We start from the raw sequence: 69181 nt of genomic DNA on the forward strand, positions 1-69181 counted from the left end.
ATGCCACAGGCAAGAGTGGGACTTCCTTAAGCCATGGTGCAGGTACAGCTTCTTTAGCTCAGGTTTGTTAGGGTGTTTGTGCTTGTTTGAGCCTGCTGGGCTCTCCCATGGGTTAAGCACTCCCTGGCAATTGCCTTAGCAGCAGAGCACCCAGCTGCCACTGCTCCTTCCTGGAAAGTACCCCTATCCATCAGCCCAGTCACTGGAACCTGAGAGAGATGGCAAGGAGTATCTTCCTCCAGCCTGGGGCCTCTCTGTCAGTCATGCTGACCTTTTGACTGCAGAGTACCCACAGTGGGAAGCTCCCAGCAGCAGGGGATGTCCTGCTGTGGATGACCTGCTCCCTGGGGTGGTGAGGCTGTCAGAGCAAGGAGGGAGACAGCTGTGAGCACCTCTGTTTTGCTCACCCAGCTGTCCCCATGGCCAGCTGTGCAAAGAAGATTGTTGACAACTAGCACCCAGGAATGCCAGTGCCAGCTTCCCAAGAGCCATAAACCCTGGGCTGCTAAAGGGAAAAATATTTATAAGTGAATTACACAGGGTCCCTGAAGCCACTCTGTGACACCTGGCAGACTGAGCAGAGGGTCATTCTCCGTTGTGTCCCCTCCCTGTTAACTGTCACCCTGCAAGTCATCTTGGTCATCTGCCAGTACCACAGGGGCTCTGCAGCTGCTCCGGGGACTGTGGTGTGTGTTGCATGGAGACAACCCATCCTGCTCACAGTCCCAGGGCCTGTGGTGCCTCGCAGCTGGCAGTGCCAGGGTCAGCTCTCAGTGGGTGCCAACTGTGGCCCCACACCACCTGCCCAAACTGGTTCAGCAGAAACCACAGGGACTGCTGCCAGCTGTATGTTGTTACTGCTACAAGGCAGGCAGAGGGGCCAGGCATCTCCCAAACCAGGGGCACCCTCCCTGGCCCTTGCAGTGAGCAGCACCCATAGGCTGCCCAGCCTGGTGCAGCACAAGGGAAAAATGTGGTCCTTGTCCCTCACAGTGAAGGCTGAGGAAAGCTGCTGGGCCCAATGGCAGGGCTATAGGCTGGTCTGCAACCATGCTCACCCCACTGAGGTCCCTTGTCTTCCTCAGGATAGGGCCTCAGGACAGCATGCCTGCTGCAACTGAGACGGCCATGATGGTGGCATGCTAGTGGTCTTGCAGAGCCTATCCCTGCTCTAGGGAGGGATAAAGTCACTTCATTGACATATATACAGGCATTTGAATCAGGACTTCTGAAAGATGGCAGTTTCAGACTAGAGGTTCTGACCAGGACAGATTTCAGAAGGTGTTTTCCAGCCTCCTGCTTCCCTGACTTGCTCCCTAGAAAGTATATGGCCATCCAAATCTCTAGAAGGGCACTTGCTCCACATCACATCCTTTTGGCACTCCACAAGCAGAGAGCAGATCAGCATGTCTTCTCTAGCCTCTTCCTTGCTTCTTGCCAGTGCTGATGCCCATGTTTTCCTGGGCTGGGCACAGTGGGCAGCTCCTTTATGTGAGATGCACTGCCAGCTCTCTCCACATGCTAGGGCACGCTCTGCTTACAAGCAATGGCAGCACTGCTGAAAAGCCTCCTGGCAAGGAACTGCACATATCAGCGCCTGGTTTAGTCACTTCAAAACAATCTTGTTAGTAAGAAGGAGAGGAGGGAGGAAGATTGTACCCCAGGCAGAGATTGCATATGAAAATACCAATGAGATGACACTTTTCTCTGAGAACTATTGAAACAACTGGAGGAGTAATAAAACACCACAATTTCCATCCATATGGCTGTATCCTACAGACAAGGAAAATGCAGCAATCTCATTGGAAGTCACATCTGATTCGTATCTGCTGCTGTGGAAATACAGGCTGAACCCTGCCCACTAAAGCAAAAGGAAAATGTATGAAGGATAGTGCAGCTGAGGCAGTTGCTAAGCCCAAGTGGGCCATAAGCAGCCCTACTCCAGCAACAAGGACAGCAGCAAGCTACCTGTGCCCACTCCTGCTCTCTCAGCTGCCTGGGGCATGATCTGAGAAAGTAGTGTGCTGCTGGCTCTTGGATTGCAGCTAGTGTTGATTCTCTCCCAGGGAAAAACTGATCAAAGAATCAACAATATAGTCCAATTCTTAAATTTTGGGGTATCCAATAAAGGCAATTGATAGCTGTACCCTGCAGAGCAACTGATCTCTTGTGCTGTTCAGGGGGCAAGTGGCTTTTGCAGGTAGAAATCTTATTTGATTAGCTGCAAGACTTTTCCTGTGAGTCAGTACTGACTGGTTAGAGAACTCTTCTCTAACGGAACAGAAGCCAAAAAATTCTGTAAAGCCTTGTTTCCAGCCACATTTTTTGGGTTAGTAGCCAGAAAACTCCAACACATCATGAAAAAAAAGAACTGGAGAAAAAAACAGAAGACAGCTTTTGTGGTTTTCCTTTGCATTGGTGTGTTCAGACAGAGAAGGGAAGGTTTTGCTCTCTGACAATTTTTGCCCCTCTCCATCTTTTTTCCATCCTGTCTATATACAGCACTAGAGGGACAACATTTGGGCCAGGATGGTTATGAGCTATTTGCCAAGTGCCCCCCACAAAGTAATTGCAACACGTTGCCAGAGGCCAAGCCCTGGATGATACTCAAGCCTCTGCAAGAGGGATCCCGAGGAGTAGGATGCTGAACACAGGCTACAGCTGCCAGCTTCTCACTGCAATGCCACAGTACCATCCACAGTTGTCACATACATGTCACAACAGCTGAATTTCTTCCTCTGTAGAGAGGAACACTCTCTGACAGACCTGGATGAACCCTGTATTTTGTTTCCATTTAATCTAACCCTTCTGACAAAGTGACATCTTTCTTCTGAGGCCAGAATCAACTTACACCAGGTAAGGCAGTACTTTGGAGTACACTCCAGCAGTACTTTGACCCTCTCCCAGGAAGAGAAACGTGGCCTACAAGAGTGCAGGATCAGAAACAGATCAGCACTTCCCAGACAAACTTGGACAGATTTGTGATGTTACTTTCACACTGTCACTGCAGAACTCCCAGTGCCTCTGAATCCATTTCAATGGCATGTCTCAGCCTGAAATACATCGCTGCTAGCGCTCCCAATGCAAGTCCGGGCTGCATTCACAAGCTATGGGAAAAGGTTTTTTCCACATAAAAGACTTTCTTGCTGTTGACAGTAATAAACAAGGGAAGAGAAGCTGATCCTGTTCCTGCAGGCCACATTACTCACATTTTGCAATGCTTGGGGCACATGGATGTAAGAAAATCAAAGACAGCATACAAACATAAGAAACTCTTTCTGAGCCAGAATATCTTTCCACATGTCCTGTCTCCAAAGGTGGCCAAGAGCAGGTGCCAAAGCAGAACATAGACACAGAGCAACTAAGCAGCAACACCCACCAGAGCTCCCCCAAGCACATGGCAGTATGCAGTTCACAGCCTCTGCCTGAACTTCCCACAACAGGTTCAAAATCCAGGGATGTGTCCTGCTGCTAGGGTTTGCTCCAGCTGACATGAACTCATCTTGATCCTCCCATCCATGGCTGCTGGAGCCATTCTATCAGGCACTTCTCCCATGTTCTCGTCTCTTAGCAGCAGTGAGAAACAGGACATATCCCCTTAACCAGGTGCTTGCCCAAGGCATGCAGGATCAAGTCCTCTCCCAAAAACCTCCTCTGGCAGCCACTGAACAGCATCACTTGGTTTGTCACGCACTAAGGCTATCCTTGTAGCAAAAGCACTCTTGCTTGATCACATCATCCTGCTAGGAAAATTGGCACAGGTCTCTTTGCAATCCCCCTGCCTTGGCCCATTTTTCCCCACATTACAAAACCACTCAAATTTCAGGACAGTTTTGGCTCATTGCTAAACATATGGCAGGTTTGTTGCCTGAGTTTCTCCAGCCACTTCTCCCCAGGGGAAGGTCTCTGCCTCTGGCTCCAGCCAGCTTGACAGCTTTTTGCATTCAGTGCCAGTTTTCCTTTTGCTCTGGCAGATAATTTCAGCCGTAGTCAGTTGCTTATGAGTCCTTTCTCTAGGCCCTCTGATTTTCCATCATCCCCTTCCAGCTATTTGTAAGCTGAGAAAAAATCACCTCCTCCCCACTGCACCCCTCGAGATGGCTCTGAAACTCCTGTCTAACACTTCCAGCCCACCCCACCCTACTGGGAACTGCAGGTTCCCAGGCACTTATCGAGAAGAGTCTTTGGCAGTAGAGGATGCCTTGCTCTCAACTCAGTCCCCAGCCAGGCTCTTGCCCTGTGCCACTGGGACTGCAGCAGCAGGTCAGATCTAGGATCCAGTCCTGCCCCTATACCCAGGATGACAAGGCTGCCTAAGGCAACAACAAAGTCAGGAACCTTAGGCTTGCACAAATCATTTGCAAGGGGCTGAAGAGAGATGAGAAGCGAACTCTGCACAGCAGTGACTGCTGCTACTCCATCAGCAAAGTGAGGAGCAAGGGGTCCCCACGGCAGGGGAGCTGGTGGCAGCCTGCCCAAGGGGCAGCACTGCGGACCCCAAGGTCTCCAGAGGAGCAGGCAGGCTGGGCTGGAGTGAAGATGAACAGCTGAAGGCAAGTTCCCCGCATCCTGCTTTCACCCTTCCTGTAACTCCGCAGGGAACAGCCGCAGCGGTCCCCGCCCGCGGTCACAGGACGCATCCCCAGCCCCGAGCGTGGCGAGACGAGCCCCGACGGCTCCTGTGCCACCCGGAGAGCCCCGCAGCGCCTACAACCATGCGTTGAGCCCTGCCAAGGAGAGTGGGTGCCAAACCTGAATTACCAGCCCAGAGAGTGGCTGTGGATCCCAGCAGCTCCTGCGATTCGCGGCAGGTTTTTCAGGTCCCCGCCTGTCACACACACACGCGGATATTTAAGCAGTCACCCAAGGACCTGCGGGGTTCTTGTTTTACCCACTTCTGGTCCCTGGCAGCTACAGGTAAGTGCAGGCGTTGAGCTGGGGGTGCTGGGGTGGATTTGCAGTTGGGGATGGTGGGGGGGAGTTGAAGGAGGAGCTGAATTACGTTTATTGATGCTAAAGTGGTTAGAGCAGCATCCAGCAGAGCTGTGGTGGGAAAGCTTCATGCCTGGGACAGGGAGAGGGACACACAAGCAGGCAGACACCCCAGGCTGGGTGTACTATGGAGACCTGCCTCTGCTTCAGCAGCTGCAGTGCTCTTATTTCTTTGCCCCCATCCGATGTTAGCTTTTGAAACTCTGAACGGGTAGTTTACAGGATGCATGACAGGTGGCTTTTCCTTATTTATGGCTGGGTCTGTTTTATTTTTAAAGCCTCTGTCCCACCTTATCCTGTGCACCGTGCTGACTGATGTTATCCACAGCCACACCACAGCAGGAGGCCAAGCAAAGCTGGGGACAGGCCATGGCTCTGCAGCAGAGCAGGGGAAGGCAGGAGGGCTCTTTTGCACTGAGAACTGCTATTTTGATCTCTGCAGGGGCAGGAAATAGCAGCAAGCTAATACCAGACACAGATGCTTCCAGTTGCACCCCAGCCCTGAGAGCGGGGAGAGCACTTGGGAAGGGGTCAAGAAACCCAGCAGGGTCTATGGGGCCCCATCAGCTGGGCAAGAGCTACTGCTCAGAACATTTTCCAGGGGGTTTGGGTGCAGTAAATCATTAGAAAGCTGCACAGCCAGCCAGCTGTTATGTCTGCTGTTCAAAAAAAGCAAAGTTGAGCAAACAGAGATCATGTTTTTTTTCTGGAAAAGTAGCTGTTTTCTGATAGGATAGTAAATGTGGACTGCCCTAGCAGTGCTGGGCAGGCATGCTGAGAGACACAGAGATGTCCTCTCCTGTCTCAGGCCATTGCTGGAAGATCTGCTAGTAACCCCAGGGTATCTCTGGGCAGCTAGGTGCAACCACAGGACACAGATAGTATAACTGAGCAGAGAGGTCTCTCTCCACACCACTGCTCCTACCACATATCTAGGTCAGGTTACTCAGAGCCTTGTCCAGCAAATTTTTAGATATTACAAAGAATGGAGGTGGTCCTACCTCTCTGGTCTTTGTCCCCATGTTGGACCCACACATGCACAATGAAGATTTTTTTCCCCCAACATCTAATAAGACTTTCTCTTGCTGTAACTTGTGTTCATCAGCCATTGCCTTTTGTCTGCTCATAGGAAAATGGCTCTGGAGGTGTATTTAAATGCCCCATCAGCCCCACTAAAGGAACCAGGTACTGCCTGCACAGCCCAGGCAACCCATGAACCCCTTGCAAGCTTCAGCTGGTGGCTACTCTCACACTGCTCCATCTAAACCCAAGACAATTAGCCAGAACCAAGCACAATTTCCCCAGGGTTCTTCAGCTTGACACATAGGACAGAGCAGATGTCAGTGGTGCTGTGGTTTCGCTGTGGCAGCACATCTGACATTGTCATTTCTACCTGGGTTAGTAGCCACCAAACTCTCATCCTTGAGCTGCCCAGAGAGAGAGAGAAGTCGTCATGGGACTGCTCACAGACCTGAATGACAACCACAGCCCCACAGCAGTAAGCAGTGGTGCTTTTCAGCAGCTAAGAAAAAATGTTTGTGATTCTCCATATTCCTGCTAGCCTTAGGGAAATGTAAGCAAGAAATCCTTCCTTCTGCACAGGAGAGAGGGTCTGTGCAGCCTGAAAGTCAGGCTTCAGGCCTGGGCTTAAATGGAGCTCCACTTAAGTAGCAGGTAGGTGAGAAACAGTCCATATGTGGTCAACCACATATTTAGAGACTCCTGGTACCCTCATGTCCTATCATATATACCCAACTTTTAACACCCAAGAGATGCTATGTGCAAGTGCCACATGCTGCACAGACCTGCATGAGTCCTAAAAACCTCCAAGTGCCAGTGGATCGATGTGGGGAGACCTGCAGAACCCTTGAGGACCACTAGCAGAGGTCTGACCTTTTTCTGAAAGCCATCTCAGAGCCTTGAGAGGTAGGAACTGTTCTCCCTCCAGAGCAGACATAGAGGGAAGTCAAGGAAAAACTACCAGACATCACATCCTGCATGATGGGGCACCACGAGCTGCCATCAGGTAGAAGATACTGTGTCCTGCAGGGAAATGCCTCAGGAACATGGAGATTATCAGAAACAGCTGTGTAGATGAAACATGAAAGCTGAAGCACGCGTTCCCTATGTAAATCAATGCACACACATTAAGGTACATTAATGCAGCAGGCTGCAAATGATAATTTACAAATTGCCAGGGCATGTTGCTGCTGGTGGCCCAGGCTAGATGCACGAGCCAGAGGTGATGAGGAGCCCTGTGGTGACTAGGCCTTCTAGAAGAAAGGCAGGCTGCTTAGTAGGGTGCTAATCAAGAAGGAGAGGAATGACTTGTGGCCTGAGTTTGGCCTTATTGGCCCTTTGACCTCATGGAGAGCCTGGCAGCTACAGTGCTAGAGAGCAACACCTCAAGTCCTGTCGATCTCCTTCCCCTCCTGCTACTTTTCCAGAGGTCTCCAAATACCCAAGACAGGTGAGCTGCATTCACCTGACCCCCACCAGCTCCCATGCATGAGGTACTGAATTTTGTTTACCCCTTTCCTATATGGACACCTATGAGTGGAGCTGACCGCAAGAAAGTCCAGGCAGCTGCTGCCATACACCTGTGGCCACAACACTCTGCAGACGAGGCCAGTAGAATCCAAAGTTAACAATGGCCTTTGCCCAGTCCATTGAGGGGTGGTGAATGATGCCATCCACCACCAGCACACTCCATCACACTCAGAGGTGCTCCAGCCTTGTGCAAGCACAGTGTTACAATATGTATTTACGAAGTGACTCAAGCAGAGTGGGCTGTTTCACAACCAGCCCTGGTCTATTTATAAGCCCCTACTCAAATGCCAAAGGATCCTTTCATTATACAGAGCACCTCCTGCAGACAGTAGGGCCTCTGCGTTTTGAGGTGAAGCTCTCATGAATAGGAGAGCTGGCTCCATGTAAGCTGCAAGACAATTTTGGAACTGAGCCCCATCCTGGAAGCGATGTCAGAAAGTAAGAGCCCTAGGGCATTCAGTACACCTCAGGGCACCAAGTGGGGTAAAGCAAGTTACCTGTTAACCAGGAAAGCATTTGGGTTTGAAGCTATGCAGTAGGGGTGCAGCATGATGGAGGTGCCTGGGTTACATCCCAGAGACAAAGGGAAGGAGAAGGTGGACTGCAAGGTGGAGGCAGGGCAGGTCTGCAGTGGACAGACCAGAGGAGTCCAAGTTCAGGCCAAGGGCTCCTGGCAGCACTAGAGAGCCAGCAACACCAACCAGCCTAACCCAAAAGAACTGGGCTGGGCAACTCGGACAGCAAGAGAGCAGATCAAGAAAGGCCACATTTTTGCATCAAGCTCCTCCCCCGCCAACACCCCACAGATAGGTTTCGGAAACACCAAAATGATTCAGAGTCAAGGGACTTCTGCATGCTTGGTGGGGCAATACCTCGGGTTTACTAGGCTGAATTGGCAGGCTTGACCTTTTGCCATATGGGAGAAAACATGGAGCCCTGCAGAAGAGAGGTGTGAGACCTCTCATGCCCAAGGTGTTTTGCTTGTGCTTTTGTGTCAGGTCTGCAGAGATTTGTGCAAAGCACAAATGAGACAAACATTACTCTGAAGAGAACGTGGGCTCTATGCCTCTGCCATTGTAGAACAACTGGCACTGACCATAGCCAAAGGCAGTGAGTGCTTGGGCAACAACAAACATGTGGTACAGTCCTCTGAGAACTGACTCTTCGGTTGTACACCAAACCCCAGACAAACAGTTCAGCAATAACACTAATGAATGTTTATGCCCGTGCATGGCAACATTAAATATTAGTAAAAAGAAAGCTTCTCACCTGCTCATCTCCAGCTTTGTGTGATGTCTGGCCATGGTGCTGAGAGAAGGACCAGGAAACTGATCAGGAGGGAAAATGGGGTGATCGCTGGGTCCAAGTCCATACTCCCAAAAGATCCTGCATCTTCTGGTTTGTGACTCCCCTGCACAAATTTGCCTGGTCACTGAAGAGAAGATAAAACAAAACAAAACAAAACACTCATCTGGATATAAGACACTGCCCTCTTATGTAGAGGATAAATAATGTTTTTTAATTAACATTTTTAAATTAACCCCCAGAACATGCCCATTGCTGTGACATCACTCCCAAGTGACGCCCAAGCCTAAATACGGTTGTAAACAGGAATCGTCCCCACGAGACTCAGACTGGCTATAAATACAGCACTAGGGGAGTGCTGGGACAGAGGACAGGCTGCAGTTTCCTGCCAGCCAAGGATGGTGAGACAGCTCAGCTGGGTGCCGCTGCTGTGCATTTGCCACAGTGCTGAAACTGAGGCAGGAGTTGCCGGGTGGCTGGGGTTCCTAGCTGAGATCCCTAGCATGCCATTGGGAAGCGAATTGCACCCTGCTGCAGGCAGAGGCCACTGGGGAGTGGGAAGCTGGTGGGCACGGGGATGGCGAATCTCGGGCTCTGCAGGTGTGGCCCCACTGGCCACTCCCAGCTTGGGCAATGACACCAGCCCCTTTCTGCAGTGCTTGGCCCCACAGCCTTGCCCCAGCAGGAGATGGCCACGGAGAAGCCAGTGACTCCCACAGAGGAGCAGCTGGAGATCCTGGAGTACAACTTCTGCAAGGTGAACAAGCATCCTGACCCCACCACGCTGTGCCTCATTGCAGCTGAGACTGGGCTTTCTGAGGAGCAGACTCTGGTGAGCATGCAACCCTGGTCTTGGCATGAACCCGGCTCCTCCTGCATGTCTCCGTGCCCCACATGCTCCCCCCGCATTTCCTGCCTGTCCCCAGCTCTCTATCATGCTACTCCCTGCACCCTTCTGTCCCCCGACATGCTTCCTGCTGCACCCCCCACTCATCTGTGCCTTATATACTCTTCTTGCACTCCCTGTAACTCTCCGTGCCCCACATGCTACTTATTGTACCTGTCTCCTGTGCAGCCCCCAGTGCACCCCAGAGCCCACACTGTACTCAGAGAGCTCTGCTGCACCACTGCACCTCCCTGCACCCCACATGTTCCTGCCCCTGCATCCTCAAAGTCCCTTCCTCTGTAATTGTAGCCTCTTCATCCCACAGCCATGATCTCCTGCCCAGAAGCTCTGTGCCCTGCAGGGATCCTTGCACTCCCCCTGCCCAGGGGCCCCAGTCCCAGCCTAGGCTTGGAGATCAGGCTACTGCTTCCCGCAGCCAGAACAAGGGCACAGCCTGAGAGTTGCCGGCTGGCCAGGAAGCCCTGAATATAAAACCCATGCATGCTGCCCTTTCCTTCCAACCTGTTTCTAATAGTCTCAGGTGTCCAAACCACTACAGGCTTTATGGTCTGAAGAAACCACAGTCATTCTAAAACAGATACAGGATAGACGGAACTCCTACAGGATGTGTGGTGGGACAAGCACAGGCTGCACACGCTCCCCCTCATTCCACTTAGCTACCTCAGCATCCCCAAGACCAGATGACAGGCAAATCTGTCAGCACCTCCAGGAGATAAAGAGGTCTCCAAGTATCCCTCCACAGGACAGGCTACCACTGTCAGAGCCCTCCACCAAGACCTGTGGTCCATCAGGCTGCAGGCTACACTGGACTCAGAAGCAAACAACTCCTTCCTAATTCCTTCAGGTTGTGGTGCAGCCATTTTCGATGCAGGTGTTTTAGAAGCTATTAGACCCATAGCAGCTTTGAATATAAAAAAGAAATCCAATCCTTTGAAAAGTTAGCAGCAGTTTTCAAAGAGCTGCCAAGCCTGGCTTTTCCTGACAAGGCTGAAGGGCATGAGAGCCAAATAGGCAATGCCAGCATGCAGCTTGTTGCAGGAAAGGACGCTGGTATAACAACCACTGCAGACAGTTAAGTGGAAAATCAGACCCCTCCCCTACTGTGCTTTGGTGACAAGCAGGTTCTACTGCTTGTTTGAGGCACTAAGGAGACAATACCCTTGAAATACCTCCACCTTCTTAGAATGGAACTGCTCTTTTTATTTTTTTTTCCTAAAGGAATTTATAAAGACAGGCCATATGTTCCCAGGACACCTCTGATGATGTCTTAAATTCTTCCCTGACAGCTATCTTTTTCCATGAGTCCAGGGTGCTCCTAGAGAACTGGAGATGGAGGTCATGTTAGGGACAGAGATGATGAGCTTCAAAGTGCCTGTATTGGATGCAATAGAGAATCATGGCTCCCAACATCTGGAGTGCTCTATAGGCTAGATATAGCAGCCATTTTCATATTAAAAAAAAAAAAACAACACAGTAAAAATGAGATGCAAAGATGTCCTGAGTCAACAGGAGATGATGGTTTAGGACAGGAAGCAGAATTTTGGGGAGGAGGCTAAGCAGGCAATCATGTGACTGGATGTGGTCCAAGACTGTGCTAGTGCAGGAGTGCCTTGCAGAGAGCACCGTAGTTATATCATTACTGACCACAATAGCTTCAGAAATAGCCATGGACAAATATAGCAACAAAACGAGCAGCAGCAAAGCAAATCAAAGGCACATTCCCCAACAAAAAGCCGAGCTGTGCTTCTGGCACAGACGAGTTAGAGCTCTCTTCTTACAGAGGGAGCGAGGCTGCATTTTATCTAACTTTTGACACTGCAGCTGTGAAGTGGCACCTGCAGCTCTGAAACTTGTCTTAGACATGCTGAAAACTACAGTAATTTTTAATGCATTTTTAAAATCTATTTGTTCTTGAATTTGTTGAGAGCCACTGTGTTGTCTCTCTCATCCTTTCTGAAGCAGGTCAGCTTTTGATTCCTATCATTTTTGGAGCTGCAGCAATTGTTTCACTGCTCCACCCATCTAAACAGACATCATCCCACAGCCTCTTAGCCCATCTCTAACTCTGTTTGCAAGAAAAACCTGGACTCAACAATAAAATGAGGACTCACCTGTGCTATCAAGGTCTGAAGTGAGCAAGAATTACTTTGAAAGAGATGTACACATAGCTAACAAGACTGTTTGGCCAAGAGCAACTGCCCTGCAGCTGGCACGGCCTGGGAACAGTGTGGTGCCTTCCTACAAGATGGCTGTACCATGAGTTTCCGTTACCAGGTCCCACATAATGACTACATCTGCACCTTTAGTAAGGATATTTGCATTGTTTGCTCAGCCCAGTGCACTCAGTCTCTTGTGCTTGTTTTTTCCCCAGAAATGGTTCAAGCAGCGCTTGGCAGAGTGGAGGAAGTCTGAAGGGCTGCCCTCAGAGAGCGGGTCTGTCAGGGACTAGAAGATGCTGCTCCGATCCCCATGCCTGCTATATATGATGATGAAGCTCTTCAGAGCGGGTTTCCTTGGGTTTCTTTTGTTGCAATAGGTTTTGAGATACAAAGTAATACCCTACTATTTAACATAAGTTTTATTTAAAATGTACATAACCAGGAAAAAATATTATCTATGTGTGTATACAACTTCTGATGGCTGCAGAACCTGCCTAGTGACTCCCATCCCTAACAGTGGTTGCACAGGGCAAGGCAGTCTCATGCCTTTGTTCCAGGCTTGCAGAAAAGCTGCCATGAAAGGTTTAAAGGTAGAAGGGAGGAGAAAAGTTTTGTTTTCTTTATGCTAGCCAGAGGTAAACTACATGTGCTAGCTCTACAGATCATGCAGAGAGGAGGTCACCTGGAAAACTGGATGTGCTGTTCAGGTGATCATAGTTAGTTCAAGATTGTCTGCTCTGGCTATTGGCAAATCAAGAGCCTACACCATAATTATACCAAGTCAAGCTCCCCTTGAATGCATTTCTCACATTTCTGTTAAAGGTCACCAAAGGGAAAGAACTGGCCTTTTCTTTTTCCCCAATGGATTAATAAAAAACAAAAATTTTTCATGAGAGGAACTGTGTTATGCTTGTGCTTCCTGCCTTGATGGCAGGAGGAAGACTCCTTCCTCTGGAAGAGCAACACTTCTCCAAAGTAGTCTTACTGGGCACCATGGGCTTTCCCTCTCACCACAGGGATAGCCCACAGACATGGGCAACCTCCTTTCTAGGGCATCCATGGGTCCATCCACAGCAGCTCACACAGCTCTGTGCATACCCTCAAGTCCCAAGGTGGCAAAGGATGGTGGTTCTGGGATTTCTCTGCAGTAAGGGGGGTCAGACCCCAGCCACGTTCTTGGCCATTCTCAATCCTGAGGGATGCAGTTGCACTGGGAATCTTGCACAAAACCCAGACTCTCATCCATTCTGGTACAGGACAATACCTGAGCTAGCAAATACTCAGACCCATTGTCCAGTGACCTAACCTTGTTCAAAAAGGTTAAAAAATCCCCCTTCTTAGTGGATTATTGAATCAATTAGTGAATCCTCTGATTAATCCTCTTCTGGTTTGTGGTCACCTGCTTCTACTCCTTTGGAAGGAGAATCAGCTTAACACAGGGAAGATTAAGATACCTTGGCACTGAAACTGCCACATGCTTTCATTTATGGCTTTTGTCCCTTGCTGCAGAGCATCTCTCTAGCCTCAGTATCTTTACCAGTGGTCAGGCTGCCAGTGCAAACTCCTAGGAATCAGATAAAAGCAATCTCCCTGTGCCATGTCCCACACAAGCTGTGTCATTCTGCTGCAATCCAGTTGCTAAACTGATTTACTCCAAGACCTGACTGGAGCTGAGTTTGCCTTGCAGAGTCTGGCACCAATCTATTTTCTTTAAGACTAAGGTCTTTGCAATATGTCTTCTTCTTTACACTGATGGGGACTGTGCTTTTGTTGAGTTAGGCTCCAAAATCTACAATGCAGAGCACTATTATTTTGCCCAGGGTCACACAACTGAATATCTCAGCCACACAGGCTCAAAGATGCCTGCAAAGCCAGAGGCTAGATCTGACCATTCTCCAGACACTTCAGAAAATGGGCCACAAATCCAAGCTCAACTCCAATGCACATGCCACCCCAGCATTTCTACAGTGTTTACACCTTACTAAAGCATTACTAAAGCTTTGCACCTTATCAGCTCAGACATGAATCTGAAATGTTGCAGCCTTTGGTGCTGCTACTTCTGTCACAAGCACATAAGTAAACTTTAGCAAAGATTTTGAAACCCAAGGTCAGGTGCTGTGTTGCATCAATCTACTGCACATGATTGGCTTCAGTTTGCCACACTTATTTATGAGTAGGAACAGTTCCTGTGGTGGCTTCCTCCAGCAGTTGTTTCATTGCTTAACTATTACAGAAAAAAATAAGCAGTGATAAACTAAGGCTTCCCACATTAAGTCAAATTTTGTTCATTTCCCCTGGTGACTATTTTCTTCAAGGAATGACCATTTTATTTAACTCCCTGGATAAGCTCAGTAAAAGCAGCCCAGAAAGTGTTCCTGCTGGGTGCTGCCTCTGTACCATGTTCAAGTAGGTTTTCCAACACAGCTCAAAGAGGGTGATGTTCCAAGGGGTAATGGGGACAGCTGGCACGAGCAGCAGGCTGTGTTTCTGAAGGAGATCAGCGCTGTATTGGACGAGCCAGCTCTTGGATCCGAGCAGAACAAGTTGCCTTCTTAGCAGTTTCCTTCACTGTGAATGCATCTGGATTGAATTGAGCTGAGCTCATAGGAGGCCTGGGGAAGCGAGGACAGAGCTGGTCATTTCTGATGGGAGCAGGGACAATTCTCAAAACTGCCTGCCAGCTGACACACCTCCACCTGAACCCTGCTCTTCACTCTCAAGGGAGGACAAAAGCAGTCATGTCTCCATTGCTGTCACCAGGATACTAGTGAGAGGGATTGATCATCTCTCACTGAAGCTGCCACATCCACCATGGCCAGGCATTCCCCTACTCTGTGTAAACATCCTACCCAGCACTTCACACAGCTCAGGCTGAGGCCAGTTGCATGCTCGGCAACACACAATCCATGTAGAATTAGCACATTCAGCCATATACAGTTTATATATTTAGAAGTGGAAGAGCAGGGACTTAATCACACTGGCCAAATGCAAATTAGCAAGGTGCCATGGCATGCACCAAATGGGCTGCCAGCAGTCATTTCCCCATAGGAGGAAAGCAGCACCTACCGTTTGCAAGGCTGGGCCAGTTCCACCAGCCTTGGTGTGGCCACTGCGTGCTTTGCAGCCTTTGTCACTGGCCATTCAACATCCCGCAGGGGCATGTAGTTAGGATGCAATCCTTTCGCCCTAGCCAGCTCCAGGATCCGAGGGCTTGCAATTGCCTCCAGAGCAAACTTGGAAACCTGTGGAAAAATGTGAAGATCCTCACAGGTTCTCTTGGCATTCAAGGATGACTATCCTGCAACTCAGTGTATCCAGGCTCACAGTCGCTGACCTCACACAGATGGGACACAATCCTTCCCACAGCCATGTCAGGCACCACACAAGCTGTGGAAGGAGAAATCACTGCGTGGCCAGTCACATAATCTGCCTTTCAGCCTCCTCTTACTCATAGCCCTTTCTCCAACACATCCCTCAGCACTGGAGATCTCAGTTAGATACTTGCCCGTCTTTCCCCATGCCCACAGTTGAAGGCTAGGCATGGGTCTGCTCTTTTATGGGGATATCTGCTGGGAGTCAGTTCACACTCCAAAAGGAAGACAAGTCCTGGTCTGCAGCCCAGGGAGCAGCTACACCAGCTTCACAGACAGCAGCACATTCAGGGCTGCCATGAAGAGGGACACCAACAACCTGTGCCCTGACCGCTCTACCATGCGTGGTCCTGGGTGATGATGACTTACTGGACGAATGACAGATTCAGGACAGCTGTTCTCATAGCAGCAGGTCACCTCCCTGACCTGGGGCTCTGCAAGAAGCTGTAAACGTGAGGATGCTTTGGCCAAGGCCACAGCATTTGTAACCTGTGTTGGCACCTGCATGGGTTCAGAATGGGGGAGAGATGTCCAAACACAGAAGTCAACCACAGCAGCCCACAGAGACACGCTCCCCCTCAAAAGGATGAGCCCCCAGCACCCTTCCTCTGCATACATGATCACAAGTTTCCCAGTGCCTATTATTTTTATTTCATCTGAGGTATAAGGTAATTTTGGTGCTATTGGGATTTGTAGGTCTTAGCCAATATTACTTTTTTTGCCCAGTTGTCACCCACTCATAGCCAGGACAGGAATGTCTGTAATGAGAGCCTATGAAGCCAGGTTGAAGTGCAGAGTAATGTTTTCATATTCATCTTCCTGGCTGAATCAAATGATCTTCCTGCTCAGCAGAAACACTCAGATTTGAGTGAAAATGCTGGTGCAGTTAACTGCATTTCTACAGCAAAGATGGTTACTGCTCCTGCCTGATGAGTGGTGACTGATGCCAAGGCTCCAGCACAGCCTCCCTTACTGCCCAGCCCAGAGACTGCAGCCAGAAAACCTTGCTTTTGCCATGGAAATGAGTGCAATCTGAAATTGCCCCAAGCCTTTCACCTCAGCCAATGTAAGAACCTGCCTGAAAGGATCAAATTAACAAATGCACCTCTACATAAGGCTTCTGGTAAAACACTGTTAAAATACACATGGTGTCTGCAGGCTCATGCTCCCTGGATACACAAATAGGAGCACAGCTGCCCAACTACAAACACGACATGTTTAGCTCCCTAGGAGCTAAACATGTAATTCCCATCAAGTTTCTCCACTTTCCCAGGCTGCTTTATCAGGGGATGCAGCCCAGATGCTTCCATTGGCTCTCTTGCTATTCTAGGCTGCTCCAGTCTGACTGTTTTCTGCCTCTCAGCAGAAAGATTTCCAAAGACAGCATCTTGCTCTGAAAAGGCAGTTTCTCTCAGTATCGCAAACTCCAGCAGAACCAGATAGCTTCTCCCTCCATAGCACATACTGGGCACATCAAGGGGCAGGAAACAGGGTGGAAAAACTCAGGACAGTTTGTTGCATCACTGTCTCCTCCAAATCTTACTCAACCACCTCCTTACCTCTCTGGCTGGCAGGAATTCTGGGTGCAGCACCTTAGGCAGAGCAAGCTCCAGGATCCGTGGGGAGGCCTTATACCCCCGCGCAGCTGGTGACACGAGCCACTCAGGGGATTGGCGAGGTCTGGAAGCAGGGAGTTGTGGCATCATTACTCACATTTATCCCTACACACTGGTTAAACCACGCTGCAGCTGGGATGTTTAAGACTCACGTTTGTTGCAGTAAAAGGCAGCCTTACCTTGTGGCCATTTCTAGGGTAGAACCTTCTAAACCAGTAAGAGAATTCAGATATCCTATCCCTATGCAGAGCTCCTGTTTTGCATTTTATCCTCTGTTAACGTCCACCTTCTGTTGCTGTATTTATGACTTTGAAGCTGCATCGATGCTATAGGATCCAAGACCCTACCTGTAGCACCCTACAGACTTTCTGGGCTCTCACCTTTGCTGCAGGTAAGCAGCTTGGCATTTTTTAGGTTCAGACAACCTCCGCAGCCGATCAGAAAGGAAGCCAAAATCCGCTATCGGGGGACGCTCCCAGATCGTTGATTCCCTTCCACAGCTGTACATGAAGAGGGGTCTTAAGGAACAGGACAGAAGAGTTAGTAAAAGGCAACTGACAGAGAATGTGATCCTGGCAGACAGTCTGCTAAGTCCAGTTAAACATCCATGTCTGCTGCACGTACAAAAGCTGGCATCAGTGCAGTGGGAAAAGCCATGAACAAATGGGCACGTACACTTGAGATTTCCTGACTTCAAAGGTAAATGATGTTTATATATGCAAAGTCCTCTTTTAAGCATGCTCAGTGCATTGTTTCCAAATTCACCATTTCAAGAAAATACTCCACAATACAAACTTGGCAGCATCTCTTTTGTTCAGCTCTGCCAATTTAGAAATCTGTCTCAATGGTTTAATAGCACCTTGTGCTCCTGCAGATCCTTTCATCTTGGGATCTTCCCTAGCGCACATTCATCCGGCTTTCCATCAGCCACAACTGTTGGAAGATGTCTGTTGTCACCAGGGAAAGAATGAGCAGGGGTGAGCAGAAAGGCAAAAAGAGCTGTCTGACAGATACTGTTAGTCAGAGGCAGAAGGCCTCAGGAAGATGAGAGGCTCTGAATAGATGACAGTAGAGGGGAGAAAAAACCACAAACACATGTGTCTTGACATCCCTCCAGGAGGAGAAAAGCCAAGAGGGCAAGACCATTCCGTCTCCATTCTCACTGCTAGGACTTCTTACAGACAAGCAATCACCATCCTGTCTACAAAGAAGCTTCAACTCCTCCCAAAGAGCTACAAATGAGTTGCATCAAGCAATGCAGCATCATCTGATGCCACTGAAGTTTACATTTTTTACATAATTTTTCACTCTTATTCCCAAATATGGACTAGATTTTCCACCATGTAGCAATAGGAGAGTTTTAACTCAAGGCAAGAGACTCGGATTCCTTCCAGCCAGCAGGATGCTGCAAGATTTTTCTGTTTATATCGTGTCCTATCATCCTCAAGATTTAGGCCAGGTGCATCCCAAACAAAGCTGTTAGTTGGGTAGGTTTTTTTGGTCACATCAGAGGAACATGGTCCCACATGCTTACACACTGAGATCAAGACTGACTACTGTGGCAGCTGATCCAAACTCAGAGCAACCACCACATGTTGCAGAAGGCCCTCCCACAGCCAGGAAGCAGGTGTGAGAAAATAAAAGGGCACCAAAATTTAGCACGCTCCAGTTCCTCCTCATTTTGGAATTCAAGCACTTAGGGTAACTATGGTTCCACAGCACTTTCTTCTCTGCTACAGATGGCCCCTATACCAATCACCAGTACAGCCTGGTGGGTCTCAGTGGCATGGAGCTCCCTGTGGGGCAGCAATAGCAAGAAAGAAGATAGCATCCCCCCTTGCCCAGGGAGCCAGTGCGTTCCCTGATTAGGGAACACCCTCTGAGCTACTTCAGCTACCCCAGGATGTGCTACTGCTTCACTGACCTGCAGTGGTTCTTGCTAAAATCTTTCTTGGGTTTGGCCAGTGCTGCTGTTCTTGGGAATAGTCGAGCTGTCACAGCACCTCGTGAGAGGGGCCAGATCGTCTCTTGGTTGCCCCACACAAGCCTAGCAAGAACAGCAAGGATGTGAAATTTTAGAAACATGCATGTGTGAAATGTGCTTCCTGGGGTTTACCCTTCTCTGCCTAGAATGTGGTACACAGACTCCCTATGGTTTGTTGCAGCTGTAAAGTGCTGTTGAGATCTCCAGATCCCTCACCATCTCTGGCACTGAATTTCCTCTGTCCAGGTGGTTGTTGTCAATTGAAAAAAGAGACAAGACTGCAAGTGATGAATTTGCTATTACAGTTACCAGTGGGTGTGCAGAAAGGGTCATTTCATTACATCTCTGAAACCCCTGGGGGAGTTTCATGATTGCGTTTTTCTTGCCTCACCATTACCACCTAACTGCACCACAGGTATGACAGAAAAAACCCCAATAATGTTATGGTCAGGGTGTGCCATGGAAAGTGGGTGAGGTTTTGCAGCATGTTAGTGGTTGCTCTTCTGTGTCCAAAGCAAATTGGAGTTGCTTATCCCCCACTGAGAGAGAAGCTGTGGTGGGGAAGGATACTGGAGTAGTCAGGACACAGAATAGCAGGATGATGGGCTTCTGAAGCCTTTCTCAAGTCCAGTGACACCCATCCAGACAGCAGAGAAAAGACATTCTCAAGAGATTGTTGTCCTGGCTTGTCAAGCCATAGCTTGACCCTGTAATGCAGACAGAAATTCTGTTCCTAAAGCTGGACTATATGCTGCAGTATATAGCAGCCTGCAGCTCCAGTGAGGTCCAGCCTCTTTGCACCACAGCACCATCCTATCCCACAACATCTCTATGGGGCAGCTAAGGCAAGACTTGGGTCAAGTCCAGTCTTTTGATTGGAAATATGAAAATGCAACTTGAAGAGAGCCCTTCACACACCACTTCTGCTCTTGAGAGGAAAGTAGTAGCAAAACAAAGGCAAAGGGCCTGCAGCAGTTGAGGCCATAGCAATCCCCAGCCCTTAAGTGAGGAGCATCTGGGCATCTCCTTACCTGGGATCATGTGCACAAGCTGCTTTCTTGGGTTTTGCAAGGTTTTTAATCCTGTCAAAACTGCACAAAAGTACAAACATGTTGTTAAACCAACAAAGGATAAACAAGCTACTGCTGTCCTCCAAGCCATAACACACTCTTGAACACCCATTCTTTCACGAGGCATCCCTTGCAAGCACAATTAAGGGATCCCTCTCTCCAAGTAACTTTCCATCCATTTAATCTGGTGAACTCACCAGCCCACGGATTTTTGTGCTATCTCTTGGATTGCAGAGACATGAATTTGCAATTCTGCCCACACTGCAGGGTCCTTTTGGGACAAGGAAGGGAGTGGGGGAAGGTACTTTTCTGGTTAATAACATGCTATGCAACCCCAGAAGGTAGGAGATAGATGATCTCCCAGCCTACAGAATACCTAATGAACAGAAACACCTGTTATTAACATCCTTGTGGTTTCCTAAAAAGGCACATGGAGACAGTACTGTTCCCATGTGGCTTTAGGATCACAAGTGAACACATGTTTTTCTATTTATCATTTTATTTCAGTCCATCTAGTACAGAGGTCTTAGGAATATGCCTGGTCTGTGCCCTGGTAGCAGCAGTGAAATTTTTTTTACTGACTATTCATCAGACTAAAACCTTTCAGGAAGATCAGATACTGCTGTTGCTCCTGCTGCTCAAATATCCCAGGCCTGAAATCCCAATGGGCAAGAAGTGCCTGTGCTTTGTGAGCCTGAGCACAAAGAAAAGAACAAGATGATGCCAATGCCACAAATGTGTTGCAGAACTCCCTGGTGTCACAGACGAAGACCGTACCACACACTGAGACTGCTATGTTCCTCACAGCTGGGAAACCACCATATAATGTGGGCAGCTGTGGAAGTGGCCAACCATGGAAAAGGCACAGAAGGTGAGTGCTTAGGGCATTGCTTCTCTGCTTAGTATCACCCAACAATAAGGCAGTACTGTCCTAGAGGGAGCAAGGACACCAAGACAGAGGTATTTGCTGACAGAAAACGGTCTCTGCTTTGGAGACACACCTGTGGTTTCTCTGATGGGGCCGATATATCTAGTGAGATGCTGAGCCCCACCAAAAGCTTGCCAGAGAGCTAAGCACCACAAAGACCTTTGGAAAGGCAGGCTGCTCTTAGAACATCCTCACCGAACACTCCCTGTAAGATGACTGCTGATTTATCTCCCCATGGCTCCTAACCACTGGTCACAGCACTGCAAACACACAGCTCCCACTGAGGGAACTGCCTGTGGGAGATTGGCCTCCTGCTACCACTTCAAGATGGGACACATTCTGGAAGACAGCCATCATTTTTGGGAGCCAAAAAGACAGTTTCAGCTGTTCACTGTCAAGCAGCTCCTCAGAGGCTTCTCCTTGTGAAGGTGAAGGATTAGCACATGGAAGTGTCCCCTCAGCCTAGCTCTATCACAGAGGTTGCATCCTCTCCCTGCAGGCAAGCTTGTTGCTTTTCCTCCACCACTGGCATGGATCCACCACATAGTCACAGTCAAATCTAGCACAAAGTATACGTGGTCCTATAGTCCCACACCACTGGCTTGGACACTGCTGTGCAAAACTTGCATCATGATCCAGCCAAGGAATGAGTCAGATGTATGTCCAAATCAAGTCACTCAACTCGCTTGACAATTATTAAGTTGTTCATTTTTTTCCAGTTACAAAATATTACTTTCTAGTCTTTTATCGTGGCAAAAGCTACAGACAGGCATCCCTACACAGGATGCACCTGCAGCAACTCTGCAGGTTGGAGTTAAGCCACTTCATTGACAAAGGGACCCCAAAGAACCTTTGTATTTGGTCCAATTCATGCTTCTCAGCAGAGAAAGAGGCCTTGTGCAGCTGGACACAGGAACACCTCCCCTGTGCTGCCTGAGCTCACACAGACCCATTGCATAAGGGGGGGTTCAGCTCCCTTTGAGATCAACTCCTTGTAAAGAAAAGGGTTCTGTTGTGAAGGGACAGGACAGTCAGATGTTGTTTATCAAGAGAAGCAGGAAGAAGGACAAACCCAGGCACCATTTCCTCTGTTTATCAGAGTGCCATCTGATACATCAACTTGCCGCTCTGCGTAAATCCCTGAACAAGCCCTCCCAAACAGATGTGGGGCATGGCCTGGACACTCAGCCAGGAGGCCGGGGCTGGGAGGGTTTCTTACCTGTCACATGAGTATGCAGACAAGCGACAAGGAACTCCAGAGTGAAGCAGAGGTGAATTTAAAAGCTCAGTAACACTTGCAGCCTGGGCTGCCTGCTCTTCATTGCAAAACGAGCACAAATCAGATGAACTTTGTGCATCTCTTTGGGATACAACTGCTTGGCAGGCACTTGTACTGGTTTTCACCGGTACCTTCCCGATGCAGCAGCACAGCAGAGCACTTGCAGGTATGCAGGACCTCATCCCCTCACCAGCATGCTCTTCCTGGGATGAGCACCTGCAGCCAGTACAGACCTTGCTTGAACAGCAACCTGTTGCCATTGCCTTCAGCAACCTCAAAGTGACGTTTTGAGGGCCACAGAGCAATGGTGGCTGTATGAAACTGGGACTTTGTGACCGAACGAACCAGCTTGGTGGCTTTTAAAAGAGAGGAAGGGGGCAGAGATGTGACAGCACTGGCACTATGGGGAGGCCAAGTGCCATTTCAGGGAACTCACTGAGCACCGCAGTGCTAGAGCAACGACGCCTGCACTACCAGGGCAACGCCTCCGCAGCAACACCTCCACCATCCCCTCCATTCACACCCGCGTGCTGCTCACCCGCCCACCACTATGGCACACGCTCCCGTTGTCACAGCAACGTTCCCTGCCAGGCCGTTTCTCGCCAGACCCCAGGGAGCCAGGCGCCGGCCCCTGCAAGAGGAAGGCAGCTCAGCCGGGCAAGATGCACGTTTACAGGCAGCTGCCCAGAAATGGCCTCCTGCAGCGCACCCGTGCGAGTAAAAGAAGCCTGGACCGTGGGCAGGGTAACAGCGTCTGCTTTATGTGTCTCTTCCAAGGGACAAAACGGTCAACCCTGCGTACAACGACCGCAGTCACAGAGCAGGTCCTTCACATCTCTGCTTCTGGATCACATTCTTGGAGTGTAATTAGAAGGACACTGGGAGAGTGATGTTCATCAGCAACTCATCTTCCTCACCTGCTGCTGTGCTAACAGACATCTCTTTAAAAAAAAAACAGGTTTTTCACATGCAAGACTGCTTTCTGGAGGACAACCTGAATAAACCCACATAAGCCACTGAGCCTGATGGAGTCTCCTGTCTTTGGTGCCAATTCAACTTAAATGCTTCCATTCGCTAGCTTAAATTGCACTGTTTTGGTTTTCCCCTGTAGACAAAAAAATAATGTCTTACCACTTTCATTTTCTTGTTCTTACCCACTAAAGCAGCAGTAACTAACCCAATTTCCAGAGGTTAGTTTGCCACTCTCTGGAAAGCTGCCTCTGATAAAGCAACAACAAAAATTGTCACTGTCAAAGTCACAGTCACAAGCAGCACTTCAGATTTCTGACATCATCAAGAAGCGAGGTCTCATCTTTAACAGAACAACACTGCTAAGAGGGTTCTGTAAAACTCGTGAAATAAACATATTTCCATTTAATCCTGAGACATCAAGCCAGGCTAAATTCACTGGATACAGCTGTGTTCACTAAAATCCTGACAAGATTGAATTCCACCTGACAAGAAGCTATCACCACCCATCTAAGCTATACATCCCTTCAACTCTGCTGTCCAAGAGACTTTCCCCTACAAATACACTAAAAAATAGACTACTTTTCAAATGTACTTTCAAACCACTATAAATTACATTTTCTTACCAGCTACATATCATTTTCAGAGGAATTCCACACCCACAAGATAAAAATACCCATACGTTTCAGTTGCCACAAAGCAAACTGACCGTACACTAGCACCTCTCCCTTAACTAGCAGTGTCATGTTGCAGGCAAAGTGCTGTCACTGTGATTCCAAAACCAGCTGTGCTATCAGCTCCTTGGCATCCTTCATACTGGAGGAGATCTCAGAGCCATCTTCTGCCACATGGGTACCAATCAAGAACATCTTCCTCTCATCCCCAATATCAGACAGTGCCAGAGCATCGTGGATATCGGTGATGCAATAGGCTCCTTCAAGGTCCTGATACACAAAAACAGAACAAGCTTGTTAGTTGCAAGAGGTTGCAGAACCATTCCTGCTTTGAGCTGCTAACTTTGTCCAGGGAGGGGTGGGGTCTCAAAGGCTCTGGATGCACTATTCTAATGTTCCTTCTATGAGATCAAGTTGCCATGCCCTAAAATGCTTTAGGGGAAAAAGAAAAGTTTATCCTTAATCTAATTTCTTCCCAAAGAAATAAGGATACAGTTCTGTTTCTCCTAATTCTAGGGAGTCCAATAATAACATCAGACCATTGATATCAGGCAGACAAAAGTCTTGCAGACCTAAGACTCCAGGCACCCAACACAGAGTTAAAAGAACAGGGCAAACATACAAGAGTCATTCCCTGCATACATCCTCAGCCATCAGTGTTTTTGACTCCAGGACCTAGAGACTCAGTAGTAGCACCTGTGTTTGAGGAAGCCAAAGCCTCCACTTGCATTCAAGAGTAACACAAATGACTACTAATAACATACTTAAGTTACTAGAAATTTAGGAAGTAACAACACAGAACAAACTGAACCCATAGCCCTCATAAAAGAAAATCTGGGCTTACAAACCCTGGGCTATTCTGTCACCTGAATGTACCACAGGAACAGTTCTATGCCAAGTACAGCACCAGTCATTGACACTTTCACAAAGATCTTAGGAGAGAGCACTGCCTTGTGAGGAAAGAAAGCTGCTCTTCTCTCATGATTCAGCAGCAACTTTAGGAGCAACTAACCAGACAATTTGAAGGCAAATAATGGTGTTTCACTTTGCAGCTGCTGGATAAAGTAATACTTCTAGAAAGACATTCAGAACAGAAACCTAACGTCAGGTCTAACTGGGGTCTCCCTTGGAGCTCTTGAATGTTCTAACTCTGCAATTAGCTTTTAGCATAATGTCCACCCACAGCTCTGACTAATCTGTCTCTGAGGACAGAACCTGCATCTTGAAGATCCAAAATACAACCTCAGCTTTTCTTTTGAGTTTCACAGGTGTTCCAGAAAGACCCTCAGCTCCCAGACATGTAGCTTCCATAAAGGCATGAAGCCTCCTTTGTTTTCAGAGCTGCTGTCATCCCAAGCTCAGCTAGCAGCAGGGAACCCTTACCTGCTTGTTGGCCAGAACCACCACTGGCAAGGTGGAGTTGTTCTGGATCAGTTGATGAAGCAGCTGTTTTGCCGTAGGCAGTCGGGCGTGATCAGCCGAGTCCACAACATAGACTAACAGCAGCACTTTGGGCAGATACATCGTCCAGTAAGAACGCAGAGACTCACTGCCCCCAACTGGAAGAGAAGACAACAGCACATGATTCACCAAGTAAACCAAGCAACACTGCTCCCAGAGGTGCCAGAAAGCAGGCCCTGGTCTGAAAACCCAAGGTATTTGGGTTACCAAAAAAATCAAAGTATTTGGGCTACAGTATATGAGTCTGGAAATAGCTTTATTTTCCCCAGTCAAGTCCCATGCAGGCATATATGTATGCTCTATGAAAAAAAAAATTAAAAAAGAACAATTGAAACAAAAATACCCACCAACCTTTCAATTTTAAGCCTTATTCTGGGAGAATTCTGAGTTCAGGGTTTTTTTATGGCTGCTTTCTGCCTTGCTGGGTCTTAGTTTCAAGTAAATAAGGAGAGCAGAAAGAGATTCTGTGTCTATAAACACCATGCAAGAGTTTCCTCACATAACCTATCTCTGCATGCCCATCTCATCTTAAGATAAAGTCTACAATTTCCAAAGAAATTTTGCACTGAGGTAGGGAGAATTTTCATCAGATTTGTATGACACTAACATCTAGTTCAAAACTCCTACAGCTTTGATACCATCAATAACCAGAGGTGCTTAGGAAGAGAGAAAAATCAAGCCCCAGCAGATGCTTCAGGTTGTCCTTGGGAGACGTATTTGTCAAGGATCCATTTCTACCTAAGCTCTTCTCTCCTACATACAGAGAAAGAAGTCTGCTTTCAAAACCAGGCCCTGTAACAGTTCCATGGTGAAACAATATGCAGCAAGTTTCTTGAGATTGTTCTTCCCATATGGGGACAAAAAGAGTTGGGTAGTTTGTTGAATTTAATAGCAGTAGGAACGGATAGCAGTATATTAAGTATTTCAGATGTGCTTTCAGCTCACTGAGTCTTCTCCTAGGTACACTACAGAACCACTCACTCAAGAGCAGCGAGGTGTTCAAAAAGCATTAGCGAGTCTCCCAGAAGTAGCAAGTTTTCAAGGCAATTCATCTGGGCTTCCCCATAATTGTCTCCTGCCTTATACAGGAGCTCTTTTCAACACTGGCTTGCTTGTCAGACACCTTTTACTGCCCTTAGTGGCTGTTCTGTTTCAAAGCAACTTTGGTTTCTATTCAGTACTTTAAATAACGCAGAAAAGGAAGCAATATCTCCGCTAGGGCTTGCTTGTCTCTTCTTCAAGAGCCCCGACAAAACCTCAACTCTGCCACCGTGGAAAGGAGCCAAAAGGCTGACTGACACATTGTGCTTGGGATAGATGCCTCTGACTCTATACTGCGACATTTTGGGGGCTCAACCACTGTTCCCTCTGTTAAGTGCATTCATGCATAGCATAACCCAAGGGTCAGCAACCTCACAGAGAACTTTTTTTTCCATAAACCAATAGGAACTCAGCAGAAACCTGGAGCTCCTATCTCTTGCATAAGCAAGACACCACCCACTTATCTAATATGAGAGTACAAACAAAAAGAACAGTTTTCAGTTTAAGACAGCAAAATAAAAAACCCTGCTGTCAGCTGATCATCGTGTGCCATGTGATCACAGCACAGGCTGCTAACCCCTGGACTAGGCAATGGTACAGACTGGATAAGTAACCAGATTAGAGAGCCATGCATGGATTTACCTGGCTGAAACTGGCCTGAGACATTTCATTTCCCATGGGTGAGATCGCAGCCATCACATCTCAGTCACTACCAACCTGGACCAGAGAGGGAAGGATGACTCAGAAACAACAAGGTTCTGTGGTGGGGTGCACAGAGCTGGGCCTAGGCCATCCCCAGGCAGGAGCAGAGATACTGTGGGTTTCTCTTGGCTCAGCTACACAAAGCATCTCCCAGGTAGAAACATAGGTGTCTCTTACCTAGTAGGAGATGAGCACATACTAAAAGAATCTCTATAGAGATGATTTCGCCAAGACACACCAGAGACTCCTCTGGTAGTAGGATTGGGAATGAAACTCTGCCTTGGCAGCCTCACCCATGCATCTCAAAGACTTACCTTGGAACAGCACAACTCCTTCAGGCCTGCTGACAAAGGTATGGAGGTATCCATGGGTTAGCTGCCAGCTAAGCCAGTTAGCACTGGCACAGCACAATGCAGAAACAGCAGGAAGGGCAGCTTCTGCCTCCACAGAAGGTGGGCACTGATGAGGCTAGGATAGCAGCCTCTCTGTACCAGGGACTGACCTCACTCCACAGCCTCTATCTTCCCTATTAGCTAGCTGCACCTAGAACAGCTGTGACACTCCAAAACCACCATGGGAGATGCTTTCTGCAGGCACAGGCAATACCCAAAAATCAGTGCTAAGGACATCACAATGCTTAGCAAAAAATTACAGACCTTCAAAAACCATTAAAGACTACAAAACACCACCAACGAGGCTTTTGAACAGAAAGGGTACAAAGCCTTTCTTTTCCTCCTCTCTTCTTTAACCATTTTATTTTTGTGCCTCTTCCACTCTTGTCATGTGCCAGGCATACCATCAAGAAAATGTACAATACACAGCAGCTATGGGCCATAACACAGGGCTCAACGGGAACAACTCTGCTTTGGGCTGGTTTCACGCAATCAGCCTTGTTACCCTACTCTCTCCAGGAACAACTCCCTAGCGGACTGGGCTGAATGAACACAGACCTCCTCATCTCCTTCAAGAAGCAGAGTGGGAAAGCAGAATCCCCAAGGAGAAAATAATCACAACTTTCACATTATCGGAGCAGATATAAGGAAAACACGAAGCTTTTAAAACAGACCTGATCCCCAGAGCACAGGATAGGAACTTATTTTACATTCCACAGTAACACAGGCTCACTCACTCTCCAGGAACTCCAGCTGGGACTCCTCAGTGTTGATGCAGATGGCATTGAAGCCCTCGGTGGGAGCCACACTGCGCTTCACATGGTTAGTTGCCAGGGAGTGGAGAACGCTGGTCTTCCCAGCCCCATCCAGGCCCAGCACCAGGATCTGCTTGCCGTGTCCTCTACCCTGCAAAGTGAGGGGAAGCACACTTAGCCAGGCAGCTGGGACTTGTGCGAAGCCGGACTGAACGGAAAAAGGTGGGATAACAAGGGGTCTGGAAGGAACAGCCAAAGCCGCCTCACAGTCAGGAGGGGGACGGTGCCGGCTGGGCTCCTGGCCGCCGCGCAGGTGAGGCGATGGGAGAGCAGGGACACGCACAGCCCCAGCCCGCAGCCCGGGAGAAGAGCGGAGATAGCGGTCCCGGCCTGTCCGCCCCGCCCCGCCCCGCCGCGGTCTTAGGCCCCGCCGCCTGGCCCGGCCTAAAGCACAGCCGCCTTCTGGGGCCTCCGTGAAACGCGAAGGGCGCGGCGGGGCCGGGCCCGGTTGCACCGAGGCAAGAGGGGTTCGACGTGGCCCCGCTGAAAGGCCCAGGGGGACGCCGTTTGCGCTCCCCAACCCAGCGGCCTCGCTCGCAGCTCCGACGCGGTCCCAGTACCTGATCGGCGGCGACAGCGGCAGGGCGGGCGGAGAGCGGCGCTGCCCGTCTCCGCAGGCGGCCCCGAGCCCGGGCCCAGGCCCAGGCCGCCACAGCCGCGCCGCCCGCTACAGCCAGCGCCGTTCCCCAGAGCGCAGCGAGCCGCAGGCGAGTGCCCATGGCTGTGCCGCTATGGGACACAGGCAGAGCCGGGCGCGCACAGAGCTCCCCCTGCAGCCCTGAACGCCCGGCTCCCTCCCCTCTGGCTGGGCGCCCCGCGTCAGGTGGCGCGGCGCCGTTAGAGGAAGTCGGCTGTTCCACAGTTGCGGCCCTCCTCCCGTTCGCAATGGGATTTGCTCCCAGCTTGCTTCTATCTGGGTACCTCATCTCCGGGAAAAGCAGTGCAGGCCCTGCCCAGGCAGCCTGTAAGCGTTCCAACAGTGCCATGCCAGCAGTTCAGCCAGGTTCGGCCAGAGAAGGCACCTGGAGAACAGTTGCCATTTCCTCCAGTATCTCCTGTTTCTAAACCACTCTCCAGAAACTGCAGGACAGAGTGCTCTCTCTCCTACAGTCACCATCTGATGGCTACACAGAGGCACACCATCAGGCAAGTCACTTAGAACAATCTTTTCTATGCAGCACTCATTCGGCAGCAAGACTCTGTCAGCCACTCATAAAGCTATTTTCTCTATGCTCTACTCTTCTTTACTCTCACTCAGGGCTCAGCACAGGTTCAGCCCCCTTTCCAGATGCTCCTGGTGCACAGCTAAGGCAATAAAAACTGGATTCCACTAAGATTTCAACTCCATGGTGACTGGGGAGTTTGGGGTTTTTAAGCCACAGCTAAGTTTTCCTTGCCCCCCACCTTTTCAGGCATTTGCTTCAATGCAAAGCAAAGCCTTTGCTTTTTGAGGCTGACATCTGACAACCCTCCATGAGGTGCTATTTCTACCCCTTGAAAGTCCATGTATGGAAAAATGGTTTTCCAACACTCAGATCAAACCAGAAGTTTGAGATGCTTGAGGGCTACCTGGTGGGTTGCTAGGAAAACAGACACATTTTCCCATCTGAGAAGTATTCAAGTTATCTTCAATGCAGCCCAACACCACAACCAGGCACTTGGTGTTATCACTTGTTTTGCTAAGCAGCTGGCTTGCAGAAAAGGGGACACAGAAGCAGCTGCCACACACTTAGCTACTTTTCTCCAAACAACATCATTCAACCCCCTTCAGATAATCTCCTCCTGTATAATCTAGCCCATATGTTGTTTTCCAAGACCCTTTGTACCAGTGCTGTGTGGTGGTCAGCGACTGACTGGGATGAGACAGAAACAAGTGCTTGCATTACACACAGACACATGTCAGATAAATCTGTTAAAGGCCTTAACTAACATGTGCAGGAGAAGCATTAATCTACACTTCAAGTTCTTGATTGTTCCACAGCTTTGGACAAACATCCAAATGTTTGTCAACATGGACAAGTTTATTAACAGTTGCATTTGGGTTTGATGGCAACACCTTAAATCACAGTGGGGGCAAATGTGAGAACAGTGAGGGCAACTTGGTATGTAAACACATCATGGTGCCTGTGTGAGACCATCTACCCTCAGACCACTGACAGGCAGAACAGAGATGTGAATGCCAAAAGTCTTTCACCAGCACTTGCTTTTGACCTTTATTCTGCAACCGGAATCGCCTACTGAGGGAGGAAGGTTACACATCCTGCTTTTTACCACCCTCCTTTAGCCCCTTTCTTCTTCTTCTGCTGCTGCTTCTTCTTGGTGGCCGGGGCACCAGCAGGTTTTTGGTGCCTTGGAGGGATGACGTTACTTGTGGCTGACACAGCTGCAGCGCTGCCAGGCCGAGGGGAGGTAGGTGGGCTGCTGGCAGTTCTACTGGCATCCCTGCAGGTAAGACAAGAGAAAGAGATACCACATGGATTCACAACCACTTACAAGATGAGGCACTACTACAGGAAGCTGACAAACAGCAGCTGCCCCCTAAGACAGCATTAGGTAGCATTATGTATAGGAGGGTACTCATGCAAGGAGATTTAAACAAGCTTCAACATACACAGAACGGCTGATGGATGACAGGAACATGTCTCAAAGGGTGGGCAATCAGCAATCACCTTCTAACAGATATTCACTATGTAGCCTAAGTCCCCAACAATGAAAGCAAAGCTAACTTTTGAACAGACAGTGACAGCTCATGCAACACACGATGCCTTTCAGGCCCCCACACTTAAGCAGTGCAAACCCAACATCCTTTCTCTCTCCTTAACTACAAAGGCATCTTAGTGCCAGCTCTCCTAGCAAACAACGCTCAAGCCAACAGCGCCAGAAAAAGCTTTTCATGCTTCTATTTTAAGATAGCTGTGTAAGGAGAAATTATTGCTATTATTTTAGAAGCACTTCCTTCTCTCAGATGCTAGTAAGCCACCATCCTGCTGTCAGGCCTCATACACAATGCTAAACCCCAATTCAGCTCAAATAATCAGTGTGAACTTAGAAGGAAGTATAGTATTTTCCTAAACCATGGCTAATGGGTCTCCAGCTGCCAAAAGACATCAAAGCAAATAGCTCAAGAAAAAGCATGCACAATGCATCTCATTGTCAAAGATAAGAAAAGCAGATGGAAAGGCTATGAGAATTTTATTTGCATCCTGGCACCTTCAAGCAAGCCTATCATATCATTTTGGTCTTCAGCAACCTGTAAGGATGTTTGAGTAGAGCCGCTGGTAGAAGGTTCAAGTGGCAAAGTACAGCTTCACTCGTGCTACCTGCAGTTGGTGTAGTGACACAGCCACAGAAAGGCAGCACAAACCCAGCCCTCCCAGCTGCCCAGGTGCAATTCTCCATCCCAAGCCCTGCACCCACTGGTACTTACAGTTCAGAGGAGCCAGCTGTAGTTGAACCCTGAGTCCCCTTGCCAACCTGATCCTTCTTCTTGCCCTTCTTCCGTCCACGATAGTAGGAACGCTCTCGCATTGGAAGCCACCGCTCAGGGTCAGGAGTCACTTTGGGGTCGTAGTTCTTAGGCAGCTTTCCTGCAGAATATCCAGTGCCAGGAAATGAGATTTGAGTCAACATACTTGGAGGCATCACCAAGGGATACACATGGCATGTCAGTAGCCAGGAAGCACAAATTGCTCAACAACCCACATCATGCTGTCAGGATGTTGTTCTCACTTCCACAGAAAGATGCCCATTTGACGTCACAGGGACCCAGTACCAGCAAAGGGGGAGCTCCTGGGGAGCTGAAGGCTGGCTATTTGAAGAAACACTCTTGTGTTCTCTCTGGACCCATGTGTGTCAACAGCTAGGAAATACAACTTACCCTTCTTTTTTTTCTTCTTCTTCTTCACATCCCCTTGTCTGAAAAGCAAGAAGAGAAACAGCAGACAAGTCAGTTAAAAACTGGCTCTGGAAGAATCTAAACCATTCCCATCTCTCTCAAAACTTGGTTGTCTGCTACCTGAAGTTCTTTGCAATTAAACATGCTCGCTTTCCACTAGCCTGCCTTCTACAGCAATGCCCCCAGTATACCAGGTGTGATTATTGTGCCATCCCAAAGAACAACAGCTCCAGACCTACAGCAGCCTGCTTTACCCTTGCTCCTTCTGCTGGTTGTCTCCAGTAAGCTTTCCAGCTTTCTTCCGAACATAGGATGCTCCATGGGAGTTCTCCAGCGCATCAACATCTACTTTCAGTGACATGGTGTCCGAGGAAGGCAAGTGTTTGCTAAGACTGCAAAGAAAGAGTTCAGGGATGCAAACCAGCAAGCAAAAAGATACATACCCAGCTTTGTCCAGAGCAACAGGCAACTTTCGCTTAAACAAATCTGGCCTGTCAGCAGTGCAGACACCAGACAGGTCTATGGGGCTAGTTCTAGTTCTCTCATCAGCGTCCTACTGAAGCTGAGCTGCTTAATCACCATCTGCCTCATTTTTCCCTTCGACACGAGGACAGAAGTAACAATTTCTGAAAGTTGCTCAGGGTAGCAAAAGCTGCAAGTGAATCGGGTATTTTGGGTCAGTGAGAGCTTAGCCACATCTTATTGGGCAGAGTCGCATTACCAGAGCACGAAGGAGCTCCTACTACTGGTTCTATTTAATATTAAAGTTATCAATTCTCAGAGAGTTGGTAGCCAAAGACAAAAGAGTCCTAGAATCCCACAGTCAAATCAATTAGGGAAATAATGTAGTTCCAGACAACTTGACCTGGATATATAACTGTTCTGGAGATGTTCCTTTCCTTTCATCAGGTGAGAGTGCATCTAAATTCCCCACACAGATGAAATCCAAGGGAACAATGCCCAAACACCTCTTTATTTGTTCTGACCACTGTAAAAAGGATACACTTTAGCTTTTTCAGGGTCCACCAGGGAGTAGGCAGAGATGAGCTGTGCCAGAGTATGCACATCTTTTGGGTTTTGCCTTTATAGGGGAAAAAAAAATTAAAATCAAAGTTACCAGGGTATACACTCATCCCAAAGACTGATATCACCATGAAGTACTTGTTGCTACACCATAATTGCTATCTCTGGGGATAGGCACATCAATCTCCTCCAGAGCACATCACCAAAGACCACCGGTGTGGACAAAGGGACGTGCAAACATCTCCACAGTATCATGAAACAAGCAATTAAAATTTTAAAAAAAGAAACCCACAAACAAACAAAACCAACACCACCTTCCTCAGGTCCCACAGCAAAAGGCAAGTTAATAGTCTCCTAAAAAAATTTCACCAAGTACATAACAAAAACTAGAACCCAGACACCATGATTTATGTAGCACTAGAAAAAAATATGCATCCCAGTCCCCAAAGCAACCTTCACTGGGACAAGTCAACCAGGCTTTCAAGTACATATCAGCTATAGAAATTAATTTCCCCCACTCCTTCCTAAATATGGCTTTGCACTGGAGCCCCTGTACAAAGGCAACTCTACAGGATGGCCACCAGTCAGCCTACATTGTCAAACACTGCCTGGCACCAGACAGCTTGCAGAGATCTCCTGCTCAGCAACCACCCAACTCACTTCCAGAGCTCCTCCAAGTCGCTGATTGCTTCCTTCTTCCTGCCATGTTTTAATTTGAAGTTGGCAGCTTCTCTTACCAGTGATAAATGGACAGGAGACTTTGGCTGAAAGACACAGCAGCCCTAATTAGCTCCTCATTATCACAGCATGGATTCCAGCTCTGGCCAAGGAGAACTAAGTTAGCACTCTGTCATGCAGAAAGTAGATCACCTTTGCGCTGGAGGATGTGAGGCAGAACTGCATGGGATGAGGCAGCTTGCTGCTCCACAATGCTTTCTTTTCTAATCAGTGAGAAAGTGATTGCTATATTTGGGCACTCTCCTAATATGACAGGAGCTGCTGCTCCCTGTTTGCAACACATCTAAAATAATGAAGTGACGATAAAATGAATGTTCAACAAAACAGATCTTCAAAACCCCCAACCAGATGAGCTGCTTGGGCTATGCATCAACAGGAAAAGCTGAGTCAGACAAGACAGGAAAGACTGAGGTAAAACCTTGCACATTAGCTCTTCTGGTCTGACTTGCCTGGAATTGCTGGTACCACTGGATAGCCTGTGTGAAGACTTCGATTGCACTGTCAATGTCCTCTTCATGACTGTACATTGTCACCAACGCAGACACCTGCAAACATTCAAAAGCAGCTTCTAGCAGACCTTCACACAAGCTGTCTACAGGCAGAGTTAGCAGTTAAATGATGGGACTTCATATAACCAGAGCTGATGGGAGCTTTCTACTGTCTAAAAACCTACGGTAAGAGGCAGGACAACCAGGTAAGACCTTCCTACATAGGTCCTGTCCAAAGAAATGTCCCCAGCCATCTTTCTCCTATAGTACAAGCCTAAGACTGCATTCATAGAAAGAACCTTCTTGTCTTGGCACTTTCTTTTCTTGCCACTCAGCACAGGTTCTTCAGAAACTCCATTCTCTATTCCAAGGGACGTACAAAAAGAAATTAGCACTGGAGACGATACAGACACCAATTGTTCGTCTACACCCCAGTCACAAATAAAGGTAACCCAGGGCAAGGAGATGGTACTCCTGACTGCCACCACAAATTACTTTTATCATTCTCACTTGCAATTGGAACAGACCTACAATTGTCCACTGCTGCTCAAGATGCTTATGCTGTACACTTCAGCATTTTCACTTGATGAGGCTTTCTGAAATACCAGATACAGACAATGTTGTAGACCAGGATGATGCTGTGGGGATGGAACACATGGCACTTTCTCCCCAGTACCTAAAGATTTCTTAACACTGCTTAAAAACCTTCCCAGTGGTACATACCAGGGAAGGAGCTGATCTAGTCATGTTATACAAGTAAATCCAGTCAACACACAGGTCTGAGGGATTACAAGAATGGGAACATAGGCAGAAAGCATCTCTGCTGACAAGCAGAGAGTACTTCTGTGGCTAAACTCAAGCCTCCTGATGCAATTTATAACCCCACCTTTGTCCAAGACAAGGAAGATGGACTCAAATTCCCTGCAGATGCTCAGGTCAAGTGAAAACTACAGGGAAGAGGCAAGAGTGAGCACGCAGCACTAAGTTGTGCTACAAGGAAAAAAGCTTCACAAAGTTAAGTTTGAGTTTTGCTTACCATACCAGGCTTGTGCTGCAGTTCTTCTATGCTCCTCAAGATCATGCAGGCTTTGGTGACACTGCCTAGAAGCGAGAGAGAGAGGAACATACAATGAGTGGCACAGCAACACCTCACCCTGCCTGTGAACTTCCAGGCAAAGGTAAATGATGGTGACATAACAATTTCCTTCTCAGAATGCCTCCCTTGTTTCCAGGAATAAAGATCAGGGCTCACAACAAGGGACCTTTCTGCTCTTGCACATCCTGCTTTTCTAAGCAGCTCTTCCAGGAGCAACTCTGCACTGCCCAACTGTATACAAGAATGGTAGCACCAGGGAGTCCCACACTGGTCCCAAGACCCTCCTACCCAAGAACAGATTCAACCCCATGATTCATAAAGCCTGTGCCCATCTCTGCCAGGGATCTGTGGAGCCTGGACATCCAGATGTTAGGCTATGACCATTTTCCTGCCACAGCCACATATATAGAATACATGAATGAAAGCATCTCTTCTCTGTACCCCTGTCACAACAGTGACTGAAGCAAAAATTGTCTGTTCCTCTCATCCCTTGTACTGTTACCATGTGCAGACACTTCTCAACAAAAGAGGACACTGGATACCTTGAGCAATTTTGAGCTGGGCCATGGTCAGCTTGATCTCAGCTGCATTGGCAGGATGCTGGTCTGCAAAGTCCTGAAAGCCAGAGGAAAGAACAACTCAGCATGTGTGTGGGCACCAGGCTGCTGGTCTGGTGAATCATCTCATGCTCAGTCACAGCAAGCTGCAAAGAGCCAAACAAAGCTTCCCAACACAGGCAGGATTCAGCATACAGCAGAGGAGGGCCCCCAAAGTGTGCCAGTGGCCCATTACCCTCTCAGATTTACATCCCAGGCCACTTACCCTCTCCAAAAAAGAGTCTGCTGCAAACTGCTTACAAGCAGGAGCCACTGCTTAGCCTAGAACAAAATCTACTACAGCTTCATAAGCATAAAAATCAGAGGTGCAAGGGAACTATTTCACTTTAAAGGCAGCATGGTTCAGCTGAGTGTAAATACTTTCCATCAGAATTAAACCAAACCAAAATTAGCACAGTCAGATACCCCTGGAAATTTAAACCAGACAAGAAAAGCTAAAGGAAAGAGCAGAGAACAAAAAGCACAGGTTTAAGTGGAGCTTGGCCAAAGGAATACTTTCTCTTAACCTACCTGCAGAAGCGCTACGGCCTTTGCATGCTGCTTCTCGCGACACAGCTGTGCTGCCTGGATAAGCACAGGGAGCAGGTGCTCCGGGCTCTGCGACTGCAGGCTCGCTGACAGCTTGCGGCACTGATCTGCCTGAGAAGCAGGAAGAGAGAATACAGCTTTCTCAACCTCTGCATGCACCTAGCAGGGCTAACACCCCAGTTGTACCTAAGAGGAGATGCTAGTGATGGCTTCCCTGAAATGTATACACAGAACTTAAAACAAGTCCCCTTAGCATGTAATAACCCCAGACACTCCTTCTGTCTCCTAGTCATCGCCACACCGTCCCCTCTAGAGCAGCACTACACAACTGGCTCTTCACTTATGTGACCTAAACCAGGCAGACACATCTTCTTGCACAGCACTGCTGCATATCCATTTTTGCCTTCACTCCTGTGCAGTAAATCTGTAGCTACTTACTGCAGATCAGTTGCCACTACCTGGTTAGTGTACATTGCCAGCAAAGCTTTGTTGAATTCAATCGCCTGCAGCTGTTTCTTCGAGAGTTTATGTTCAACACCTTCTGCATTGGTCAGCTTCACCTTTTTCTTTGAGTCAAAGACATTTTGGTCCTGGGGAAATCACACATCAGGAGAAGATTTCACTACATTCCATGAAGGAGAAAAGGTCTCCAAGTCTCTAATTTAAGTGCTGTTTAGGAAAGTCTTTCCCAGTTATCTCCCTTCTCTCCAGAGAAGCAGCAATGCGTAAATGCATTGAAAGCAGCAAAGTAACTCTATACCTTGTTAATAGTGATGATGTTATTTGCAATGACAGCAAGTAGTCCTACATCAGTTGGCCTGCAGACAAAATAAGAAAGCACAATTATTAAACAGTGGTCTCTCGACAGAGGGAAAACTGAGCATTTATTTTAGAAAAGCCCTTACTTCAGCTTGATTATTTGATTGTAGAGCTGCAGAGCATCCTCTGTACGACCTTGCAGTTGCATGATATATGCCATCTGACCATGAATAATGGCCAGTTCAGCCTCAATATCTTCTTCTGTCACATCCTGAAGGAAAATCAAGGCAAGAAAGAAAAAAGCTGCTTTCTCACCTCTCTTTCCCTGGCTTCAGCATTCTCCTGGCAAATGTCTATGAGCTCTCTCAGGCAGTGGCTAGCTGCAAAATACCCCAGCTACTACAGGTGAAAGTTGTAGCCACAGCACAAATACAAGCATGTCTGGGTTAAACCAGGAGAAAAGAAAACTTCACCTACTCTTGCACAAATGTGAAAATACCCTTAACTTGTTCCCTGAGTCTGCCCCTCTGTTTGAACCAAGCACAGCAACCACAGATTTCCTGTTTCCCACCACTCACTCAGTATGTTCACCTACAGCAGGGGTGGGTCACATGGAGGTTTCAGACAACTTGTACCATCCCACTCACAGGCAACTGTGCAAGGCACACAGCAGCAATCAACCAGCAGGTACCATCAGCAGTGCAGGTCTTGCTGGGCAATACTGCACAGCAGCTTTGGCTGTGCTCCGGCTATCAGCAGCACGCTTTATGGCTGCACCCTCATTCATGCTGGTGCAAAGCAAACTTTTTCCAGAACAACATCAAGAACTTACAGAGTCTTCTGACAGCGACTGGCGGCACAGCTCTACAAGGCAAAAAAAATAAAAATTGAAGAACACTATTTAGATGGTTTTAGGAGGAAAAAAATAGCCTAGAAGCACGAGGGAACTTTCTGCATATATCCCCGAACTTTCTGCAGCATTACAAGGGCACATCAGACTACAAGTCTGACAATGGATAGGACTGAGGATGAGAGAGAAGACCAGATGATGCAGAAGAAATATCAAATGTACAGGAGAACCTGTCCCTCTCAGACTCTTGAGAGCAGAGTCACACACTCATTTTCCCTCCTGAGCAACTTCCTTAAACCTAGCTCCTGATCTTTTCCACAGAGATCACTCAGCTGTAACTGCTCACCATCTTGGAAATTATTTTAAGCGCTGCAAGCCTGCAATATTCAGATTACACCACCCTTTATGGGGCAGCAATTCCATCAGTTTTGAGTACATACACCAGTCACTTTTTAACTTTCTCATACACCTCTCCAGAACATTACAATTTTGCTCTCCAAAGGACTACTGTCACAGCACACAGCCTCAAATTACACATGCCCAATGAATCACTTGTATGGAAGAGCTGCAATTTTGTCATCAAAATCGAGAAAAAAATTACCTAATTATCTGCAAAGGCAATTATATCAGAAATCAACTAATTCTTCCTAATTCTCCCCTCGCAGCCTTTAGGTTTTTTGGAGGTGGGGGTTTCTTGTTTTGTTTGGGGTTTGTGGGCTGCTTTTTTCTTTTTTTTTTAAACACATACACACAAAATCTCCCTTCTACTTCACAGAAAAAAATCCTCTTCACAAAAACCAGCTCGTTTACTGGCTTATAACAATTTCACACCTAACTCAGACCACAAAGTATTTTTTCTTTTTATAGTATATGTTTACATATATACTAACAGAACCAGGAGTCAGAATACATGAAACATCTCATGCTTGTGAGATAACACTCATGTCAACTTTCTACTTCAAAAACTCTCAAAGGCATTGAAAACCAATTAGGAAGCTGTAAGAGAGCCAGGAGATGGTAGACACCACATGGCTTTGAAAAAGCGCTGCAGAGGAACACTTCTACAGAAACACCAGTTCTGCCAGAAACCATCTGAAAAATTACAACAAATCCTGCTGCTAGTCAGTTTTTAAATTTTCAAAACCTCTTTCTCTCTGATTAAGCATGTTTAAAGAGAACAAGTAACTACTTTTATCAAACAAAGCTTCCCTCTCACCTCACCGTGTTTTTACCTTCTGCTTTCTGTAGTTTTTTCATGGCTTCATTCAACTTTCCTTGCCCAATCAATGCACATGCACTGTTATAACACAGCTCATAGGTAGCTTCTCGAAGGCCCAAATCCTCCTGGCATGAAAAGCAAAAGTAAACTGCATAAACACCAACTGATGTATAGAGATTTGACAGACAGTGGATACAAACTACAGTTTTCATGTACATTCAAACTGTTCCTTGCAAAATGAGACAATTTTAAAAGGGTAAACACCTGGCAAATAAGTCACAGTGCAAGTGGTCTTCCCTCATGCTGCACAAAGTCAGAGGCAATTGACAAGGCAGCAACAAAACTCCAGCCTGAACTCGGGGACTACCTAGAGAGCAGGTAAGAACCACTGCTCTCAAGAACTACAAAGTGGATCCACAGCTCTGAATAGAAAACTAAGCATGCTCTGCACACTCCAAGGACAAAGATTTCTGAAACAATGACAACGCTACAATCTGCCCTGCTCCTTAATAAAGATATTCCCAAACATGGTTCAGGAAAGCAGATAGCTTTACCCTGGCCAAGAGGGAAAAGAGATAAAGTGCTAGTCACCATGCAGGGTCAGAGAGATAAACATCCTTTTTCTGCTGTGCTATCTACTACTATGAGTCTCCTAAAGGTCAAAGGTGAAGCATAACTCATGAACAGTAGAGAGGAAACCATTAGGTGACCTTCAATACACTCAAAAAGGAGTCATTAGGAGACAGCAACACATTTCTATCCTGTTAAATATCTGTGATTCCAGATCCTTTACTCTCTGTCTCTCTTACCAACATACACATACACACTTACTTACTGGCATCACCTTCTCCCACGTGCTTTGTGCTGCCACAACAGCAGAGAGGTTGGTTTTTCTTTCTTCTTCATACTCATCCTGGGAATTGCGGATGAGATCCCTGTATGCCGCCAAACAGTCATCGTAACGCTCCAATCTGTACAACTGAGAGGAAGGAATTAGCCTTCAGAATAGCATTTCCTTGTGCAAGCTAGTAACTAACACCTCCTGTCTTCCTCCCTCCCTATGAACTCTACAGATCATGTTAGCAAGGACTTGAGATACCTGCACACAAAGAGCACAGTTCTTATTCCTAAACCACATTCTTTAAAAGCAATTTACACAGTTTTGTTCTCAAAAAGCCGTTTTCCAGATTAGATCACCTCCCTGCAAGACAGACTAAATGAACAGTCTTTCATGTAGCTGAGACAAGACAGCCAGGTTTTGTAAAAAAACGTTCTGATCAACCACAGAGAAAACAGAAAAGAAACACAGCTTCTTTTCTGCTTCATTTCCAATGCCCAAGGTGTCAGGTCCTGCAAGCCATTCCTGGACAGGTAGCTAACACAAACAGATAGCTCAACTACCAATAAATCTCATAAGCTCTCTTCCATCCTCCTTCCCCTTAGCCAGACAGCTATTATCAGACCAGATCCAGGAAGGGAAATCATTACCACTTGTCCATAAAGCTCCTTCAGTTTGTCTGTCTGCTGACTGGCACTCTGAATGGTCTTGAGAGCATTTTCAATACGATTCAACCTGTATTCACAGTAGGCCTTCTCAAAGGCAATAACATCACTGCAAAGACAAGATAAAGGCTGATAGCATGCACTGCAGTCTTCATTCAACAGCGTTCACCCACCTGAACACACTTGTTTAAGCAGCCCTAATTAGTCATAGACTGCTACATTTCCAAAGTGCCAAACATCAGAGGTATGTGACCCCAGATTACTGAACTATGTATCTGACGAGCACTTAAAATATCTTAAACCTACTTTGTGCTCCACAGAGAATGAATATTGAAATTTCACCTAAAAGAGTTTATTTTTTCTGGTGTTTCCAGACACAAAGCATTTCAAATCCCCCTCCCCTTGGCCTCCTACCGATTATGCAAACCAAATGCTTAAAGCTAAAATAACACCAAACCTCATTATGTGACTCCTTCTTAAGGAGAACTCATATCATTAGAGCTTGTTACTTCAAACTTCCAAAGGCAATCCACTCAGAGAAAGGCAATGGTATAAAATACAGTCCCTCTTACAATCTGCTACTAAGCCAATGGTAACATTAACCTATTTTTAAATATCAGTGCAGCAGAACTGCAGCAAAAGTGTTGGCTAATGTTCACATAAAATTGACTTCAAAGCAAGCCCACACTGGCAGGGAAGCATTATCCAACAAACAGAGCCTTGAATGCTACATGCCACCCACCCCTTAAGTTAACACTTAAGCCAAAGGACAATTAATCGGTGATTCCAATAGTTCATCACTGGTACCTATTTTGTCCAGCTGAGTATTAAGGTAGTCTGAAAACAAACAAATGGCATTAAAAATTAAAGCAAAGTCATCAGGAAGCCGAACTGCAGGAAGGACAATTTCAAGACAGAGCAAGAACCACCTCTCTGCAGGACAGAGAGACAAGCAAACAGCAGAGCCAAGCTAAAGAAATTGTAGGGATAACTATGAAATCAGTTGAATTTAGGTAAGTTACTCCTCCTCATCATCATATACTAAAAAAAAAAAAAACCCCAAACCTAAACAGACAAAAAAAACTTCAATTAAACCTTGTCTGTCCAAGGAAAGAAGGAATCTGTGAGTAACATAACTATGTTTTATTCAGATGTCAACATAGATAAGGGCATGTTTCATCACACTGATACTACGACACCCTTTTCTGGGAAGTTCCTTAGTAAGAGCAGTATCTGAAATACAAAAGTTTTGCTGCCAAGCAGTTTTTGGGTGGCAAGTTTTATCCTAGTTGTTGTACCAAGATCATCTTTATTAGGAAGAAAATCAGTCTGCTTAATGACACAAATGGGAAGCTTGACTTGTTCTCTAACACAAGTTTTCTCCAAGGTCCTAATTTTGAGAACATTCACAAAGGCCTTGTAAGACTCCAAAAGCTGAAGCAGTACCTTCAGGCTGGCAAAGGACCCCAAAGAGCAATATGATAAGAAAGCCACGGAAAACTAACAGCTCACTGCCACTGGGCAAGGGCTTCTCCCTTCTCTCCTTATAAAATCTGCCTTCTTCCTGTGTACCAGCTATGGTGCTCAACTGCATCAGATCACGAAGGTGGCTGAAAACTAGACCAGGGACAATTCTTTACACAGTAAGAGCAAGATGCTACAGTGTCTCAAACTCAGCCAGACCACCTCTCACATCCAGAATAAATACCTGCTTCACTAAGAAATAAAATAGCTCTGAGCATCTCCTGCTATTTTACTGCCTATTAGTCCTCTCCATTGAAGCTGCAGCAGCTTCTCAAGGACTGGCAGTTTCATATTTTGTAAAGCATAGTAAAACACAACTCACCTAGTTAACACTTTAGTGTGGGTGTTGATTACACTGAGGGCTTCCTTGAAGTTCCCATTCTGGATAAGACACACTACTTTACACTGAAGTGCAGTTACATCGTCTTTGCTGATCTGTAGTACTGGAGGAGAAATCAATGTCAACACAATGATCTAACTTATTAACAGATACATTAAGACCTTACAAGCACCATATGTTGCTACAGTTTCAAAAACCCATCACAGAAACCAGCCACATCCATTTAAAAGAGTCCTGGCATAGCTTGTTTTGGCTCTGATCACAAAACAAATCCCATCAGCATAAAGAATCCAGTATAAATGCTAAGCTTGCACTAAGTGACCACTGTGCTAACATGCCTGGAACAGAGCTGCACCAAGGACACTGTACACACCTGGACAAACGTTTCATTGGCATGTTTCTTACAGGCAAAGGACACAGTGTCAAAACCTGAGCATCACATGAAGTGTTACAGGAAGGAAAGCATCTTATGTAGAATAGAACAGCTCTTGACATGTAGTCACTTCATATGCTTTTATTTTCTGCCAGTAGAAGACGGTGAGGGAGAAGTAGGGTAAGATAAATAGGGTTTAGTATTTTTTTTTCACGTGATTCCAACTGTCAAGGCATTTAGACTGGATATCAGGAAAAATTTTCTTTACTGATAGAGTGGTCAGGCATTAGAACAGGCTGCCTAGGATGGTGGTGGAGTCACTATCGCTGAAGGTGTTCAAAATACATGTAGACATGGCACTTCAGGGAATGGTTTAGTGGGCATGGTGGTGTTGGGTTGATGGTTGAACTTGATGACCTTAGAGGCCTTTTTCAACCTAAATGATTCTATGATAGGAGTTGAGCCCTTACTGCCTATAAACAGCAAAGAGAGAACTTTAAGCCGTAACATGACTTATATTGCAATCCCATTTTGGACGCCAAACTATGAAAACAACATATCTCGATATGAGCTCTCACTCCCACGCAAGTTACCATTCCCAAGTCAGTTGGTTCATATGCACAACAGTACTCCTTCAGTTCCCAGGGAGAAAAACCCTCGTTTCTCCCACTACCAAACCTGAAGGAAAGCCCACGAGTAACTCGAAAGGCTCAGCCCACAGAATGGGCTTCCCCGTCCGCTTTTGCCTCTCTCCATAGCACAGCAAAACCGCCAGAAGGTACCGAAGCACCGCTGGGCACCCTTTCCCGCAGGCCTGCTCCCGAAGCCCGATATGAAGCCTACCAACGGAAACCGCGACGGAAACCCACGGCCGTACCCCCGTCGCAGTGATCTGGCACAAGGCCAAGCCTGCCCAGGCAGAGGCCACGGGGAGCGACCCCGACAGGAAGAGATGCGAGGCGGAGCGGAGGAGCAGACACAGGGAAGGGCCCAGAGACAGCAGCGCCCAGCGCGACCGGCGCGCTCTCACTCACTCTTGTTAACGGACTTGAGCGCGCGGGCGAAGTCGCCGTTCTGGCCGCAGCGGTTCACCTCGCTCCACAGCGCCGCTGCCGCCCCCGCGCCGCCCGCCGTCGCCGCCGCCATTTTGGAACCGGGAGGAGAAACACGTCGAGGAGGCGGGGGGCGCTGGCTTCCCCGGAAGCGGAAGGGCCGTATGCGGCGCCGCCACGTCGCGAGAGACTGCGCGGAGGCCCTCCCCCCGGCCTCCCCCCGCCCGCCTCTTCCGTCGGCTTCGCCCTATCACAACGCCGGTATCAGTGCGCGTGGCTCTCGTCTTCCGTGCCCCGGCCCGCTCACACAGACGCCATCCCTTGCCTAAGGCCCCTTCCGTGTCCGCTTCCTCACGCCGCCATCTTCCGGCCTTCTCCCCAAGAAACGCCTAACAGTGGGCACGGGGGATCCCCCTGCTGAGCTGATGCATTGTGATTTTCTTCACAACGCTCAGACTTACTGTGAGTTTACTTTGATTTCATGAAAAAAATGTGTATAGCTATAGCATCTTGCTTATTGCCAAATTACTCAGCTCCACTTCTCTCCCATTGTTGCAGCTTAAGGACTTTTTTTGTTGGTAATATTTTAACCAGGTTCTTCCCCTCTCAGCATAAGCAAAAAAAAAAACAGTAAGCCAAGAGATATGACCAAAGTGAGGGCATGTGGAGATGGGGTAACTGCCCCTCCCCCAAAGGATTTTCCAGTTCCCATTATTTTCTTCTGCTGAAAGACTGCCACCAGTCATTAATTTCCAAATTTAAGAAATTTTGTGAATGTTTACAAATACTAAAAAAAAAAAATCTTGGATTTTTAGTAAAAAATATAAAGTTACAAATATGGCAGAGGGCAAAGGTATAATACCAACAAACCAGCATTCAGACTTCAAACAAACTGAAGATCACCTGTACATGTGAGATACTACCAGCAGAGCCACCTCAGTGCATCTATGACAGTCCTGGATGATTGACCCTCTTTTTTGTAGAGTAGTCCATGGTAAATGACCTGCATACTGAAGGACTCACTCTGAAGGACTACTGAGTAATCTGATCTGGTGACACCTCTTCAACGGGAATGGCAACCACATTAAAGAAAGAACAGAACAATTAATACTTTAAACAAATCACTCTTTTATTAGAGTATTTCAATAGACAGAACAAGATTGCTATTTAAAATTATCAGTCAAAGTTTTTCCCCTCTGGAAGGATGGTAACACTACCTCAGTGCATATTATATGGAAGGATCATACCTCTCAAGTGTGAAGCTCATAAATTGGAGCAATACTGCATGTACGCAGTGTGCGAGCAAAAAAGGTAACGCTGTAATGCAATTAATATACAAACATCGTGCTGCCAACACATACACAGTCAGCTCTATGGCCAGTGATCCAGAGACTAGCATCACATGGAGAAGCAGGCTTGGCAGTACAGGAAAAAAAAAGAAAATACAGTTCCTGACCACAAAAAAAGGAGTTGGTAACAGATTCAGGAGGTTCATACAAGCTCTATGTGTTCCTCCTGCGCAAGAGCTGCAGAGAACTGTAATTCTAGTCACTGGTTTGGAAAATTCTGAAACATCCATTGTGCTGGGGACAGGAATACAGAAGTCTCACTAAAAAAGGTGACGAAAATGAGTGGTTCTACAGCCTTCTTGCACTTCCAAACATCACCATTGCAGCAAGGCTGGTAAAGCACGCAGTTATTGCTGAAAGACCATCTGCTATGGACTGGCTTCTGCACTAGGGTCTTGGGGCCTCTACTGGCACAGATAAAATTGAGCTTATTTTATAGCTAGGTTGACATTAACAAAGTAATGTGTGCATGCAGCTACAACCCTGCTGCCCCTACCTATATTAGTTCCATGACTGTATCATTTAAGTAACTACCATTGCTATCAAACTTCAAATAGTCAAGCTTTATACTTTGCTACATTTGTACACATATACTACAGCCAAGACCTGCAAATCACTTGCCTTTTCGTACTGTTCCACTGTTAAATGAAACCAAAGCAATCATTAGGTTTTAATTATGTACAGTAAGTTTTCTAGACTTTTGTTTAAAGAATTGAACAAAAATGCAGTTTACAAGTATGCTTGGTCAAGTTTATCACTGCATGTGGTACAGTCAAAACTGGTTAACTGGCACTCAACAACTGTTTCATGATGGAATGTCCAATGGCAGATTTCTTTAAATAAAAAAAATCCAGACAATTGAGAGGTATGAAGAAAACTTGTCTTAAATATTTGAAACTGCATGTGCAATCTTACAGAACACAAGCTACAGTTACAGCCATAACATTAAATCTTACTAACCAACAGTGCATAAGAACTTAAAAACCGTCAGTGAAATCAGTTCAGCCAGTGACTTCCAAAAAAGTCATGTCTCAGCTGCACTGGGGGATGGGAGGAAGAGAGGAGGAATAATAAAAATCATTCTTAGGCAAGTTTAACACAAAGTTTTAATCTACATTTGGAAAGCTGTTTTATTATATATATATATATATATACACACTATGTATAAAATAAATTAAAAAGGGGAAGGAGGAAATAGTTTTGTATATGCTTCAAATTAACACAGACCAATAGTTCCATATATGAACTTTCTACCATCTTTGTGGCAAAAAGGTGACTTAAAAGTTCAAAACCATACAACACTTATAAATAGAAAGAGTTCAAAAGATAGGTTTTTTTTTGTAAATGCAATTTAAACATCATTCTCCTTTCCCCTACAATACACTTGAGTTTTGTATCTCATAGCATCAGTACAAGTACCGATTACTTGAATGTCACATCCACACAAGAACTGGTAACAACGCAGGTATTTTAAAATGCTAGCCATGTTAAAATTTAGGACTTCTCCCAAAAAACTGTACCTGCTCCTCAGCCTTCTTCTGAAATGAAGGCTATCAACATTCATTACCCAGTCTGAGGTATGGGCAGAAAAAAAAATCTACAACTGGTACTCCCACCCCACCTTGCCTCTACTAAAATGTAGCAACAATCTATTGATCTGGTACTTGTCAATGGTGGTGCAATCTCCTACCTCCATTTAGCTTGTAATCCCTATATAAAAAGTTGGTTTGAAACATACTATTAATTATTCACTTAAAGAATCAAAACAAACAAAAAACCCCTCAACTTTAAAACTTCTTTGAAACTATGTTTAAATGTTCTTGTTCCAAATTTAAAGCTTCACATAAACACACAATGTGACAGTTTTAAATTAAGACAGCACCTAAAAACATATCATAGGTAAAAATAAAATCAGTCATCTCTCCACTCCATAAAATGTGGAAACCCTGTCAGCAACAGCAATACACTCAGAACAAACAAGGTGAAATGAACATCTAGAATATTCAAGAGGCTTGCTATGCTACTTCTCTTTATTGCCCATTCTCTCATTTGTATGGATGGCCACTGCATGACAAGATGCCTATCATAGTTCTCTGATCTTCCTTTCACCACTGCTGCCAGCTGAAGTCGTCATTGCTGCCAAAGACCAAGAAAAATCCTAGGATTGTGGCAAAGATGACTGTATTACCCGTAAGAACAAGTGCACACGCGCCCCAGTAAATCTGCAAACAAGGGGAATTAAATTAGACACGTTTTGAACCCAATACCAATGAAACAAAAGGTAATGTCCTAATGTTGCATTCTAGACAAAATTCAGCAACAGGTCTATGATGCAAGAAGGTGGTACCTAATTGTGGATACACAAAAAAGGCTGGTTTTGCCCCCCAAAAATCAGCAGTTCAGTTAGTCAAGCAGCACTGGAAGTTTCTTCTGGCCACATTCAAAGTGCCAGGTAACAGGCACTGCTGTTTTGCTGTAACATCGAAAAATAGTGAAGTACAGATAGGCAACACTATCAAACACATCTGCAGCCCAGCTATACTTGTGCTAACCATGCTGTGTTTTTTAAACCACCATTTAAGGATGCAGATGTTCAATATGCCAGCAGATATCCTAGTAACAAAAAAGGAGGTGGCTGTTTTCCAAGGAGAGTAAGTGGTTTAGTCAAAGGGTGTGAGGCATTCAAACTGACCATCTTGAGCTGTTCTTGCCAAAAGATATTATAGGAAAGTGCACTCCATGGTTTTTGACTTAGCAGTGCTCTCTGAAATTCACATAAAATCAACTTTTAAAGTATTTTAGTAAAAGGCCATATAGTGGGAAAGATGGAATAACTCACTATTTTAAAGAATAATACCAATATAATTTACTGTGAGTGCAAAAGGCATTGTTTATTCATGTTTCTTTAGCCCAGCTATTCCCTAAATTGCCTTCAACGTATTCTACACATTTTTGTGTTTGGTTCTTTGCACTGCATATAGGCTGTTAGGGTTTATTCCATGACCATGTGAACCAATTGGTAATCACAACACTCTGCCACACCTCTGTTCTTATTATTAGTTTCTCTTGTCAAAAGAACTCTTATTATTCCCACTGCAAGCATCTTATATACATATTTTAAAAAGTTGCTTAGTGCGTGAGAGGTTTACCTTCAGTAAAAAAACCTGCAAACAACAAAATCTTCTAGGAAAAAGTATTAAAAATCATAGACGAAATATTACTAACCAGTTGTGCTCTTGCAAACACTATCGGTAGCCCAAATGCTGAGACAACAATGCCTGTTGTAAGAAATATTGCTAGCTCCTTGCAGGCATTACTTGTAGCATCTGTGTCATCTACTAATCTTCTTGCTATGCAGTATGGGATAGGAGAAAGGATGTAAAAAAACAGAACAAACAGTGGCCAGTACTGGCTGAAAAAGAAAGAAGAAGAAAAGTTAATTTGCTTTACTTCCTGTTCCTCCTGAAATCAATGCAAGGCATTTTCCACATCCAGCAAACGCATTCAGGAAAAGACAGACATGAGCCCAGAGAGAGCAAATCCTTCACTTTGGAACAAGCTGACGTTAATCAAACAGATCATGTTTGTAAGCAGCTTCAACTGACCTCAGTGGCATCAGCAAAGATAACGTTAACAGGATACTCATAAACCAAGACTTCACTAAGCAGATCTTGGGGGCACCAAGGGGTATTTTTGGTTGTTTTTTTCTGCATTTTTTGCATGGCTGGGGCAGGGGGGAGTGTGGTGTTTATTTGTTTTATCTGAAGACAACCAACAAAAACTTGAAAAAATTACAGCATCGCATTTGGCAACACTTTCTTGCATACAGCTTGCCAGACTTGATTTCTGAGGCATTGTTTGAATAAAACTTTACTGCATTATTTGAAGGGTGATAGCAAAAATCTCCTTCCTTTTCTATTGAAAAAAAAACGGCATAAGAAAGTCATGTATGTAGAGAACTGCAATTCACAATCACTAACAAGACTATTAACAGGATATTTGCTATTTATTTATCAGTTTACGAGACTTTTTGTAAATTTAGCATTCACTTTCCATGGGTCAAAGCCACAGGCCTGACTCTGAATTTTTGGTCTGCTACTCCCAGAAACCAAGAGATAGGAATCAACAGATGGAAAGGACAGATGGTAGCTGCAATTATTCCAAATGCTGCACTACCAAGTGTGGTACATAGCCAAGGGTCCACCTGGTAGGGTCCACCTGATAGTCACCAAAAGCCTAACACAAAGTAGCCTGAGAAAATGCACATGCTTCCCCAATAACACACACTTGCTGTCTATTTCAGGAGATATTATCTGCTTATCATCCACAGAAGGATAATACTGGAGGTATTAGGGCTGTGAATTCTTTAACAGTCTGAAGCCAGGCGTAGCTCTTGTTGCCTTCAATTTTATGGTGAATTAATTTCCTGGATGTTCTTTTCCCCAATCCCAATCCCAATCTTTTACAGCAAAAGCAAACCAACCAAAACAAAAAAACTCTTACACACATATCAGTCCATAATTATGAAACCCAAACTATTCTAGAGTTATAGACACAAAAAAAAGGAAGAAAGTGCACGTTACTTGTATTGGGGAAGGGCACATCCAAGCATCAAGAACATCAGTCCGACTGCACCGCCAAAGGACAAGCTAATCAAGGCTACAAATAGAACACAAACCGACAGCAGGTGAAGCGTTCTGTACACGGCATGAAAGACCTACCGCTGTAGCCCTCCAGCAGCGCGGCTGCAGCGCTGCCACAGCAACGCCCAGGCTAGAGCTTTCCTCTCACCGAGACAGAACCACCATCCCCTTGGGCCCGGGGAGACAGGGCGGGCAGCCCTTTGGGAAGCTCATCTCTCTCGCGGCAGCCCAGACTCCCGGAAGAGTGGAGCTCGCCAGCTCCCGCGGAGGCTGCTATGACGCCTCCCCCGAAATGGGCCGCACGGTCCCTTCCTCCCCGCTCTCTACCAGAGTTACCCCGTGCATGCAGGGGCCGCCGGGCCTCCCAGAACCGCCTCCCCGGCCTCGCGGCACGGCGCGGCGCACCGAGGGCAGCAGAGAAAAAAACGTTGCCCCACGGCCGTTGTAGGACCACTCCACCTAGACCCTCTGCGCACCTTTGATGCCGGCCATGGCTCCGCCCGTCCCGCGAGCCGCACAAGCGGAGGATCTCGCGCCGGGAAGCGGAAGTGGCTCTGCCAAGAGCCGCTTCCGGGTGGGCAGCGCGCAGGCTCTCCCGCCCACTCTCCCTTCCGCCTTCGGCCAGTGATTAGCCAATGAGAGAGACTCTGCCCGATGCAGGGAGGTGACTCAGCTCAAGGCTGTCATGGCGCTTCTTACAACACCCGCGCTTTTCCTGCTCCTCTTCTGCGCTGCCGTGGGCCCTACGCTGTGCTGGGATCAGCCGGGTGAGATCTGTAGGGCTGGGTCTGTGTCTCTATGAGGTTCTCTCGCCTGAAGGAGCCTCAAGCCCCTGAGATGACCCTTCTGCCGTTCCCGTCACCATGGCGGTGGCAGGGAGACGCGGCGTTGCTGGGTTAGCTGCGGCCTAGCCGTGCCAGGGCTTGCGCCAGGAGAGTGTTTCGGTTTGAGCTTCTTTTAAGTCGTCTTGTACCGCAGTAATAATCCCGCTATGTGGTCAGCGGTGGTTATACGCTCTAAGAGGGAATAACACAGATCCTTCCCCGAAGGACGTGGCGGGACTCGTCCGTCTGATGCTTCTTAGAGCTTCATCTCCTGAAGAAGCGCGTTCTTGCGCTTTTTGTGTTTACCGAGTTTTTCCTAAAGGAGGCCCTTGTGGCAAAGGAGAAAATGCATCTGCACAAGCGTTGACCTTTCTGCTACCTGTTTCAGGGAGGCTTCTGCTGAGGGAGGTACAGGCGCTTACTCTTCACAGAGGTCAGTACACAACATCTCGGCGAACACCTGCAGTCCCTCAGTTACAGTGCACAGGAGGCACTGCTGGATGTTCCCATATCCCTGAGGTTGTTCAGTGTTACAACAAAGGTTGGGACGGCTATGATGTACAGGTAACTGCTTAAAATTTGTTAAACGTTTAATTCTTTCCTAGACTTGATAACTTCTGAAGGACGAAACAGCCATGAGCTAGGCTGTCGCTTCAGTTTGCTTTTTGTTTGCCATGGTTTAACCTCCCTCAGCAATTAAATACCACACAGCCATTTGCTCAATCCTCTCCTGTACGATGGGGGAGAGTATCAAGAAAAATCAAAAGATTGTGGGTTAACAGAAATGTAATTTAATATGACAGAAAGGAAGAGAAAGTAATCGTAGCAATAAGAGAATATACAAAACAAATGATGCACAATACAATTACTTGCCACCCACTGACTCGTGCCCAGCCAATCCATGAGCTGTTGCATACCCTGGCCAACTCCCCCTGGTTTATACACTGGGCATGAGGTCATTTTGTATGGAATTGGCATTGGCCACTTTGATTCATTTAAGTCAGCTGTCCTTGCTATGCCCATCCCAGCTTCTTGTACATTCCCAGCCTCTTCTAGTAGGGCAGTATGAGAAGATGAAAAGTCCTTGACTTAATAGAAACACTGCTTAGCAACACCTAAAACATCATTGTGTTATCAACATTATTCTCTCACTAAATCCAAAACACAACGCTGTATCAGCTACTAGGGAAAAAAATTAACTTTATTCCGGATGAAACCAGGAGGAGCTTCGACAACTGAAACTTAATCTAAATACTTTTGGGGGACGGAATTTCCAGAAGTACTGTAGGTATATCTTTGAACTATGCCTGAAGGCTCTAGTATAAAAACAAAGCTTCAGTGGTTTTGATTAAAATGTTACTTGGGTTTGTAAAATTTAATTCTTGTGAACCCCAGAAGGTGCTATTCTTTGATATTGCTGCTTGGATTTCCAATTTTTGTTAGAGTAGAAAGGCTTCTTTTTTTCCCTCCCCCTTTTTTTCCCTCCCCCTCTTTTTTCCCTCCCCCTCTTTTTTCCCTCCCCTCTTTTTTCCTCCCTCTTTTTCCTCCCTCTTTTTTCCCTCCCCCTCTTTTTTCCCTCCCCCTCTTTTTTCCCTCCCCCTCTTTTTTCCCCTCCCCCTCTTTTTTCCCTCCCCTCTTTTTTCCCTCCCCCTCTTTTTTCCCTCCCCCTCTTTTTTTCCCTCCCCCTCTTTTTTTCCCTCCCCCTCTTTTTTTCCCTCCCCCTCTTTTTTCCCTCCCCCTCTTTTTTTCCCTCCCCCTCTTTTTTTCCTCCCCCTCTTTTTTCCCTCCCCTCTTTTTTCCCTCCCCCTCTTTTTTCCCTCCCCCTCTTTTTTCCCTCCCCTCTTTTTTCCCTCCCCCTCTTTTTTCCCTCCCCCTCTTTTTTTCCCTCCCCCTCTTTTTTCTCCCTCTTTTCCTCCCCTCTTTTTTCCCTCCCCCTCTTTTTTCCCTCCCCCTCACACGTGTCAGTTGCAGTTAGAAGTTCAGATGCTTAGAAATTTCTTACCATGTGGCATTTTAGATGATTTGTCAGTAACTGCAGCTTTATTTGAGAGCATATTTGGGGGAGGAAGGTGTTTTCATCTCTGGCACAGGGTATTTATTTTGTATTGGGTTTATTTTTTCAGTGGCAGTGCAAAGCAGACTTGGAAAGTACCTACCGTTTTGGGCGAATCGAAGTGAGCTGTGAAGGCTATGATTATCCAGATGATCCTTACATCCTAAGAGGCTCCTGCAGTTTGCTTTTCAGGCTAGAGTTGACTGAGGAAGGTGAAAGGAAAGTGAAGAACTCTGGAAGCTTTGGCTCTAGCTATTATCAGTCATACAAGGATTCTTCTGATTCTGTTGGTGGAGCAATCATTATAATTGTTCTTCTGGTTCTTGGTTTTGGAGCATACAAGCTCTTCCTCAGTAATGAGCAGCCACATCAGAGTTTCAGTGACGGTGATGGATTCACAAGGCCTTCCTGGCAGAGTCAGCAGGCACCTCCTCCTCCTGGTTTTAAGTACGGCTTCACAGGTAGGGCTCTAAGCCATTTATAAATATTCGAAAGAGCAAGCGGGATGGTACTGCGGGACAGACTTAAAAACAGAGTGTTGGCAGTTGACTGCTAAATTGGTTGCAGAGCCTGCAGTTAGCTTTGTATTCTGATCTTTGCTCAAAAGTGGAAGTAAGAACTTGGTTTCCCACAGGCTTTCAGAGCAGGTTGTGCAGCAAACTTCCCTTTGAACCCTTGAAAATCTGTTTTCCCATGCTCTGCGTGTGTTGTCATCATGCTCTGTGAAATAGGAGGATCATGACAGGGAAGAATAATTCTCTTAAGTAATCTGGATAGAGAGTATTCTCACACAAGCAGGAACTCTTCGAAACTTTACAGAAGGGTCTTTCAGCTGTTGGCCTACCTGACCCCTGAGTCTGTTCACAAAAGTTGGAGTTAAGTGTCATCTACCAGTCCTCTGTTTAATAAGTGCTTCAGTGTAGTCCCAGTAGTTGAAAGATTTGGTTCCCAGGGCAGAGAACGGTGTCTGTGAACAGTCATTAGTGATGTAGTGCCTGCATCTCATGTAGTACCTTTCTTCTGAAATGGGAAATTGTATAAGCAGTGACAAGGCTGCTGGTAGGAAGAGATGCACTTTTTATCTTTCCAGAAAACTGATGACTTTTATCGCTTAATAAATGATCTGCCCTTAATGTGTAAGGGAAATAAATGTGATTCATCTGGTGTCTGACCAGCTCATTTAACCCTCTGAATATGTGAGATGCTCACAGCCCTCAAGCTCAAATTATGTTCTGACAAATTGCATCACTGCTTTTTCTTTTTCCTGAGATGGAAAAAAGATTCTATCAAGTAAATAAATAGAAATGATTAATTAAATTTACTTAAAGGCATATATTTCAGTAATGCTCTCTTCCATGTTGGCTCAAGCCTCTTGGCCAACAGAGGGTGCCAGTATAACTCTTTTGGATACTCTTGTGCAGGGTAGGTGCAGCAGAAGCTTTCCTGTGTATCTGCAGCAGGAAATTAAAGGGTTTCTGCTCTATTACTAGTGGCTTTGGAAATTGTTTTCCATGTACTTATTTCAAGCTTCAGACAATCTTGTCCATGCTGTACATGCATCCATGACCTTTTGTGGACCACTGGCATTCTCCTGGTATCTACTAAGAGCCCTGGTCATAAAACAGGGCTCTGTGTTCCTGGGCACAGGCAAAACAAAGGAAAGAGTTACTTTCTTCTGTCCCGTTCCTTGTCAATTAATTGCACCAATGCATTTGTCATGCCTGAAGACTGGAGGAAAGAAGTCACTCCTGTCTTCAAAAAGGGCAAGAAGGAGGACCCAGGTAACTATAGACCAGCCAGGCTCACCTCCATCCCTGGAAAGGTGATGGAACAACTTATCCTTGGTACTGTCTCAAGCCATGTCAAGGATACGAGGGTCATTAGGAGCAGTCAGCATGGTGTTTTGGTGGGAACTCACGTTTGACCAATATGACAGCCTTTTATGAGGACATAACCAGATGGATAGATGATGGTAGAGCAGTGGATGTGGTTTATCTTGGTTTCAGTTAAGCATTTGACACAGTCTCATACAGCATCGTTGCAGCTAAACTGAGGGAGGTGTGGTCAGGATAAACAGGTAGTGAGGTGGATTGTCAACTGGTTGAAGGAAAGAAGTCAGAGAGTTGTGGTCAATAAGAGAGTCTAGTTGGAGGCCTGTATCTGGTGGGGTCCTTCATAGATGTGCTGTTCACAATATTCATTGACAACCCAGATGAGGGAACACTGTCAGCAAGTTTGGTGATGACACAAAACTGGGCAGAATGGCTGACACACCAGAAGGCTGTGCTGCCGTTCAGCCAGACTTAGGGTAGGGAGTTGGGCAGGGAGAACTTTAATGAAATAAAACAAGGGCAGGTGTGGAGTCGTGCATCTGAGAAAAAACAACCTCATGGACCAGTATAGACTGGGGACTGACCTGTTGGAGAGCAGCACAGAGGGCAGAGACCTGGGGGTCCTGGTGGACAGAAAGATGACCATGAGCCAGCAATGTGCCCTTGTGGCCAAGAAGGCAAATGGCATCCTGGGGTGTATTAGAAGGGGGTGCAGTTAGTAAGAGGTTCTCCTCCCCCCTTCTCCTCTGCCCTGATGAGGCTGCATCTGGAATATTGTGACTAGTTCTGGGCCCCTCAGTTTAACAAGGACCTCAGGAAACTTCTTGAAAGAGTCCAGCACAAAGCCACAAAGGTGACTAAGAGAGTGGAATATCTTCCTTACAAGGAAAGGCTGAGAGATCTGTTTCTCTTTAGCCTGGAGAAGACTGAGGGGTGGCCTCATTCGTGTTTATAAAGATGTGAAGGGCAGTGTCAGGACGATGGAACCAGGCTCTGCTCAGTGATGTCCAATGATAGATAAGGGACAATGGGTACAAGCTGGAGCAGAGGAGGTTCCAGGGAACATAAGGAGAAGCTTTTTCATTGTGAGGATGATGGAGCCCTGGAACAGGCTGCCCAGAGAGGTTGTGGAGTCTCCTTCTATGGAGACATTCAAAACCTACCTGGATGCGTTCCTGTGTGACCTGCCCTAGGTGATCCTGCTCTGGCAGCGGCTCGGACACTATAGTCTTTCCAGGTCCCTTCCAACCCCTAATGTTCTATGATTCTGTGATTGTAGGAATCTGAAATCTAGCAAGGGTAGGACCTTGAAAAATAAATTTTCTTGATTATGATTATTACTGAAAATTGAGATGCTTGAAATGCACATCGGGAGCCATATAATGCTTAATTTATGGCATAAATGATTTCTCCTTACATTTCAGAGTAAGAAGGAAAGACCTTCTGACTGTGGGGCCTTCTGACTAGTTAATAAAGATATTAACTGTTATGGTACTTCATGCATTTAGTGTCTTCCTTAAATTATGGCCTGGGGGCAAAAGCACATTTCTTGAGTTTGTGTGTATCCATGTGTTCCAGGCATGTATTAGTCTTTGACAATCTGAACAGTAATGAAAAGCAGTGTCGTTCACTTATTGCTGTTAATATTTAATTCACCTCATTTTAAATCTCCTTAACATGCAGAATGTGTCCTGTGAAACTTGTTTAGCTAGTCTATCTTAATTAAATTCTACTTTGTTAGTGGTTTGACATGACCCTTAATGCTTACTCTAGATACTTCAACAAAAAATTACTCTTTTCTGAGTCAACATTCAGCCATGGTGCTTTTGAACAAATGAGTTGGTTCATCTCCCCAATTAACACAGTCTTTACAGTGAATTAAGTAGTAGTTTGTTGTTGTTGGGGGTCTTTTTTTTTTTTTTTTTCAAATCACCATAGTTTAATGGCTAATATATCATCGCAGTCAGACTTTATCTTTCTCCCAAAGCATTCAAAAAATTAAATTCAACATCACATCCTATGAAACCTAAACTGATTATTTTAATTTTTTTTTAAATTTTTTTCCTTCCATGACTTAAAACAATCCACACCAGTTTGAAGACAAACTAGGCCCTGTAAAACTTTTGCATCCAAAGTCTCTAGTCCACTTGTTTAGGTCAGCATATTTCAGGAAGACCCTAATATTACTTTCAGTCCCTGCCTTTTATACTGCCCTGTGTGTTAAACCTCTGATCGAGCTTGTTCTTACATCTGTGTTTTTCTCTAGACCAGCAAATTATTCTGCTTTGGGTTTGTGTTTTCTCTTTTTATTTCTAACTAGAAGACATCTGGTTCTGAGTCAGAACCTCGTGTTAGGCAGGTCACGTGAAAAATCTGTGACTCTCGCCTTCCTGCACAATCCACTCAATATGCTTGCGGTTTCATCAAGGTATTTGTCAAGCTTGGTGACTCATGCATAATAAAAACTTTGCAATGTGATTGCAGTTAGTATGTCTTTTGATAACAAATGCCAGACTAGGATTAGCAGAAACAATACAAAGTAATGTTGACCATTAGACTGAGCCACTGTTACTCAAAACAGTGCAGCTGTTCGAGTGAGGTTAGAAGCTCTGTTCTTAGTGCTCAGTTCAATGTTTGATCTTACCTACTTGAATTCTCTTTCTGCATCTGCTTCTGGCCTGTTGTGACCTTGAGCAGATTATTCTTCGTTTTATTTTCAGTTTTTAATCTAATTTGTCTGTAAATATGCAGGCAGGGACTCTTTGTCATGTGTTGCAAACATCAGGGCTGTGAGATTGAGTGAAAGCTGGTTTTTAGCATAAAGCTCCTTACATTAGTGTTCATTTCTGTGTTTTTTCCTGCTTTCTGAACTGAGGCAATTCAAGTTAAGTTTGATCAGCAATCTACTGAAATCAGGGGGGGTGTATTTTTTCAGGGGGTGTACATATTTTCCATTTTCTTGAACTAGAGGAGAGTCTTGTTGCAACAGCTGGACTGAGGATTAGGTGCCACTAACTGATGTGGTTTACATTTTGTTTAAGAAGGTAACAGCTTTGGAACTCACTCCCATCATGGAACCAGTTCAGGACCAGGATTTTGGACTGGATTAGGAGCAGGAGGTTTGCTGGGATACTTGGCTGGCAGTCACAGGTAAACTATGCATGCTATCTGGTTTTAAGTATTTAAACTTTCAGGGGGTATGCCATATACTGTTTGCATGGTTTCTAAGATTTCATGCCTCTATTGTTCAAGCTTTAAAACCCTACTCCTAGCACAATTTTGAGGAGCAATCTATAGCTCCAGCAGGAGAGACTGACTTCTGAATGTGTTTATGGGGAAGAAGAATTGGAAGGACCCAGGTATTCCATTCTACTTTAGCTGATCACTCTGACCTGGCCTGTTGGCCTGTAAATGTAAGATGACCATTTAAACAATACATTTTGACTGCATTAGAATACAGATAATATGAAGCATTTCCTAAAGTCAGCGTGTGTGGCAGCTGTTCTGTGACAGTGTGGTCAGATTAAAGAGCCCTTAATCAACAGTCTCCTAATGGCCCATGCATGGAATTCCAAGAGGCATGGTTTTCCAAAGGACTTGTAGGTCATATGTAAGTTGTGTTTTGGAAAAATGTAACACAAACAGCATTTAAAAGCAGTTTCAGTGCTGGAGTAAACATCCGCTGGTCATATTGGCTAAACACTTTAAAACGTTTCAAATGCAGCATTTTAGATAAACAGTTTAAAGGGAGTAATTACTGCTATTTTAGGCTTCACTGGAGAAAAATTTGCAGCTCTTGCAGGAAATCTTCAGAGCCCAAGCAGTTTTCTCTGTTTATCAGATAACTGCATTTGCATCAAGTCTAATCCTGTAGGAATGCAGTAATAGATTAAATGTAACCACATATGTATTTTTATGTTGAAAGTTTAGGAGTAAGGTCATGTGGACACATGTTAAAGCATCTTCCTCCATTGTAGAGAGCTTTTTGGTAAATGACAGAAACCTTCTCAGGATTTCCCATTTATTAAGGAGGTAAAAACTTGGGATGTAAGAGAGTTTCTGGAATATCCAATACTTTTAACTAGTCTTTGGTCCACCGTTTTACTTTTTTGTCAGTTGTCTGAAATGATGTGCCAGAAAATGCTAGTGTCAGAAAGTGAGACAGCTATTGGTAAATTTCAACACCAGGAAGTTCCATATCCATAGAAATGAGTAATTTAAATCATTGAGTCAAAGGTCATGATTTGTTAGTCTTACTCATAAAACCTTCTCAAAATAGTTAACAGAGTGATGTTTTCTTTTATCTTGCATGGCCACAACATAGGTGTTACCAAACTGCATTTAAAGATTCAGATATAAAATCTACTTTCTCGTCTGACAGAATCTAAGGACAGAATCTCAGAGAGAAAAATGTCCTCCTGCAATTGATGGAATTGCTTAACCTGAAGAATTAGGTTTAATTTCTGTTTGAAAGTCTACAGATGTTATTTTGACAACACTGATTATCCTTGTTCTCAACATGTTAGTTATATTAACTGTGGAGACTTCTAGTTTTGAAACAACTTCTTGCATACCGTTTTCCCTCAGAGATCCAGTCCCATTGTTTGGAATGGTAACTTCATTTTTTATACAGTCACTAAAGAAGCCTTTCTTCTACTCTTTGTCATTAGAGCACAGCCACGTTCCCCATATTACAGTATGTGGACAGATCCCACAACTGCACCTCCAATGAGTGGGCCACTAAGCAATTCCACACAAGGCAACAGTTCAAGAACAAGAACTGCTTCTGGTAAGGCAAAAGACATTTTAATCTCCTGAAGCTCAAGAAACTCTGACCTGTCAAAAATGCACAGGGGTTAGCTGAGGTTCCACAAGCAGTCTTTGATTTATTTTACCAACTGGTACCAATGGGCACGTAACAATGTTCCTTATTTCTGTTCCGTGTGAAGTAGGGCAGCACTACGGACCGTGAAACTCACCACAAGCCTGGGCTTGGTACCATCAGTATTGGGTTTGTCTTTATCTGCAAGGTGTATTAGTTTAAGGCTTTCCCCTGATTGCATGCTACACATGCCCTTCTCTAGCAAACATGTACAAATATGATTTATTTGTAGGAAGCAGGTTGTCTGATCTGCAAGAATAGCTTATTTTCCAGGCCTGTCACACCACAATTGCTTGCTGTTCTACTTTATGTGAATGGTTAACTCATCTGTCTTGCCACCTTTAGCCTTTCTAGAACTGGACAGCCCAGTGGAAAGGCTATAGTGAAGCTGACACTTTCTTTTTTTCTTTGCAGGCTTTGGGGGCACAAAACGAAGATGAAATCCTTGATGTTATTACCTCTGAGTGATTAAACTAAACATTCCTGGTTACTAGTACATGTTTCTTATTAGTAGCAGGCTTCAGAAGTGAATATGAGGAGTGAAAGACTAGGTAAAGAATTCATCTTTTTCCCTGTGGATATGTGGACTCTCTTTAGGGTATCACAGGTACTGCAACATCTACTTTTTCAAAACAGCAGCTTCTCGTAAGATACAAAATGCTCACCCAAGCTAAGAAGAGTGATTTTACAGCACATATATATCTCTCTGTACTTCAAGAATTATGGTAATGGTAGCCTTACCTGATTTTCAAAACAAGTAGTTTACTCATATTCTGGCTTTAAATTCAGTTAATCCAGAATTTCAGAGTTTTTCTTTTTCTTGGAAGTCCAGCATCTCAAAGGCCTAGTGTATAATACACCTGCTATCAAAGGGGTGCTGCTCTTTGAAGCCACCTATGTCTTTGTGAAATTCATGTGAACATTACTGTAAGTGCAGTCAGCTACTCAGGTTTGTGTTAGGGTTTTCCATAGTGGAAAAGAGCAGAAACAGAGAGGCTAACATTAATATAATCTATGTATCTGTGCTTTGTGACTATTTGAGACAAAATCTGCAGCCTGAGGATTCTATGTTTTAGGATTTATCCAAGTGGCTGGACAAACCTGGGGAGATTGTTTATAAATTATTTGAAAAATAATAAATAAGCTGAGAAGAGGCAAGATGGTCCTTCCCAGTCTTTGCCCACCCTGAATGTCCAAACTTTCTGTTTTAAGGTGGATGTTAGCAATGCTGTGAGAACTTCTGATGTCAACAGTCTGTGCTACCAGATAATCTGTTCAGAACACAGTAAGCCAAAGATGCTCATTGCAAAAGGGAAGGGAGCATTCTCAGTCCAAAGCTGATGGTATCTCTGGAACATAATAGGCCTTGAGACTAAGCAAAGAAAGGAAATTGAATGTCTAATGGGATGTAAACTTTGCCAGATGTACTTCTTAAAAACAAAGTGCTGTCAAAGAGTGGGAAGCAGAGAGACCTTGCTTTGTTCTGTGATGATATTGGGACCCTGAGAAGTGACATACCATTCTTGTATGATTGACTGTGCCCTGGGGGAGGCATTGATGAAATTTCTCAGGACTAGGGAGGGAAGGGAAGAGTGAATAGTAGGCTGCTTGACCCACCAGGTCTTCTTCAGAGGCCATCCTAATAAAGCTTACAAGCGGGTGCCTGCACCGCTTTTCTAGGTTGGCTGAGAAGCATAGCTTTTATCCTTCTGAAAATACTGTGTCTGGAAGTTGATGTAAACTATTAACAGCAAAAGCCAAGCACTATTCTGGTGATGCAGCGTGCATCTCCACAAGGAGATGTAGCAGGTATGGTTAGTCTAAGAAAGTAACTTCAGTGTTACTCATCAAAAAGCAACTGTGTACTTTCATGAGTATAGAAATAATTGGCTCAGATTATAAAGCCTGAGTTTAGCATCTGGCTTAAGCAAGGAAAAAACAAAACCAAACAAAAAACACAAAAAGAAGAAAAAAAGAAAAAGCCCCAAAAACTAACACCATAGAAATCTTTAAAGTCAACAGAAGCTATGAAAAAGTGTAATGCATGTCCTGAAAATGTAGGAATCATGATAAAACTGGTAATTTGAGGATAAAAAAATTGATTTGCTGCTCAGAGCTGCTAGAGGATTGGGGGAAAATATCTTCATTAAGAGGCTGGTCTGTCAACCTAGAAAGGGAAATGGCAAAGACCTTACTGTTGGTCTACTAAAGTTTGAGGAAAAGTATATGATAAATCTTTACCTTTTGTAACAAATATAGAAAAATAATGTATTTTAAATGTGGAGTTTTTACTTATGCTGTAGTGTGTTCAGGTTGTCATAGTGTGTTGAAGCTTGTCATAGTTAATACTCTCTTTGTCAGCTAATTGCAGAACAATGAAACTGGATTTTTGCTAACTGGGTAGTTTGAAGCTGCAGTTCACTCTTGTATTAGGATGTGTTATGAAATATTTTAGGCAATGTTTTTGGTTGTATTTATAGTTTATGCATGAAATATGATTTCATGCATAAACCTGATGAATTCCCATAGTTTCTGAATCTGTTTGTAGGATGTTTTTACCCTTCCCTTTGGTAAAACAATGAAGTAAGTGAATGAGGTTTTTTTCTTCAGAGCACTATCTCGAGGCCTGCATGAAAACACTGTTTTTCAAGGTTGGCTGCATCTCATCTCCACTCTCAGGTGGTATAATGACATCCTTTACCTCAGACACAGAGCTGGCAAGCTGTATATTGTTTCAACAAAATAAAACAACACGGGGAATGAAGTTATTCTATTGATTGAATTTTCAATAATGAAATACTGGACCATGTAAGGAAATGAAAGGATTTCTTATAAATCCAAGTTTCACAACTGAGTCTGCAGAAAAGCTCCATTATGTTCACGTGTTCCTGCTTTTACAAGGTGACTAGCTGAACCTTGCAAAAGAAGTTCTTGTTGCTATTGCAGTTCATGGTTGCGGGTATGGCAGAACTCTACCTTGGGACAGCAGCTGACAGATCTGCTTCTTGTACTGACAGTATGTCCTCACTGAACAGAGATGTGGCCCACAGGGAGAGGCACTCAGCTTCTTGGCAGTAGTAAAGTAGGGTTAAATGAAGGCCTGCAGATTCAGATAGCAAAGTTTCCTTGATCAAAGATCAAGAATGTTGGTAAGGCTCCAGAATAAAAAGAGCTTGTGGAAGGCAGCTTTGAGCTCATACTTGAGAGAAACTTTGAGCTTCCTTCCTGAATGTCTGATCTGGAAGGTCTTAGACTTCCTCTAGTTCCTGGACAGGGTTTTGGCAGCAACTTCATAGTTGTGAGGCCATGTATGTAAATGCTTAAACTGTTAAATGCTGTTGGAGGGTAATTGCAGTTCTACTTGGCACTTAGGACGAGTTCTGTTCATACACTGACATGGTTTACATCCTCAGACAAAGCTAAAGCTCATTACAGGAACGAAACTCCTGGTTTTACAGCTGACTTCCCCTGAAGCATGTGGTGAAAGAAAAAAAAGATGCACAGAGATAAGCTTCTCTATGCTATTCTGTCTTGTGATTCATCCCTCAGGTCAGATCCTGGCCAGTTCTGCAGACTGTCACGCTATGCAACTCCCTCTTTCTCTGTGTGCAAGGTGTGTGTTAAGACCTAAGAACAAGGCAAGATGGTATGTTTGGCTGTTTTGTTTGGTGGAGTTTTTTTAATAAAAATCTTCCATATCAGTTTACATTACTAAGTTCAAGAAACGAAATTAAGCCAGGTGCCACAATTTCCTATAGTAGGAGTTGTTGCACAGATTGATTGCTGGAATAAGGTAGCAAGCAGTGCCTGCCTGCACAGCCATCTAAAAGCTGAAAATGTAGTACTGATTACAGGTGGTGTATTTTTTCCCTGCTTAGTAAAGGAAATTAGTATTCTTTCTAATTTTCAGAGTATTTATACGATTCTGGCACAGAAACAGCTCAGCTGCCTCCAGAGTGAAGTATATGAGAAAAGAAACCCACAAAAATTAAATAATTTTTTAAAAAAATTCACAGGGATGCAGTCAGTACTAACAGTGCTGTTGTCCTGTGTGTAATGAAACCTCATCAGGTCCCTTGTTCACTTTCCATAGCTATTGGAGCAGTGCAGGACTAAGTGCTGCACAGGAGAGGCTCCATGCCCCTTAGCATATTTTGGTTAAACCTCCCTCTGCAGCCAGTTCTCTTGCTTTCCCAATAGTGTGTCTGACTAAAGTAGTTTCCACTTTCCAGTGTCTCTGCTTGTATTGCAGCTGTGTTTTGCCAGTGCTAATGAAAATAATCACCAGACTCCCTTTATATAGCCTATGTGTCTTATCTCCCACTGTCTTCTAGTTCCCTCTGTTCTGGGTATGGCCACAGTAGATTGAGGCGAAGTCATGGGAGCAAACTGCAGTCAGACTGCAGTGTGCCCTTTGTGGGCAGTATGGCTCTGAAAAGAACTTTTTTTAGCCATTTGTCAGAGAAGCATTTTTGTCAAGGGCACAGCACTAGCAGCTAGTGGCCGGAGCAGACAGAGTGAGAACTGATGAACAGGAAGAATGGAAAAGATCTAAAAACATTCTCTCCATCCTACTTCAGAAATGAGTAAGGCTTGTATAACTAGGAAGCTGGCCTAGCATATGCTGGCTCAGCCACTCCATAGGCATGCCATTGCAAATCCTGTAGGTAGGTGTATGAAGTTATCAGATGCTTATGGAAATGCCACAGTGCTACTGCCAAGCACAGGAAAGGGGTCTTGGCCCTGCATCCACGTTTCTTTCCTACTGCAGTGTATCTTGGAATGGACCCAGAAGGCCAGAAAGCAGCAAACAAGCATGATGGATAGCAAGTTTACACATGCACTACCAAAGCCAGGCTTTGCAGGTGGAGCCTTTGCCCCTCTCTGCTCACTCTTCTCACACAGCAGGAAATATTGGGCAGCTCTAATAGCAATTTATCAGTATTATTGTACTAGGTTTGAAAAATTTTATCCTTCATCCCTAGAGAAGGTCAGTTATGCATCTGAGCCATAGTCCAATTCGGTCTTCAAACTATTCACCATGCAGTTTGTTGGAGACAAATCGCAGTATTCTTAAAGACCAGGTTCTCTGAGTTACCACACATGAATTTTTTTGCTTGTTTACTGGATTTGCTTTGACTCTGAGAGCTGGCCTTGAGATCGTAGCCCTGAGACCATGGCCTCTGCTAGTCATCTTCTGTAGGCCTCCTGTGCCCTTGTAATCAGCCTGTGGAGTTGTCTTTATTGAGGCAGCACTGGAATTACCAGGAATTCAAAATGCATCTTGCTGCTGCTGAGTAATGGGAGTTATTAATCTCCCAGTCAACTCCTGTAGTCATTTTCATGTCATTTAGCAGCTGTAAATGCATCACATCTGCTTTAGCAGGCAGAAAACAATTACAGTTGAGGAGAAAAGAAAAGCATAATTAATGTAGAAAAAATGTTGAGGTGAAACAACCTAGCAGAGCTGACCTTCATGCTGGGAATACTTCATTAACATTCTTTTTCTGGGAGGAGGACAAGTACATTATTGCTGTGGATTTGAATGATAGCACCAGTGCTTTCAACAGCATTCCAACAAGGATGGGAGACTTAAACTGTAACAGGTTTGGTGTTTGATAAAGTCAGACCTGTTTGGGCTCTTTGAGCTTGCAAAGAATTGGTAGCAGTAAGAAGTGAAATAGATCAACGCAAAGAATCATGCGGCTGTAGCATAGGCAGAAACAAACCAACCTTGCTGTTTCTGAATCTGTGGTAGGAATCAAGCTTAAAGTAGGCTGAAACGGCTCAGAAAGTTGTTCCCTTCTTTGCTTTTTGATTCGAGATCCTGTTCAGCACAAATTGTCATCTGCTGCTGACACCTACTGTCAGCAGTGAAGTGTTCTTTTCCTTATGTAGGCAAATCCTGTGTCCTTATCCTGACTTTTCTAACAGCCAGGCCTCCAGGGTCACAGCACAGTGTGATTCTCTCTGGGCAAGCTTGGTTGGTTAATTCTATGTGCTCTCTTTCATAATAGATGGAAGGATTTCCTTCCTTTTTAACAAGAAGCTGGGGATTAGGCTGTAACTAAGTGAATGTGTTTAAACCTGAAACACTGCAAACATAACTGATGAGAGAAGAATCAGGTAATCTAGTTTTACCTAAGATACTAGTACATTCTCTTCAGTAGATGCAGCTGCTAAAGACAAAGGAAAGTTTGGACAGATACTTTTACATTGCAAAGCTGCTTTGGGCATAACAGGAACAGAACATCATGCAGCAGCTGAGAAACATAATTGTGAACAAATTTCAACAGCATTCAGTCTGAGAGCACCAGGGGAGAGCAGAGTCAGGAGGAGCTCAGTGTTTCTAGCCTGAACGTGCAACCGAGGCATCTGTTCCTCTCCAGTCTTTGTTTGCTCAAGCACCTGAGAGGCCTCCTGGAGCCAGGAGTGCTACCACTTAGCCTCAGCTTGGCAGACCTCCAAGCCAAGAGGCTGTAGGCGAGGGAAGATTGTATTTGATGACCTTTGGACAGCATGTCAGGAGAGGCCCAGGAAGACAGCTGAACTGAAGGAATGTTTCATGCTCTGGAATGACAAATGAAGCAAGGGAAGGAAAGGCAAGGTGAGTGCTCTGTTTCAGCAACAGAGACCTTTGAAAAACAATGTAGGAGGCTCTGGTGAAGCCAGATGACATACTGGAGGGTGTCCTGTGCTCTGTAGTGGCAGCACACTAAACAAGCTGCCTTCCTCACTCTGCATTTGGCTTTTAAGTGACTGTATGCATCCAGCTGCTGGCTCAGGCTGTCCCTGCTGTTCTCTTCTCTCAAATGTATGGCCTAACCATATCTTTTCAGAATCTTGCTACCTCAAAATACAGACCCTCTCATTTATGAAACTTCTTGCCACAGCATATTTTTGAGGCCAAAGCCAAAGATGAGATGGAAAGGATTAGGCAATTTATCAGAAAGTAAACAAATCCATGACTGAGCAGTATGTGACTTCTGGCTCCGAAATCCCCTGATCTTGAATTCCAGAAGCAGAAGGTGTTAATGGCCTCTGTCAGTCGGAATAATGGGCTGGGCAGAGCTTTCCTCCAGGTCAGTATGATATAGCTCTTACATCCTTATGTACCAGGATGAGTCTCCTGGCACAGCCTCCTAGTACAGAAAGGTAATGCTAGCTGAAATGTGCTATTCCCAGTACAGCTCACTGAAATTCACTGAAACGGCATAATTGCTGAACAGAGCTTTTGCTGGCATAGGTGGAAGGAGAAAAGGGCATGGGTATTTTGCATTCTGATCCCAGTGTAAATCATGGGCAGAAAATTTAAACAGACATAATAATGTTATGATAGTTGGCACCTCTTTACTTGACATTTCTGTTACACCAATGATTTGAGTAAACTGTTGCCCTGACTGCATTTTAACACCTTTGCACTTTACAGAAAAGACTGCTTAACAAGTGTTAATTTTTCAAAGTGCAAACAAGGACAGGTAATGTTATTAAATGTCTTCCAGGTAACTTTGTGCATGAAATGTTACGATTTGGATGACAAAATGAAATGCACATTCTTCCATCTCAGCAAGTGGTTTAATTTCCCACTGAAATCAGGAGAAAAGGCAGAGGCAACATTTTGGACAACATTGTTTGAACATCCTAAATAATTTGTGTTTCAAGAGATGTAGCCTGTGCTATGTTACAGCACGTGCTATATTACAGAAGACAGATAAATCTTAGGATCTCATGGATTTAACAAAACTCATATACCTTGGCAAATAAAGTCTTGGTGCACTAGTCCACTTTTCCACCTGAGACAGGGATGTTGCAGGAGCTTCTTCTAGCCATAGAAGTCTACTTTTATAAGGCAGGTGAGAACTCTAGGGAAGATAAATATGTTTTATTAGCCTAACAAGATTGCATTTTGGTTTTAATTCAATTCATCTTTTGCCCTGACAGTTTACCATGCTACTGAAGCACACTGAGTTCAGATGAGAACTGCACCTGTCCCCAGAGGGGGTCTCTGAGCGGGCAGGCTGGCTGGCTAGGGGAGAGTTAACACGACTGGCATGATTTTCCTGTGGTGCAGTAGTGCCTCAGGGCCCCAACCCAGCCTGAGAGGAAACCGGCCACTGTATCCCCCCAGTACCACACAATCCCCAGTCCTGCTGGGCTCTCAGACAAAAGGCTAGGGGCAGGGATCACCCTGCACGGTGTGTGGGATGCGGTTTTTCCGGTTCCTTTGCCCTCTGGGCAGAGTTTTGTTAGTCCGAGATGAGCTGCAAAGATACTCGAAAGAAAAGAGTGAAAAGGGAGAGATTTGTAAGTGGGGTTTGAGGGCCTACAAGAAAGCTAGGGAGGGACTTTTTAGGATATCAGGTAGTGATAGGACTAGGGGGAATGAAGCTGGAAGTGGGGAGATTCAGGCTGGACGTGAGGAAGAAGTTCTTCCCCATGAGAGTGGTGAGAGCCTGGAATGGGTTGTCCAGGGAGGTGGTTGAGACTCCATCCCTGGAGGCGTTTATGGCCAGGCTGGATGAGGCTCTGGCCAACCTGCTCTAGTGTGAGGTGCCCCTGCCCATGGCAGGGGGGTTGGAACTAGATGACCCTTGTGGTCCCTTCCAACCCTGACTGATTCTATGATTCTATGAACTGGCCATCTAAGTCGATCGGTGAAGCAGCAGCTGTTAGCAGAGCTATCAATTTGTTTGGTTTTGTTTTGTTCTCTTTTGTTTTTTCTAGTTTCCCACTCAGGGATAAAAAAAATCATCATTCCTCTGCACAGAGTACTGAATTATCCATATTTAAAAGAAATGTTAAGCCTCGTTAAATCTGGGCATCACCCAGTATTGTACTGGTGTGGGTGTATCAGGGAAACCTCTATTTAAAATGCTGCAACCCCACAACTCACATGGAAGCAGAAAGGCAAAAAACACCCCTGTGGGCCTCCTCCAGCTGCTACCTAGGTGTCCTGCCCTGCGCCGCTCTCCTAGCACTGGCAGCCACAGCTCCACCGAGAGCTGAGGGTCTGGAAAAGCCTGTAAAACCCCAGGGAAGCGCAGAGAGTGTGCTTGGGAAAATGCTCATACACTCCAATGATTCCTGGGGATTATTTCAGGCTGGTGAAACGATGTTTCTGTTGACTGAACAATTACTGGAGGTGAAGTGGAAAACACATGGCGTTTAAATGTTTATCTAGACTGCATTTTCATTTTCCCTAAACCAGCTTCCTCCCAGCAGGAGAGTTATTGAGAGCAAATGTGCATTGTGGAGTTTGACTCACTGGGAATGAAGGAGAAACCAAGGGACAGGACAGGACAGGACAGGATGGTACAGTAGTCAGAACAGCTGAGCCTCACCACCCAACCACATGTTCTTTCTAAATAGGGCCTTCCT

At 45.7% G+C, this 69181-nt stretch overlaps 5 protein-coding genes across 8 annotated transcripts; 2 read left to right on the forward strand and 3 right to left on the reverse strand.

Moving 5' to 3' along the window:
- Nucleotides 1-4896: 4896 nt before the first annotated feature.
- On the forward strand, nucleotides 4897-12783 carry HOPX (HOP homeobox). 2 transcript variants are annotated; one of them, XM_054383158.1, is made up of 3 exons: nucleotides 4897-4917; nucleotides 9504-9679; nucleotides 12126-12783. In XM_054383158.1, exons 2-3 carry the CDS (start codon nucleotides 9536-9538, stop codon nucleotides 12201-12203), a joined length of 222 nt encoding a protein of 73 aa, XP_054239133.1. In that variant the 5' UTR covers nucleotides 4897-4917; nucleotides 9504-9535; the 3' UTR covers nucleotides 12204-12783. The 2 variants fall into 2 exon arrangements, with proteins under 2 accessions (XP_054239133.1, XP_054239132.1); XM_054383157.1 differs by lacking the exon at nucleotides 4897-4917 and adding an exon at nucleotides 9229-9248.
- A 10958-nt stretch (nucleotides 12784-23741) lies between these two features.
- ARL9 (ADP ribosylation factor like GTPase 9) lies at nucleotides 23742-28934 on the reverse strand. Of its 2 annotated transcripts, XM_054383160.1 has the most exons (4): nucleotides 28776-28934; nucleotides 28138-28306; nucleotides 25188-25363; nucleotides 23742-24074 (listed from the first exon to the last, which is right to left on the reverse strand). In XM_054383160.1, the coding sequence occupies exons 1-4, from the start codon at nucleotides 28932-28934 to the stop codon at nucleotides 23895-23897; spliced, it is 684 nt and encodes a 227-aa protein (XP_054239135.1). In that variant the 3' UTR covers nucleotides 23742-23894. The 2 variants fall into 2 exon arrangements, with proteins under 2 accessions (XP_054239135.1, XP_054239136.1); XM_054383161.1 differs by lacking the exons at nucleotides 25188-25363; nucleotides 28776-28934 and having other exon boundaries at nucleotides 28138-28185.
- Nucleotides 28935-30414: 1480 nt separating this feature from the next.
- On the reverse strand, nucleotides 30415-44314 carry SRP72 (signal recognition particle 72). 2 transcript variants are annotated; one of them, XM_054382936.1, is made up of 19 exons: nucleotides 44203-44314; nucleotides 42778-42898; nucleotides 40917-41040; nucleotides 40264-40407; nucleotides 39442-39553; nucleotides 38192-38223; nucleotides 37506-37630; nucleotides 37361-37418; nucleotides 37059-37190; nucleotides 36583-36711; nucleotides 35998-36070; nucleotides 35396-35460; nucleotides 34321-34416; nucleotides 33794-33897; nucleotides 33114-33191; nucleotides 32365-32502; nucleotides 32093-32130; nucleotides 31643-31802; nucleotides 30415-30657 (listed from the first exon to the last, which is right to left on the reverse strand). In XM_054382936.1, the coding sequence occupies exons 1-19, from the start codon at nucleotides 44312-44314 to the stop codon at nucleotides 30483-30485; spliced, it is 2016 nt and encodes a 671-aa protein (XP_054238911.1). In that variant the 3' UTR covers nucleotides 30415-30482. The 2 variants fall into 2 exon arrangements, with proteins under 2 accessions (XP_054238911.1, XP_054238912.1); XM_054382937.1 differs by lacking the exons at nucleotides 37361-37418; nucleotides 37506-37630.
- Nucleotides 44315-47480: 3166 nt separating this feature from the next.
- On the reverse strand, nucleotides 47481-50721 carry LEPROTL1 (leptin receptor overlapping transcript like 1). Its single transcript, XM_054383045.1, has 4 exons — nucleotides 50689-50721; nucleotides 50153-50228; nucleotides 48795-48981; nucleotides 47481-47791 (listed from the first exon to the last, which is right to left on the reverse strand). The coding sequence occupies exons 1-4, from the start codon at nucleotides 50702-50704 to the stop codon at nucleotides 47675-47677; spliced, it is 396 nt and encodes a 131-aa protein (XP_054239020.1). The 5' UTR covers nucleotides 50705-50721; the 3' UTR covers nucleotides 47481-47674.
- A 165-nt stretch (nucleotides 50722-50886) lies between these two features.
- On the forward strand, nucleotides 50887-60583 carry SARAF (store-operated calcium entry associated regulatory factor). The gene is made up of 6 exons (XM_054382939.1): nucleotides 50887-50979; nucleotides 51425-51600; nucleotides 53160-53550; nucleotides 57963-58071; nucleotides 59592-59710; nucleotides 60218-60583. Exons 1-6 carry the CDS (start codon nucleotides 50898-50900, stop codon nucleotides 60241-60243), a joined length of 903 nt encoding a protein of 300 aa, XP_054238914.1. The 5' UTR covers nucleotides 50887-50897; the 3' UTR covers nucleotides 60244-60583.
- The last annotated feature ends 8598 nt before the right edge of the window (nucleotides 60584-69181 follow it).

The sequence above is a fragment of the Indicator indicator genome, chromosome 8, assembly GCF_027791375.1.
Source record: "Indicator indicator isolate 239-I01 chromosome 8, UM_Iind_1.1, whole genome shotgun sequence".
Taxonomy (NCBI): Eukaryota; Metazoa; Chordata; class Aves; order Piciformes; family Indicatoridae; genus Indicator; species Indicator indicator.

Excerpts from the sequence above, each read along its gene's own strand:
- HOPX (XM_054383158.1), top strand. The coding sequence starts at position 9,536 with ATGGCCACGGAGAAGCCAGTGACTCCCACAGAGGAGCAGCTGGAGATC. Across the intron at positions 9,680-12,125 it reads TTTCTGAGGAGCAGACTCTG|AAATGGTTCAAGCAGCGCTT; the intron begins GTGAGCATGCAA and ends TTTTTTCCCCAG.
- LEPROTL1 (XM_054383045.1), bottom strand. Across the intron at positions 48,982-50,152 it reads TGTGCCCTTCCCCAATACAA|CCAGTACTGGCCACTGTTTG; the intron begins GTAACGTGCACT and ends TTTCTTTTTCAG. Across the intron at positions 47,792-48,794 it reads TGTTTGCAAGAGCACAACTG|ATTTACTGGGGCGCGTGTGC; the intron begins GTTAGTAATATT and ends CCTTGTTTGCAG.
- SARAF (XM_054382939.1), top strand. The coding sequence starts at position 50,898 with ATGGCGCTTCTTACAACACCCGCGCTTTTCCTGCTCCTCTTCTGCGCT. Across the intron at positions 51,601-53,159 it reads GGGACGGCTATGATGTACAG|TGGCAGTGCAAAGCAGACTT; the intron begins GTAACTGCTTAA and ends TTATTTTTTCAG. Across the intron at positions 58,072-59,591 it reads TACTTGGCTGGCAGTCACAG|AGCACAGCCACGTTCCCCAT; the intron begins GTAAACTATGCA and ends CTTTGTCATTAG.
- SRP72 (XM_054382936.1), bottom strand. The coding sequence starts at position 44,314 with ATGGCGGCGGCGACGGCGGGCGGCGCGGGGGCGGCAGCGGCGCTGTGG. Across the intron at positions 36,071-36,582 it reads AGGCCGTAGCGCTTCTGCAG|GACTTTGCAGACCAGCATCC; the intron begins GTAGGTTAAGAG and ends TCTGGCTTTCAG. Across the intron at positions 31,803-32,092 it reads GAAGAAGAAAAAAAAGAAGG|GAAAGCTGCCTAAGAACTAC; the intron begins GTAAGTTGTATT and ends GATATTCTGCAG.
- ARL9 (XM_054383160.1), bottom strand. The coding sequence starts at position 28,934 with ATGGGCACTCGCCTGCGGCTCGCTGCGCTCTGGGGAACGGCGCTGGCT. Across the intron at positions 28,307-28,775 it reads CCGCTGTCGCCGCCGATCAG|GGTAGAGGACACGGCAAGCA; the intron begins GTACTGGGACCG and ends CTCACTTTGCAG. Across the intron at positions 24,075-25,187 it reads TGGTTCTGGCCAACAAGCAG|GACCTTGAAGGAGCCTATTG; the intron begins GTAAGGGTTCCC and ends TTTGTGTATCAG.